Source organism: Mastigoproctus giganteus, chromosome 14 (genome assembly GCF_048544385.1).
Source record: "Mastigoproctus giganteus isolate SK-2022 chromosome 14, ASM4854438v1, whole genome shotgun sequence".
NCBI classification, from domain to species: Eukaryota; Metazoa; Arthropoda; class Arachnida; order Uropygi; family Thelyphonidae; genus Mastigoproctus; species Mastigoproctus giganteus.
The window spans coordinates 79121081-79193169 of record NC_143588.1 but is presented as its reverse complement, the minus strand read 5'-3'; the positions used below and the strand labels follow the sequence as shown (position 1 = coordinate 79193169).

The 72089-nt window shown below is 37.8% G+C and overlaps 3 protein-coding genes across 3 annotated transcripts in view; all 3 read right to left on the bottom strand.

Moving 5' to 3' along the window:
* Positions 1–14813, bottom strand: part of LOC150075278 (methylated-DNA--protein-cysteine methyltransferase-like) — a 30899-nt gene extending 16086 nt beyond the window's left edge. The window contains exons 1-2 of the mRNA XM_090388429.1: positions 14735–14813; positions 10936–11122 (exon numbers count right to left, since the gene is read on the bottom strand). Coding sequence (XP_090244555.1) covers positions 10936–11122; positions 14735–14741 — 194 coding nt within the window. The 5' untranslated portion in view covers positions 14742–14813. The remainder of the gene's footprint in view (positions 1–10935; positions 11123–14734) is intronic.
* Positions 14814–14928: 115 nt separating this feature from the next.
* Positions 14929–22541, bottom strand: LOC150075277 (protein CFDP2-like). Its single transcript, XM_090388428.1, has 2 exons — positions 22114–22541; positions 14929–14941 (listed from the first exon to the last, which is right to left on the bottom strand). Exons 1-2 carry the CDS (start codon positions 22539–22541, stop codon positions 14929–14931), a joined length of 441 nt encoding a protein of 146 aa, XP_090244554.1.
* Positions 22542–29796: 7255 nt separating this feature from the next.
* LOC150075276 (serine protease 33-like) lies at positions 29797–60542 on the bottom strand. Its single transcript, XM_090388345.1, has 8 exons — positions 60180–60542; positions 40205–40328; positions 39905–40099; positions 39505–39584; positions 38612–38697; positions 38217–38503; positions 34200–34357; positions 29797–30268 (listed from the first exon to the last, which is right to left on the bottom strand). The coding sequence occupies exons 2-8, from the start codon at positions 40296–40298 to the stop codon at positions 30113–30115; spliced, it is 1056 nt and encodes a 351-aa protein (XP_090244471.1). The 5' UTR covers positions 40299–40328; positions 60180–60542; the 3' UTR covers positions 29797–30112.
* Positions 60543–72089: the final 11547 nt, after the last annotated feature.

The following is a 72089-nucleotide window of genomic DNA, read 5'->3' as shown; positions in this document are numbered from 1 at the left end:
GAGAGTGGTAATCAATGGACACTGCTCAACGTGGACTAATGTTATTAGTGGAGTTCCTCAAGGTTCAGTGTTGGGTCCGTTGTTGTTTTCGGTGTTTATGAATGATATTGATGATGGGATATCAAGTTTAATGTCCAAGTTTGCAGATGATACAAAGGTTGGCAGGGTCGTTAAGGACAATACTGACGCTATGCTGCTGCAACAGGATCTGGAAAGGTTGAACAGATGGGCTGAGAGGTGGCAAATGAGGTTTAACATCGACAAATGTAAAGTGCTGCATATGGGAAACAGTAACCCCAGAGCAACGTATCAACTCTGCGGTACTACACTGACAGTGGTGGAGAATGAAAAGGACCTGGGGGTAATTGTGCAGGCAGATATGAAGTTCTCTGAGCAGTGCAGACGAGCTGCAAGAGTAGCTCATGGTGTCTTGTCAATGATATACAGGAATTTTTCTAGCAGGGATAAGGAGGTGATTATTCCCTTGTATAAGGCAATGGTAAGGCCACATCTTGAGTACTGTATACAGGTCTGGAGGCCTCATTTCAAGAAGGATGTAGAGCTGCTGGAACGGGTACAGAGAAGGGCAACAAGATTAGTAAATGGAACAAAGGGTTGCTCTTACGAAGAAAGGCTTAAGTTTTGCAAATTACAGAGTTTGGAGACTAGGCACCGGCGAGGTGATCTGATAGAGGTGTATAAGGCTTTGAATGGTTTGAGCATGCTCAATGCCAATGGGATTCTTCATCTTTCTCAGAATAATCACCTCAGAGGGCATAAATTCAAATTGAGGAAGGATGGATGTCGGATAGATGTGCGGAAATTTGCCTTTGGCCAGCGGGTGGTTGGTTGGTGGAACCGACTTCCATCACTTGTTGTTGAAGTTGATAGCCTAAACAAATTTAAAGCTCAACTGGACAGGTATTTCGAACGAACGGAGGGGTGAAATGGGAGTAGGTTTTTTTTTTTTTTTTTTTTTTTGGCTGATGCTGAATAAGCTTGCTTTCTTGCATCATATGCCTCTGCTAATGCTAATGCTAATTAGTAATTCGCATGACAATGAAGCCCCTAAGCGCAGTATGCATTTTGAGGAATGCTACCTGGCTGATAAGATGCAAATCTGCAGGAAAGGTATAATAAATCTGTTTAGTTTGCCAGTGGCAATGCACTTGCTTGAAAGTTAACTGTAACTGGAATAATGTTTGTTGGATACTAGAAACAAACCAAAAGGCATTGTAAAGTAGCTCATGCCTTTGTATATACTTTGCATGGTCGAGATAAGCCTGATTCACATTCTTCAACTTCTGCCTGCAAGATCTGATGGTTTGTACAAGTTTACTCGGCTAATAATAAAACGGTTGATAAAATTACCAGAACTTGTACAAGTGGCACTGTCACCTCGGGTCTTAGTTCTACATGGGCATGATTTTCTAGATAACCTTATACTCTGTTGTCGTCCTCACCAGTTAGCCCCACTAATGCTGTCATAAGCCACACGGCTTTAAAGATTCTCCAACTGCTTCTTATCATCAAGTATAGACTTCTGATTGTTTGCCATACCATTTTAAGAATTAGCTTAGCATACCAGACAATTACTGCTGCCACTACTCCAATTGTTGTAACTTACATGTGAAATAAAAGGGGGTAGACAGACAGTGCCTGTTTCTAACTATATCCCAGCATATGACAAGTTAATCTCCTACACATTTCTTCCCATGACATGTACAAATCCCCTGCACTACCTTCCCTTTTTGTGAGATAAACAAGAACTTTAAAAGTCCTGACATTAATAAGATTTCCTGAGTTACGTTAGCTTGAAAGGGTTCTTCCTTTATTATGAATGTTTTTTCTACTCCAAGTTTCCTTATGATTAATGTGCCTATTTGTGACAGTGAAAACTGAATTGGCAAATATTACCTTTAAATCTTGTTCTTCAAACTGGGCCAACTCATCTGACAAATGTTTCTCATGTCTACTACAGTGTGAAGACCTCTCAGCTGGTGTCAAACACTTTATGCGAGATAATCAAAGGGTTCTTTATTACTTGTGACCCAATCTTGGCCAACCAGTATGTTTCTGCCGCATGTCTTTGACATGTGCAAGAGGACAACTAATCACATTCTGTTTCGAAACAATATTCCAAACTGCCTTTAAACTTACTCTTAGCACATTCACAGGGATCATTTCCCTTTTTGCATTGATATATTGAAGTGCCATTTTCCTTCAGTGATTGCTTTAAAATGAAATGTCTGGGCTGAACCAAGGTGTCGTTTGAAAGGAGAAGCTTCGATACCCATTGCTTGACACAGTCTCAGCAATTGGTCCTCACACAACTGTCATTGGGGATTGTTTTAAATAAAGCTGATGAACGGTGCTCCATTTCACATATTTGTAGGCACCTTGTTTAACTCTGGAGACCGACATTGGCATGAACGATCATTCCCGAATTAAGCATATTGTAAACCACAGTGCACATCTTGAACTAAACTTAATTTTCACGATTGGTCTTGCTTTACTCAGCCTGCATAGGACAAAGAGATAAAAAAAAAATTGTTTATTCTTAAAAGAGAAGTTGACTTGAGAGAAGTTCTTAGTTCATAACATTTTAATGACGGCATTTAAGCAAAAAGAGAGACTTGGTTTAATATAACCCAATATAAAGATGACAGTGCTATAAGAAGGAAGTTACTGTCTTTCACCTTAAAGCATCAGTTAATTTTAGAACGTAGTCATAAGCACTGGATCCAGTGCCCTGGCCTGACTTTCCCCATTTTCCTCCATGTCAGGTTTTATAATCCAATCCACAAACCGTTCTAAGATTCCTGGGTTATTTGAGCTTTGGGGTACAGTACTCTCCTCTGAACAAATTTGAGCAGGTCATCCTGTAGCTTCAATCTCCGTGGTATCAGAAGAGACGTTCTGTTTTGTCTCTTCCGCAGATACCTGTATATCCTCTGGAGTGGTTATCTCATTTGGCGATTAAGGAACTATGATCACCTCTTCTCCACTACTAGGTAATGATACATGGACAGGAGGCTTGCATCCCCTGCTATGTAAATTATATTGATGAGTAGGGCACTGGCTACCTCCCTGTTGCTTGTTAGGTGGCAAAGTCATGTGACCTTCTTGCCTCCTCAGTGCTTGTCCCTTTTGACCCCTGGTTGGCAAGTATGCTAGTGGAATAGAGACAGGTAAAGTGGGGATTACTGTGGCAGTGTCCACTGGTTCAATCCATTCTTCTTCCTCCATTTATGATTCCTCATCACTCTTTTGGTTTAGTGTGCTCTGTGGATTCCTCAGGAGATTCAGTGATGACCGGGACTTCTAGGTGCAGTTCTGGGAATGGTTTACGATCTATAACTTTGGTCAACCGATCAAACTTGTACCAACTGTTTATCCTTAGGATGATAAAGATGCTGAATTCTGAAGTTGACTGGAGAAGTTTGAGATATCACTATAAGGTCCACTACTCTGGCGTGCCACCTTGCAGGTTCGACCTGGTTTAAATCTCAGGGTGTAACAATACACTATACTTCCTATTATAGTCACATTATACTTTATATTCTAATCTGTTTGTCTACGGCTTTCCTGGAGCACTGTTGTTCTTGTGTTTCTGCAGCATTTTGCAGGTGCTGCTGAACTATTTCATAGGTTCGTTGCATCCTTGCAACCATTTGCTCAGAATAATGCTCTAACTATGCATAAGTTGGATGGGTCTGTGATGTCCAGATGTGCTGGGGTAATACTACATCCCTCCCTTACATTAAATAATTTGGCGTTTCATGTGTCGCAGAATGAATGGCAGAGTGATATGCAGTGATAGCTAGGGGTACACAGATGTGCCAGTCTGATTGCGTAGCATTGACTACATGTGATAAAATTGCTGCTAGGGTCCTATTTAACCTTTCAACCTTAGCGTTACATTGAGGGTGATATGTGCTCGTCTGGAGCTTCTTTATTCCCAATTTTTCGTGTCTCCTGCATAACCTTGGTCTGTGAGAAGGATCTGGGGAATTCCATGTCAGGCAACTACACGGTTGACAACAGTAGCTGCCACCTTCTCTGCCTTCTACATTTTCAATGGTATTACCTCAGCATAGCGAGTAAAACAGTCCACCACCATTAGCAAATATTTATCTCCACCTAAACTAGTAGGTAGAGATCCAAGGATGTCCATGATGACTCTATACCATGGCGTTGATTCAGTCGGATTGCATATCAGGTTTGCTTTTGCCTTTTGATTGTAACCTTTTCTTTGCAACCATGAGCAGGTGTCCACATAATTTTTGATATCACTATAGATATTCAGCCAAAAGAAATCTTTTCTAATTCTTTGTAATGTCTTATCAAAAGCTAAATGACCGCTGTGGGGATCATCGTGGCAGGCTTTTAAAATCTGCCCGTTTAGACAGTGTGGGACAACTACCTGTTCCCATGGTTGATCTAGAGTCTATTTTGGATCAGGTAAGGTGTAATAAATAAATAAATTTTCTGTTTATACTCCGGGACGACCAAACAGTCAGAGGAGTTCACAAGATAGACAGAATACAAGAAACAGCACCGTATTTAGTAGTCACGGGCCAAGTGGTCACTCAGCCCGTGACTGCTAATGAAGTGCTGAGTTAAAGTAACATTCTTGTTACTTTAACTCAGCACTTAACTAGAGGATCTCTATTCTACTCTTTATCAGAGCATTAGGAGACATTAAACACTATAGCATTTTGAAGGTGCATAACAAATAAATGTGTTACCATTCTAGAAAGAAATCATTATCCTATGTTAATATATTATTGTTTTTTTCTAAATAAGAGTTAACGAATTAATTTTCTCTTCGAATCATTCTACCAGAATCTTGGAGGTGTTTTAACTTACCATTTCACTTACCAAACTTCTATGTGGGCAGGATCACTTTTTTCTATTTTCTCCATGGTGGTCATGACTTCTTCCAAACTCACTTCTTCTCAGCCTCCCTTTCTGTCTCCCGGCCTGCAGCCTTTCTCTAATTCTCCTCTTCCCTCTGTTGAACAGCTCTTACCTCTAAGCCAACTCCTCCAACCCCCTTTTTCTAAAGGGGCCTGTTTTTTTTTTTTTTTATCTCAGAAAACTCTCCCACAATTAAGGGAACCTTGGCTTTTCATTCGACTGTTCAAATCCCTTCTCCATTACTCTACACCTTTTGTCCCCCCCCCAACGTCACATTTCAGGACTCAAAAGGATGCCATATAATACTTGTAAGCGATAGCAACATTTGCATAGTGGATCACTGAATCTGCTGGACGTCATAATCCCATTATATGGGATTATAACGTCCTTATCTCTATTAGCAGATGTTCGATAAATCATCAATAGGATCCATGGGCCTTCCTTGCAACCTGTCTACAGTGCTCAGCAAACTTCATGTCTGACAGTATCATAACTCCCAAGTCCCTTTCTTCCACTGCTGGCTTTATTTCAACTCCACCAAGTGTATAAATTATTTTGGAGCTACTGTTCCCCAGGTGTAAAACCTTGCACTTTGCTGGATTAAAGCTTAGTTGCCACTTTTCTGACCGTCCCTGAAGTCTATCTAAGTCACTCTGAAGAAGCTCTGCTTGGCAGTGATCATTAATTACTCTACTCTACCAATCTTTACATCATCTGCAAATTTAGACATCACGCCATCTATCCCTTCATCAATGTCATTTATGAAAATCAAAAACAACAGTGGTCCCAAGACTGATCCTTGGGGAACCCCACTTCTTACATTAACCCAATCTGAGGAATAACAATTTATCAAAACCCTCTGCCTCCTGCCCTGAAGCTATCCTGCTATCCATCTAAGGATTTTCCCGATGATTCCAACCTGTTCCGGTTTGACTTAGTCAAACGCTTTGTTGAAATCTAAATAAACAATGTCAAAATTATTCCCTAAATCCAGCTCATGAGTGACCCTGTCAAAATAGCTAACCAGCTTTGTTAAATGTGATTTTCCCTTTACGAAACCATGCTGTGTATCCTTCAGAATTCCATTTCTATCCAAATGATTCCTAATTCCACCCTTGTTCACTGCCTCCATGATTTTCCCTACTAGTGAAGTTAGTCTGACAGGTCGGTAATTTCCCACTTCACTCTTAGAACCGCCCTTATGTATTGGAGATACATTGGCACTTTTCTAATCCAACGGAATCTCTCCTGAGTCTAGTGATGCATTAGCATTAGCATTAGTAGAGGCATCTGATGCAAGAAGGCAAGCTTATGCAGCATCAGCCAAAAAAAAAAAAAAAAAACCCACTTCCACTTCACCCCTCTGTTCGTTCAAAATACCTGTCCAGCTGAGCCTTAAACTTATTTAGGCTATCAACCTCCACTACAAGGGATGGAAGTCTGTTCCACCAACCAACCACCCGCTGGCTAAAGGCAAATTTCCGCACGTCTATCCTACATCTGTCTTTCTTCAATTTGAATTTATGCCCTCTCAGGTGATTATTCTGAGCTAGAGGAAGAATCCCATCAGCATTGAGCATGCTCAAACCATTCAAGGCTTTATACACCTCTATCAGATCACCTCGCTGGTGCCTAGTCTCCAGACACTGTAATTTGCAAAACTTAAGCCTTTCTTCGTAAGAGCGCCCCTTTGTTCCATTCACTAATCTTGTTGCCCTTCTCTGTACTCGTTCCAGCAGCTCTACATCCTTCTTGAAATGAGGCCTCCAGACCTGTATAGAGTACTCTAGGTGTGGCCTGACCATTGCCTTATACAAGGGAATAATCACCTCCTTATCCCTGCTGGAAAAATTCCTGTATATCATTGACAATACTCCATGAGCTACTCTTGCAGCCCATCTGCACTGCACAGAGAACTTCATATCTGCCTGCACAACCACCCCCAAGTCCCTTTCATTCTCTACCACTGTCAGTGTAGTACCACAGAGATGATACATTGCTCTGGGGTTGCTGTTTCCCATGTGTAGTACTTTACATTTGTCAATGTTAAACTTCATTTGCCACCTCTCAGCCCATCTGCTCAACCTTTCCAGATCCTGTTGCAGCAGCATAGTGTCAGTAGTATCCTTGACAACCCTGCCAACCTTTGTATCGTCTGCAAACTTGGACATTAAGCTTGATATACCATCATCAATATCATTTATAAATACAGAAAACAATAATGGACCCAACACTGAGCCCTGAGGGACTCCACTAATAACATTAGTCCACGATGAGCAGTGTCCATTGATTACCACTCTCTGTCTTCCCCCCCTCAACCACCCCTTTATCCATAGCAGCAATTTGCCTCCAATGTCACACTGCTCCAGTTTGTGTAGCAATCTTCCATGTGCAACAGTATCAAAAGCCTTTCTAAGATCCAAGTATATAATATCAAAGCTATTCCCTGCATCCAGTTCTTTTGTGACTGCATCATAGTATACAATCAAATTGGTCAGGCAAGACTTCCCCTTAACAAAACCATGCTGTGTCCGAGCTATAACTGAAGTCTTGTCTAAATGATCCTGCAGTGCTTCTTTAACCAGTGCCTCCATTAATTTTCCTGGAACATAAGTTAAGCTCACAGGTCTATAATTACTTGTGTCAGCTTTTGATCCTCCTTTGTGAATTGGGGTCACATTTGCACATTTCCAGTCTATAGGTACCTCCCCTGAGTCCAAGGAAGCTCTCATAATTATGGCTAAGGGTTTGCTTACTTCCTTTGCTGCTTCCTTTAATATAACTGGATAGATCCCATCCACCCCGGGTGCCTTTCTTGTTTTTTCATAATTAGCCTTAACGGTTCAATGTACTCACTTGCCACCTCCCTTAAAATTACAGGATATATGCCATCAACCCCAGGGGCCTTATTGTCTGTAGGCTCAAGTTTTTTCATTAAATAATCATGTGAAATTTCAATATCATTAATTACATATTCTTCAACTTCACTCCCAGAATTTTTCATTGACATAAATGGGTTTTCTTCTGTAAATATTGATGCAAAGTAACTGTTGAGTTCATCTGCAACATCAGCTAGGGTATCTAATACTGTCCCACATCCATTACATAAGGGTCCAATCTGGTTTGTTCTCCTCTTCTTTGCATTTATATATGTGAAGAATTCCTTATCCCCACTCTTTGCCAGCGATTTCTCATAATCTGCCTTTGCCCAGCCTAACCTTTTCTGTGGCGCTATTACAGATCAATTTGTAGCTGTTATAGGCTTCAGTACTTTTCATTGCTCTAACTTTTCCATGCAGTCTTTTTCTCCTCAAGTATTCTGGCAACTTCATTATTCGTTCAACTTGAAATCCTCCTCAGAGTATTTTTTTAATGGTATGTATGCATTCAAGGTTTCTATGATTAATGTTTTAAAGGTATACTTACCTCAATTGTATTCACTCTCTGTGAGATATCTACCAAGTTAATAGAGGCCATGTATCATATTAAGCCATAGTAATTTCCTTTTCTAAAATTACAACCCACTCCTTTGCCTTTAACTACTGCTACCTCTCTCTTTATCGTCCACCGATGAACTCCGTGACCACTTCATGCTACTGGTTCCTGTACCGCCAGCCCTATTACGTCATCTGGTTCATGGGTGATGATCAAGTCTAGAATATTCTTTTCCCAGTACTTTCTCTGACATGTTGATACAAATAACAATCATCTAGTTGGTTTAAAAATTTTGTCCCCCATGTCGAGTTTGCTTCTCATTTGCTCCAATCAATTAGAAGCAAATTAAAATCACCCATAATAAGACATTCACGCTTGCTTGCCCATTCTATTTGCACATAGAGGCTCTTATCATAATCTTCACAATCACCTGACCTGTAGATTACTCCCACTCTCATTATACCTTTGCTTCTGACTATCCCACACCATACAGATTCTATACTAGCATACGAAGAGACAGATTCTATACTAGCATACAACGTATCAACCAAGGAAAGCTTTCGTCGTGCTCAGGCTGCTTTTGATAAGAAGCATGACCCCCACCACTCCTTCTATCTGCCCTATCCTTCCTAAATACATTGTACATACCGTACTGAAACTCTTCATCCCCCATCTACAAGTGGCACCATGTTTCTGCAAGCCCTATTATGACAGGATTACTCTTAATAACCAGCAGTTCAAATTCACTCATTTTATTGACAACACTTCTGACATTACTGTATAAACAATTAAGACTTTGCATTCTTGTATAGTTAATTTTAAGTTATTTAAGCTTGCTTCCCTGGCATCAGCTATCTCCTCAGATCTTGCTAATATGATCTGTTGTGGTAACAAATAAGAACTCTTGACATATGTGCAAGCATTACTTTGACCAACATTATCAGATAAATGCATATCTATATTACCCTTGTCCCTCCAAACTAGCAGTTTCCCTGAACCTTTAAGGTATCTTCAATAATACTGGCAAAAATTTTTGCACCACCTTTGTTTAAATGTATCCTGTCTCCACAAAACAGATTCCTTCTACATACAAGTGCGGGCCAAGCTGATATAAATTTCTCCCCAATAGCCTTGCACAGTCCAAGTCTTGAGTTAATCCACAAGGCTTTCAGTATATAATCCCTCCTACATGCCTGGGCAGAATTGCAGACACAGATATTATGACCTAACTCACAGCATTTCTTCAGCATGGTCCTATATTTGTCAAACAAACCATCAGATTGTGTATGCTTAATATCATTTGTCCCCACATGAATAATAATAATCTCTTTATCCCCCTTAAAATCTGACAATCTGTTGGTGACATCGTTAATAGTTGCTCCCAGCAGACCTACCCTGGTTCTAGTCCACCTATCCTTATTCCAAAAAATATTCCTCGTTTCCCTGACAATGGAGTCTCCTAATAAAACAAAGTCCTACTGAACCAGAGAAGTTTGTACTTGGTTATTCTGCTCTGAGGCCCAAACCAGGAGTGCATCACTTGGTCGGTTACTAGAGTCTCGAGTTCCTGACAAGCTCCCGGTTACATTATTCTCTAGGGCAAACATTCATATTTTCAGTGACACAAATTGTTCTAACAATGCACCAAATTTTAACTTTAAATTGGTACACTCCATACAATGGTGACAAAGAAGAGAATCATCAGGTGATTATCAACTATATCGACCTTGGAATACATGCCATAGGTTCTGCAAAGGATGAAATCATGATTCCCCAGGAAATTGGCATCGGCTATTTCCATATGAGTCATGATACCCTGTGCCGAAGTGTTTAAGGTGGATCTTGTCACAACCATTGTTAAATTTAATAAATAACAAAGTAACTTTTAAAAAATTATATTTATAATATAATAAAAATTAAATTTACAAATTATCAAAATAAACTTTACAATATATTAAATAAATTATTTAAAAGCAATCTAACCTCTCTAATCCTAAGCAGATCCACTAATCCCCTTTAATCTCAAGTAATCACTATGAAGAGCACCACGAAACACATCTGCTTGCCATAAATGCTAACAGTTGAATAGTCTCATAGCCACACACACATAAAACAAATGATTTGTGGAGCATTATGTAACAACACATTCCCTATGTATAAAAAGTGTTTTTTTTTTTTTCTGAAGATGTTTAACACCTGCTATGGAGAGCATATTTACATGAAAAAAAAAAAAAAATAGCTTTCAGGCAATCTGCACATTTCCAAAATTTTTTCTGAGCAGATAATTAGGAGAATTAACCTAAAACATTATGAAAACTAGAAGTATAGAAGATTACAAATGAATGAAATAAAACATGGAAATGTTGCTGCTTTCTGACAGACAAAATGAAACCAAGCATATAGCATATACACAGCACATGATCATAATAAGTTAGATACTCTGTTCTCTGTGCTAAATCAGCACAGCCAGTTGGACAACTTTTGGCCTGCATTTAGTATGATTACATAAATATAGTAATTTATTTAATAAGCAACAATAAAACAACTAGCAATTTATTAAGATGTGAATTTACTTACTGTGGATTGGGAGAAAATGTTTGGTCATTAATCTCGGCTGTCTGTTCAACTGCATGCAAGCCACTTGGACAACACGTTACTTGAATGTTACCAATAGGACTCTTCACTAAATAAGACTTAATGTTACCATACTGGCAATTACTCTTTTCCAAATGTGACAGCATTTTATTTGATGCACTGTACATTTCTACAAATAAAAGAAAAAGGACTATTTTAGCATCATTCCTACTGTAAGATTTATATTAACAACTTAGCACATGACTAGCATTCATTTGCAATTTAGTGGATGTTAGAGGTAGTAGTAATAGCAAATGATGCAAAAAGCAAGCTTATATAGCATCAGCAAAAAAAACCCAAAAAAAGTTCAACCCTCCATACCCTTCATGAAGTCGTCTAGTTCTCCCTTGGATTTATTCAACCCATCCACTTCCACAACAACAGATGGAATTCTGTTCCAAAAATCAACCATCCACTGGCTGAAGGCAAACTCCACACATTTTTTTTTTTTTTTGTATCCTTCCTCAATTTGAATTTATGCCCCCTCATGTGTAGTCTCAGCAAGTGAAAGAATACCATTAACATGCAGCTTACTCAAGCCATTAAAGGCTTTAAGCACCCCAATCAGGTGCATCACACTACTTTCATGCTTAAAATAAAAGCACAGAGTACAGTTCTAGGCTTGAACATAAAATACACCAGAAGACCTTGTCTAATAAGCATTTCTGCAATGCCTATAAATGGACCTGATTATGTTTCTAGATGAAAACACATTCCAGTATATATGTATACTAAAAGAATTGAATTTTATGCATTTTGTTGTGAAAATCTAATGTTCATATTATGTAATCAAAAATTCTAATATTTTTTTTTTAATTTTTACATAAAACAGATGCTCTGAATACCAATAATCAGGCCTGTTCAGTTTATTTTGCACTCTGCTCTGCAAATCCTAGAGCTGGCCCTGCCAGCAGGATTTATTAATACTATCATAGTGATTTTTACTGAAAGGTAAGTCCTCATACTATTTTGTTCTTTCAAGTTGCAATATTATCACTGCAAGTTGCTTTCTTCCAATACTGAATTAATGAGCAGCACTTCCCTATTATCATCTCATAAGAAGCCCGGGCATCTATCAGTGCAGCACTTGGTAACTATGGGATAGCAAAGTGGTAAAAAACAAGAATAAAATAATAGATCAGTTTAAGTTGACCATGGTTCTAGTCCACACGACTGCTAAATATAGTGCTGTTCTTGTATTTTCTCTGTATCTTGTAAACTCCTGTGACCCTATGTGGCCACTGCAGATATAAACAGAAATTTGTTTTTTTATAAAACAAGCCAAATCGGTTTTAAAAATTTCAAGTGAAAGAAAACCGTTTCTTTTTTTTTTTTTTTTTTTTTTTGGTAGTTGTTGGCGCATCGGCTTCTGTGGCCAGAATGCACCTCCCAAGGTTTTTGCAGTATTTTGATCCAAGCCAGAGGCGGGATTCGAACCCGCAACCTTTGGGTTGCTAGGCAGGCACTTTACCCCCCCGGCTAGCCTGGTCGGCAACTGTTTCAGTTTTCTCCTCTATATTTTAATTCTTAACACATACCAGAAATGAAGTTACATTATTTCTTTTCTCATACTTGATGTTTGCATGTTGTTGGGTTGTCATGTGCTGCATTAATAAGTGTTCGGCCTCCTCTTGAAGAAATGCCAAAAATCACTGAAATTGTTGATCAAGACAAGGGCACGGAAGTATGCTGTTATTAATAAATAACAGCATACTTCCAATGGCAATGATATAGTAATCTGAACCAAAGATGCCTATGATTTTGCCCTTTTCAAGTGTACTTTATTCATATTGTCACCAAACTGAAAATGGAATGCATGTCAATTCTATAAATTTATTTGCTGATACTGGTTGGACCTATTTCCACAGTATTGCCCCCATGTAGGTGGTGCATAATTGTCCAAAACAGCCAAGTATGTGAGAGACGTCATGGTTTCAGGCACAACACCAATGGACTGACTGAACCAGGACTGCTATCAATTTCATGATCAAGATGCTAGAAACAAGGGGCTCGCTCTCTGGGCAAACTCTGCACACAAGCACATCCATTAGAAAAAAAACATTGTAGCAAGATTTTTCACTCCACACCTTATGACACTGTTTGGAGCCCATGATACATCTCCAAATGCAGTTTTACATTTGTGACTGATACTGGGCTTATGAACAACTGCCCTACCATTGAATCAATGGCTTTACAGCTCTTTAGTGGATGGTTGACATAGATGTATATTCCTGTGGAGTCTTGAACTCACTCCATGCTGCTTTCTGCAGATGACATATGAGGCACAAACGTCTTTATGCATCAAACAAATTCCAGTAACCAGTTTGTGCAGTTTTCAGGCCTTTTTTCCACTGAGATATCACATGCAATCTTCTATTTTTAAATAACATCTACCACAATGAATTTTGGGAGGTTCAGATGAGTCACAGTTGCATACACTGAAAGGTTACCAATGTGGCATCCAACCACTATCCCACATTGAGCCTATATGCATAGTGGACTTCTGAAAGAGCAGACTTTTTTTTTTTTTACTAGCAACTTTAATTGTTTTCAGCAACTAAAGCTTTACATCATTTAGCCTTTATCAACAGTTAAATTAAGTTTTTTTTTGGTTTTTTTTTCATATTATACATGAAAAATTGCAGTTTTCCAGTTCTGTTTCAGTATGTACTCAAGCTTAAAAAAAAAAAAAACTCGCTGAATTCAATCAATTACACTACAACATTCATCGTTATGATAATAATTGTGGTGAAAGTTAAGCTGAGCATATTTTTTAATCTCTAGTTCATTTATTCTTAACCTTTCCAAAGAAGCTATAGACCACCTTTCAATTGAACAAATTTTACATGACCCACCAATATCTTGTGCACCTTTGGTTTTATTAAAATAACAGATATAATATTAATATATTATCATAGTATTGTGATTAGCATGAATGTAAACAGATCCTATTATAAAAATAAAGGTAGTGATCTACTTGATCGAAATGGTTTTGGCATTTACTTCTTCCCAGTTGTCCTTTGTGACAATGGAATGGTTTTGTCACTTGTCTGAAGAGATCTGGGTTTGAATTCCATCAGAGACTGGAGGCATTCTTGAACACATTTTCACTCAGGGCCATAGCTGACCTCTGGTAGAGGAAGTAAGATTTTCTTCTGCGAGTTATTCCAGGTGTTTTAGACTATGCAAACTGACCATCCTCCCTAACAGCATAGTAGTTTCTCCATTTGTCACTGATTTGGAGAGGTATAGGTTCAATACCCACCACAAACAACTGGGGAAGTTTCTAAAGTCCTCTTTGATCTCAAAGCTGTAGTTAGCCAACCTCAGGCAGAAGGAGCAGGGACCCCCCCCCCCCATGAGTTATTCCCGATTTTTTATCCCATACAACATGCAAATTGGCCTGCGATATATGAATCCTAATAACAATCCTCTTTTTCATAGTTTCTTTTCAAAAATTACATGCAGAATTACATGAAGCTTTTTCAATTTACATATTTGTCATAACTAATAATGACAGCAACCCAATGATTTAAATATGTACAGCCCAAAGTCTGAGTTATAAACCTGACAGGGTGGAAACTATACTTCCAAAGTCAAGGAGAATTTTATTTATTTATTATTTTCGCGTTCTGGTGGATTAAATACAATTTTATTCCGTAATAAATAAAAAGTAATTTCATAAAAAGCAGTTACTGATTTCTGGAGTTGCAATTAAAAATTCTGTTGCAAAGCTCTTTACCTATCATACATTATTCTGCATTTACTTAAAGTAAGGGATCAAACTCACCTCCTCTACAACTGACTTGCTGAAATTGTAGTTAAAATATTCAATAATCCTAAAAACTCTTGTCCGACATACACCAAACATAAAAAATTATGATTCCGTCTTTTTATTAAAAGAAAGCACTTGTTTAATGCAGAAAATTTTTAAAACTATATGAATATGCTTCAATATAAATTAAATTTTAAAATTAACTGGTTCATAAACTATAGTTAAAATACAAATGATATACAGTATTACCAATTTTCCCACCACCAGGAAGGTCCAGGCAGGAGTCAAGAGTTTATAATTCCGTATGTTTTTTTTTTTTTTTTTGTTTTGTTTTGTTTTTTCGCCACTACGTAATGATTAAAGCCTGTTCCCTCAGAAAATTGCTTTATCCCTCCCTTTTAGAAACTCACAAGGCCACCCCTGTCCCCATCCGTTTGCTATGGCCTCTCGTTAGTTCCACCGATACCGTTATTTCTTTTGGAATCTGGCCACTCTACCTCGGAATACTTCGCAAACTACAAAAAACGACTGCTTAAAATGAACATTAAAGACTGGTAACCCCACACGTCTATTCTACACTGATGCATTAATTTGGGTTGGGTATTAAGACACATTACAAAGACCACAGATTCTGTGAAAGGTACAAAAAATAAGAAATTACAATAAGTGTGACATTGCAAGTAAACTCAATGAATACTCAATAAAATAACAAATAAAAGATGATACTTGGCTGGCAAATTATCCAAATGGTCTTCGAATGAATATACCAACATGTGAAAATAGTCTTACACCTCTTATCAACAAAAACGCGAACTGACATGAAATGAACTTAAATAAATAAATAATATTTCGATAAGTTTGCGCCGAAATATAGTGGCGACATCTGGAGTCACCAAACTTTTAAACGAAAATCCTCTAAATAAATTTATATATAGTAATGAACTTTAATGGTGTTAATTCACGTGGATCATGCAGTGCAATCAAATATATTCAGCATAATTTAGTATGGCGATCATGTCGCAAACCGCAAAGGCAAAAAAATTCCAAGTTTGGCAATAGCCCACGCTTACTGGAGTTGGGCCATTTAGAATATTCTCCACGGTAGCAGAAGCAACAGGATTTAAATAGTCTGCAAATTGTGCATATATTCTTTCGTGGGTTTGCCTGCGAAAAACCCAAGTTTCCAGCAGAAACCACATACCTGTTGCACAACTACGGTAACCTCAGAACTTTTAAGCGTCTATTTAAAGTGGAAAAATTCATAAAATAAACGCAATCACATGCTGCTGTCGTGTGAACAGGCACGGCGCTAGGGTTTTTGGCACCCCTAAGCAGAAATGTATTTGGCACCCCTCAGATACTTTTATTAAATATTATTATATACAAATTTTGAATTTCGGCGTCCCCAGACGTTGGCGCCCCTATATCCTGCTTACCAGGTTTACCGTGTTCCGCCGACTCTGCTTGTGAACTTTTCTTATATTAGGCAATGCCTCAAGAACAGGATGATACTATAAATTCTGAGCTTTCCACCCCGTCAGATTGCAGAGCGGACCCCACATTATCTTTCACAACCATACTAAACCAGCCGTTGGTTTCCCCCGATGTAGCGGACATGGTGCTATGGAAGTTTCAACACTTCTCAAGCTTACGACCCACTAATGAAGAATTAGTGGGTCGTAAGTACATTTGTTGTTACCTCTATAGCGCGACTTCAGAACGTTATTTCAACTCCACCGCCAAAGTAAAGCAGTATGGCACATAACTCTGTAAAATGCCAGAAATTACTATAGCGCTATGTTTCTGGTGTGTCTGCGTAGCACAATGGTTAAAATCACCGTAATCCCCACACCGATTGAAAGTATTAATATTAGTAGTGGCAAATTATGCAAGAAAGCAAGCTTATAGAGAATCAGCAAAAAAAAACAAAGAAAAAAACTACTCACCTCACCTATCTGTCCTCTCCAAGAATTTGTCTAGTTCTTCCTTCAATTTCTCACTTCAGATGGAACAACAACAGATGGAAATTTGTTCCAACAATCAACCACATGCTGGCTGAAGACAAACGTCCACACATCTATCCTGCTACCGTCCTTCCTCAGGTCTGAGTTCGAACCCTGTCAATGCAGCGAGGAACTTTTATAGTTTTTTTTTTTTTTTTTACTCCCGTGGCTGGGTTAGTCGGTCTCAAAATTAGATAGCAAGGTTCCCCCAAACTCGGATTTTTCGTCCAACAAAAGAGTCACATCTACCAAAGAACACACGCAAATTATAGACACAATACAAGGAGAAAATAAAATAGCTTTTGGGTGGTCCTCATCAGGAGCTTTTTTTCTTTTCTTTTTTTTTTTCCGTGTTTCTGTTGTGTGTTGGTGCGTTTTAGTTAGCAGAAGAGATCACTAAGAAGGGTACTTTCCCAGATCCTTCCACACCAAGGGAAGGCGGACGACAACTATGCGAAAGGAATTTTTTTTTTTCGCAATGTGGGTGAGTTAGTTGGCCTCAGGCGAGGGTTGCATGGTTTCCTCCTGGAAACTCAGGACTCTAGTCCGGCAAACAGGAAAATCGACCATAGGGCACACGCAATTTACAGATATAATATATACGGCGCAATATGGTCTAAATTGCTGATGTGCATAAAACCACACGATAACAACAACAAAAAAAATGTGTTCTAAGTCCGGTGTGTTTGTGTGCTAAAACAAAATTCGGGGACTGGGAATCTCTGTCACCTTTTGAAAGAACCTCTATAATACCCTCATAACTTGGAACGAAATTAGAAGGGGATCTTGTCGAACAGGTAAGAAATGACATAACAACGCTCCCATTACACAAGTCTGTTGGTAAAGCAATAACTACCTTAATATAAAGAGGAGGGAGAAAATAATTGAAACACCTGTGATAAGAGTTATGGATATGCACTAATCAGGGGTGGGCCAATCTTTGCTTTAAAACAGCTTGTATTCTATGGGCAATAAATTAAAATAAACCTTGAACTGTCTTAAGAGGAATATTGGACCATCCTTCATGCAGGAACGTTTCGAGCTCCTTGAGGGATAAAGTGGAGTAAATTTACTTCTTACTCTCCTCACTAAATATGTCCACCGAATAATGTTTAAATCTTGTGATTGTGCAGGCCATGGGAGACACTTGGCTGAATTCAGTTTCATACTCCTCAAAACCAAGATTGGACACATCTGGATATGTGTATTGGAGTATTATCATATTGAACATGATATATAGGTTTTGGGAAAAAATGTTGAGCCATGCGATGAAGCTGATCACTCAGAATATCAAGTTAATCAGTGACAGCTATTTTTTGAGACATAGTGCATAGTGTGCGGGTCAGGCGCCACCTGTGATTTCTCACATCTGCGCCATATGTACGCTGTGAAGAAATACAGAACTACTGTAAATGCCAGAAAAGTGTTGTCTGTTGTATATGACATATTGCGTTAGGTTCTGTTGGGTGTCCTGGCATTTGGCCGCAGGACCCCTGGTGGGACCTCACGTTACCCGCACACACCGCTAGGAGGTAGCCAGGCTGCCCTTTATTCTCTGGCTGGTCTCCGCCAGGGTCGCCTGAGCGTCCTGGACGAAGACCAAGTTAAAAAAAAAAAAAAAAAGAGGAAGAGAAGAAAAGGCCTGGGGAACAAGAGGAAGGGGGGTCTGAATGTGAGGAACAAGCTAAAGTGGACAGATAGAGAAGGCAGTCCACCCGAGTAAGGAGAAATAGGGGATGGGTAGAGGGATCAAAAGTCACAGGGGCAGGCGCCACTGTGCGAGTGCCAAAGGCCAAGCACTCTCTGGGAGTCAGCTTTCCAAGGAGTGCCAACCATGATGATGCCAGCATAGTATTTTAATCTTCAGTCTCTCTTTTATCAGTTGGGTAAATGCTATCCGACCCCAGTTTGTGTTTGCACTTGAGGGTCGTTGTTCTGTGCAGCTCTAAGTTCAGCAAACTTGGCCTGTCTGATGGTAAAGACAGCTTGTGCGTAACTCGTTAAGGCTTTGTATGTTGTTTCATTCTGAAGCAGGTATGTTTCATGGTTACGAGAGTTCTCCTGGATTTCAGTAAAAAAATTTAGCCTACAATCATCGTAAGCAGTGCACTCATACATGAGATGCCCCCATGACTCCTCTTCGCCACAGTGACAGAATGGATTGCTTTCAATTCCCATTGCTGTCAATTTCTGTTGAAAGGGCCCATGTCCTGTGATCAGGAATGTAACTTGCATACCAGGTGAAAACCAGGAAGGAGACTTTGGGAAAGTCATGTCAATGGATGGGAGGAATCTTCTAGTAATTTCTCCTTTGGGCGTGGTTTCCCATGAATGCTGCCAAAGTCCTTGAAGGTGTTTGAAGATACGTTTTCTTTCTTGTTTCAGGTCATTGGTAAGCTGCAGTTGAAGATTTAACAACTGTGTCGGAATTTCCTTCTTTAATCGATATTTTTTGAGACAAAAAAAAAATTATTATTTTAGGCTTACCCGTAATTAAATACATTAACCCGTATTTGTGTCTGTAAATTGCTTATGTTCTATGGTTGATTTGCCTGTTTTGCTGACGAAAAAAACCCCAGTTACTGGGGAGAAAAACCTTGCTATCTACGCCTGAGACCAACTAACTCAGCCACGGAGTGAAAAAAGCCCATTAAAGTTCCTCGCGTCATCGACGGGATTCGAACCCGGTGTGGGGAGGACGGTGATGATACCACTGTGCTACCCGTGCAGACGATATTTTTTGAGACAACAGTTTTATGTTTTGGGGCCACAGTACTTTCAATATCTAAGGGTCTCTTTCCGTAGTATACACGGAGCAATATGGCCTTAGTCGCTGATGCTCCTAAAACCCTACTACTACAACAACAAAAACTACTACAGTACTTTCATATCGGGTGTTTCCATTATATTATCCATTCCCTGTACAATAAGTTGGCCTTACATTAGGAACACTGCTTGTATAGGAATGGACTGGTCTATGACGCTGGTGAAGAAAAAAGTCGGAAACGGCTAATATAAGATTGTAGTTCGCACACGTGGCGATAAGTTTTTGAGTGACTGCGAGAAAAATAGATCGGCGTTAAGATCTTTCCTACTTCGAATATGAAATGATTGTGCGGACAAAATTTACAGATGTCAGTATCTATATACAGGGTGTTTCAGTTAAACGTTTCAGAACTTCTAAGAGGGGTAGGGTACATCCTGACAACTCGAAATCATATAGCAATGTGGGGTCGGAAATGCTTTCCTGAAGCGGTGTTGTACACAGAAGCACCATAAAGAAAAGAGACCGTAAGTGAGAAATCGTTTTAATAATACATGAAAAGAAGCAAAAGGTACATGGATTAAAGTAAGTGTTCGAAGTTTCTTCCACGGGCTACAATGCACGCCTCACATCTCCGACGCATGGACATCCGAACATTCTGGAATACTCCAGGCGAATTTCGAATTTCTTCGGCAGCTACTGAGATTCTTGCAACCAGCTCCTCAGCATTGTCAACAGGGGTGTCATAAACTAGCGATTTCATATGACCCCAGAAATAAAAATCAAGACATGATAGGTCGGGTGACCGAGCAGGTTAACGCACTGGACCACCACGTCCGATCCACTGTTGACCAAATGTGACATCCAGGTAGTTACGAACATCTCCGCTATAATGGGCAGGGGCTCCATCGTGTTGGAACCACATTGTCTGTTGCGTCGATGCAGAAATCTGTTCATCTCTCAAAAGTTGTGGCAATACTTGCTGCAGAAAGATCAAGTAGATAGGTCCGGTTAGACGACATGGTAACAGGTAAGGTCCGATGAGGTGATCTCCCATAATACCGGCCCATACATTGACCGAAAATCGAATCTGTGTTGCACGACGTCGTATTGCATGCGGGTTCTCGACCGCCCAGATATGGTCGTTATGCGTGTTGAAAATTCCTTCCCTTGTGAAGGATGCCTCATCGGAAAACAACACTTCAGCAGGAAAAAGGGGATTTGTAGCACATTTTCCAAGGTACACTGTGCGAAAGCAATACGAGGTGCATAATCCTCCGAGGTGCATAATGTCTGGACACGCTGCCTGGAGTATTCCAGAATGTTCGGATATCCATGCGTCGGAGATGTGAGGCGTGCATTGTAGCCCGTGGAAGAAACTTCGAACACTTACTTTAATCCATGTACCTTTTGCTTCTTTTCATGTATTATTAAAACGATTTCTCACTTACGGTCTCTTTTCTTTATGGTGCTTCTGTGTACAACACCGCTTCAGGAAAGCATTTCCGACCCCACATTGCTATATGATTTCGAGTTGTCAGGATGTACCCTACCCCTCTTAGAAGTTCTGAAACGTTTAACTGAAACACCCTGTATATGTTCTGTAGCCCTGCAACACCAGATGGTCCAACGAGGTATTAGTTAGGTTTTGCTAATTCAAAGCCAACTCAATGTACAATATTTAGATAACTGGGTATAATTTCTTACTTTACCTTTATAGAGTAAAGTGTGGAAGGACACGTGTGTTTCTTGAAAGCAGTCCTAGTTTGAATTCGCCACATTAGCTAATTTTTTTAATCTTTTAATCTAAATAATATAACTGGAGATATTCAGACCAAATTTTGCCCGGTTAAATGGATCAGCTGATAATTTTGTAGTATTTTAAAAATAAATATGATGTTATAATTTACACTGCCCGTGATAATTTAGACAGTATATACGGAGCAATATGGCCTTAGTCGTTAATGCTCATAAAACCCAATAACAACAGCAGCCCAAATGATAATGACGGTTTTCCAGATCTAGTTAACTTATCATGAATAAACTGGTTACATCAATGAAAATTTCTTTGTTTTATGGATAATAAAACAAAGAAATAAAATTTATTATGGATGGACATCTATCACATAGTATCTTATCAGTCTATGGAATACTGCCAAGAACCTCAAATTGACTTCTTTGCTTGCCACCATACACAGTTCATATTCAGATATTCATATTCTTTAATCCCTTGACCATTCTGTTTTTAAATCGCTTAAAACTTCTCACCAGGAAGCTTCTACAACATTTCACTTTCTCCATTCTCAAAGTCTCGATTGGAAAAGTATTTTCTGTAGCTTGTTATAAAGTTGCAACAGTAGGCAGTGAATCCAGTGCATTCAAAAGCTTTGAATGCACTGATACTTTCCATTCTGATTCCACGCTGTTCACCACTGTCTTGGGTACAATCTTCCTGAACTCTTCTCTGAACATCGCCCCTTTTTCCTCTTCTTTCAACTTCCGCACCCATGGTTTTCTCTCTCTCTCTTGTTATTTTGATCCTCTTCAATTTAGGGAATCTTAAAACTCCAACAACTAACCTGTCATCACTACCTAAGGAGACACTAGAAATGGCCTTGATGTCCACTAGTCTTCTGTGTCGCTCTTTATCCATGAGTATATATATGTCAAGGAGGGATTCCTGTTGACTGTCCCAACCGGATCTTGTCACTTTGTGACTCTTTCTCTTCTTGAACCAGGTGTTTCCTATGACCAAGCTGTTCCGTAAACAGAAATCCAGCAGCCTGTCACTATCATCATTCCTCGGTCCCCAGCAATGCCGATCAGTAATGTATTCTAGCCCTTGTCTCTCCACTCCAACTTTTGCGTTCAGGTCACCAATGATAACTATATCTCCACCTGTGATGTTCTCTTCGAGCTTGTCCTCAAACTCCAGCGTCTCCATATCTTCGCAACCGGTTTCCGGTGCGTAAAATTGTACTATCTTCAATGTTTCGCTGTCATTCATTTGCAGTTTAATTGACAGGAGTCTGTCGCTGATATGGTTCACCTCCATTAGCCTTTCCTTAATCCTGTGATCTATAATGATGGCTACACCCTTCCTCGCTACATCACCCCCAGACCAATATAGATAATAGCCTCCTCATAACTCTCTACACCCATTTCCTTTCCATTTTGATTCACTCAATCCAAGTATGCTTATTTTTCTCTCCTTTAAGATGTCCACACACTCCTCAATTTTTCCTGACAATGTCATAATATTGAGTGTGGCTAGTTTAATATATGTCGTCATCAGCTGATCTTGAGTTAAGAAATATTGCTGTAATATACTGATCTTGGTGGTATTAAATTTTTTACGGTGTCTCTCCATAATCTATTCTCGTTTGGAACAAACTCTTAGCTTTAACATATGTTGGGCACTTGGGGCCTCGGATGGAATGAGTATGCTCCATTTTTAAGGACTTACAATTTGCGCAGATTGGTTCTTGTGCTTCAGTGGGACAGTTGTTGTAGTCATATCCCTTCCCAGAGCAGTGACCACAGATGGAAGATGCCTGGGCGCATGTGTGGGAGATGTGACCAAACTTACAGCACTTAAAGCATTTTGGCACAGCCACATGCTCCCTAAAACGATGACTTCCCCACTCTATGTAAAGTCTAGTCTGGTTCTTCAATATCTACCAGGCCGCTGGGGCCAGTTCCACTATCCAGATGTTGTTAGTCCCCATTCTTGATTTGTTTGAGTACCTAAGCAGCACTAGGTTCTGCGCTGGTCCTCGGCGATATCTTGGAAGTTTCTTGTAATGATTTCTGTAATTAGTTGGTTAGGTGTTATTTCCTTGTCCACATCAAATATTATGATGGAGGGACCCTTTCTCCTAGGTGGGTCAGCAGAAAGCCCGAACGTAGCTATATTCGGATTAGTTATTATTGCCTGCATATCTACTCCGGAGTCAGTCTCATTAATGCGTCCAACATTGCGAGTCTTCTTTATGGACTTGATTTTAGTAGCCTTAAGGTCCTCTTTTAGTTCTGTCATCACAGATTTGAGCTCCTCGCTGGTCTGCATTCTGTCTATATCAGTTAGCCTAAGGACCACTACATTGGGCGCCTTAAGGAGGGGCTGTTTTCTAGGCTGAGCCCCTGTTGTATTCCCTGTCTTACTCTGGGAGTTCCTTAGCGCATCTGCATACGAGGGGGCACGCTGTGGCATTTGTTTGCCCCTCTCATCCATGTAAGCTTCCAGCTTAGCTGTAGCTCTTTCATGCATGCTCTGTATGAGTGTTCATTAAAATCGTTTCCATCTTGGTCCATATCGTTATTATTTCACTGCGCAACCCAGTTGTAATCCTACTATGCGGCTTTGCCATGAGCGCCTCTAGTTGAGTTCTCAGGGTTAACATTTGTGTCAGGACTGGCCCTTCCGGAAGTCTAGGGTCCAATGCAGGAGAAGAGTCCGTTTGTTTTATGGATTCGTTAGTCACTTCCAGTGGATCACAGTTGTGATCGCTTGCCTCAGTATTGGCTAGATTATTGTTATCAGCCAATATGGCGTCTTTATTTATACAATGTGGCGAACGATCGCGATAAGTTCGAGGACTGATATCAAGGAAAATACAAGGTGATAATTTGAATTACATATTATCAAATACTACAAGTAATAATATAAGTAATAATATTCATTAGATATACACAACAAATTTGAATTGGCAGATAAACACAACTCTATATCAGCAACATGGCAACGAGGTAATGGCTGCCATAGCGAAACATATAGTAACACATACAAAATTTTCAAATCCTGATGTCTTAAAAGGTACAGAATGGAATATCCTCAAAAGTCACCTGGCAATCCAGAATCACTAATACTTTAACTTAAACTCGTCGGCGGCGGATAATTCCTCGTGTATCCATAAGAAAAAACCGAAATAACAGGAGCATAATGACACACAGAGGCGCCTCTGTAGCTAGGTGGGCAGGAGCAGCAGTGCGTAGCACACGCTTCTTGATTAGAACGGGGTTCGAGCCCGTGACCACCAAATTCGGAGGATGCGGAAAGGTCAGGGAATGACCATCGCATATCCCCGGAGCAATATGACCTTAGTTGCTAATGCTCCTAAAAACTAAATAACAAACATAACAACATGACACACAGCCACATAGGCAAAAGCCAACAATAATTTCTATGCCTTGACCTCGGGGAGGTTCGTTCACAAGCTTTTGCTGATGACCTCATCCTGACGGTGGCTGCAAATTCCAGGGCCCAGCTTGAGACCTTGGCAAACCACGTACTCCAAATCCTCCAGAACTGGATAAAAACACACTGCCTGACCACATCGCCATCAAAAACAAACTCTCTGCTTCTTAAAGGAAGTCTCTGTATTACAAGACCGCCACAGATTAAAATTGGAAACAAGACCATAAAGTTGTCAGAGCAACTGAAATATCTTGGCATAGTACTGTACTAGACAGAAAACTCTCCTTCCAAGCTCATCTCAAATACATCAGAACCAAAGTAAGAAACTATACTGCCATGGTTGCTAGGATCTCCCGTCGGGACTAGGGTCTCAACAAGCGAACCCTCTCGTTGTATTACAAGGCTATCTTCATTCCTGTGATTACGTATGCAGCCGGAGTTTGGTTTGGCAAGGCTACTACTGCAATAAACAGACGAATCCTGGATTCCACTCAACGCACGGTCATGCTCTCCATCTCTCGTGCCTGCTGCACTGTGAGTACCCACACCCTCCAGGTCCTTGTGGGAGCCCTCCCCCTAGACCTGGAGGTGGTGAGAACTGGAATGTTGTATCATCTTTCTAAGGGCGTGTCTCAGACCTGCTTGGGATTCGAGCTGAATCTTACAAACAACCAAAAAATAGAGAAGAGGAGACTTCAAGTACACATGCAACGGGTGTGGCAGGACAGCTGGACAAATTCAACCAAGGGGGAAATCACTAGGAGATTCATCCCAGATATTAGCAGAGTCTATTCAAAATCCCCAGCATGGTTTTTTCCAGGCCTGTATGCCACGTATTTGCTTACTGGCCATGATGCAATAAAGGCAAAACTAACAACCTTTGGCCTAGAAGAGGACCCAACATGCTCCTGTGGAGGAAATGAGGACTGGGATCACCTCATGCACGAGCGCCCCCTCTACGATGACCTCCGCTGCCAGCTTATCGGAAAGCTGACTTATATATCAAAATGCAAAGAAAACCACCTACTGGATATTATTATTATTATTATTATTATTATTATTAATAGCTACATGGTGCAAGGAAGCCTGCGGCTTATGCTGCACCAGTCAAAAAAAAAAAAAAAAAAAAAATTCCTTGGGTTGCCCTGAGAGAGAGAGAGAGAGAGAGTCAAAAGTAAAGGGAATCACCAAGAAAGAGAAGAATGGTGATATCCAGCTCAGGACCCTAGGTGTGCCAAGCCCATATTGAGGAAGAGTATCAAGCTCTCACCAACTACGCACAGCAGCTTTTCTTGAGGAGAAGGCAACTAATCGCAGAAACGTGATAAAACCCTCTATCAAATGAACCCAGGGACCCTGATTGTATTGGAACAAGGCAGTAAAACTTGACCAGCATTACCATCATTGGTGTGAACTACCATACATTCTCCAAAGATGACACCCACCAAAGATAACTACCAAGTTAAGAACCTTTGAATAGAGACAACCCACAAATTAAGACAATCTAAGAAAGACAAAAGGTTCGTATACTACTGGACTTGACTCTCACAGATGTGACCAATAAGACAATCTCCTTGATGAAGACTGACATGACAACGCCACAGGCGTGCCATTAGATGTCAACTGCTTTTCTTGGCCAACTAGCATTCTGAACCGGGTACCCTAACTTGGTTCACTTTAACCCCCCCCTCCCCTGGTAGAGAGAGGGAGGGGACGGGTTTCTGTCTCTTTTCCCCCCTCCCTGCCACCTCCTTTTCCTCCTGGTGGGGTCAGTCCCCACTGACCTTTCTGGGGTTGCCTTCCCTATTATCCCCATATTTCTATCTGTCCCCCCTTCTTCAGGCTTCATCCCTACTCTAACTGAATATGCATTTTATTTATTTATTTTTTTATTATTTTTTATTTTATTATTTTTTAAGACCCTTACAAACAACCAAATCTTACAAACAACCGAAAAATAGAGTAGAGGAGACTTCAAGCACACTTGCCACTGAAATCTTAGGAAATTAGGTGGCAGGGCCTGCCAGAGTACTTACTTCTAATGCGATCCCTCTATGCCTGACCTGCCTCCTCGGGGCTAAGTGTGGACAACGGGGGGTCCCACTAGGAGCCCAACGGCTAAAAGGTCAGAGGAACAACACAACATAAACATGTACCTTACACTTTTTAAAATCTCTGGCTTTCACAGTGTTCTGTGTTTCACAAACAGAGTACACAACACGGAAATGGGGGAAACCCCTGGGGCCGTTAGACAATGAACACTTTACACTTTACAATACTCTCAACTCTGCGTATGTACACTGTATCGGACAAGCCAGGGATTTAAAAGTATAGGGTCATGTGGTATGTAGCATGTTGTGCCCTTGTTCATCTGGCCTGTTAGCCGCTGGGCCCCTAATGGGACCTAAACCGTGCCACGGGGAGGCCGGCTGGGTGTTACCTGTAATATATAGTACACTGTCGGGTCCTGCCACCTAATTTCCTGAGATTTCAGTGGCTAGGGCTAAAAAAAAGTAAATAAATAAAGAAATAAAATAAAAATAAAAAGATAAATAAATAAAATAATAAAAAAATGTATATTGTATTTATATTGCATGCATATATGTGTGCACACAAGTACATATATACACACATGCACATATGTACACACAACGTGCATACACATACCAACGTCAATCGTGGGGTTGACGTGAGCGAAGATATTTTGGATGTATTTAAATTTAGGTGTGTGGGGCTTCGCTAGCGTGAAGATAGAGAGGGAGGGAGGGAACTGAAGACTGGGGGAAAGAAAGACAGAAGTATGGAGCCAATAGGGAAGACAGCCCCAAGTTTCAGTGTGGCATGCCCATGCCCCACCAGAGTAGAAATTAGGGGGGGGGGGCGACGAGAGAATCGTCTCCCCGGGGAAGTAGGGTTTAAAGGTGAAGGGGGCTAGGGTGCCCTCTTCAGGCTGCCGTAAGGCTTTGGGAGCTAGGCTGCAGTTTGATGTCTCTATTCTTGTCCACTTGATTCAGGTTGGGAGACTCATGGGCAATCCCTGTCCTTTTTTTTTTTTTTTTTTTCTCGTGCATTCTCTTTTTTCCTTCTTCTTTTCTTTATTCCTTTCTTTTCCGTTCATTTTCTTTTCTTTCACAGTTTTCTTTTCCAGTTGTCTCTGTCTTATGCGATTTGTTTATTTTACTGAACTATCAGTCTCGATGTATAGCAATTAACACCTTCTCCTTGTGAAGAGATCCTGTGCATACTGGGAGAGCGCTCGGTACTCCTCTTCCGTGTCAATGAAGTGATGTTCAAGTCCTTTATGGCGGTAATGGATTTTCGTGATGAGGGTGCATCTGAGGTCTTCATATTGTGGGCAGTCGTAAAGCAGGTAGTCCCAGCTTTCGACCTCCCCTCACGTGCAATTTGGGTCATCGGCGAGGCTGAAACCGAACAGTTTCTGGTTGAAGGGTCCATGTCCTGTGAGTAACGAGGTCAGGTGCAAGCCCGGAAAGAACCAGCCCGGTTGCCTTGAGTATATTTTGTTCAGTTCTGGAAAGAATTTACGAGTGACCTCGCCCTTTGTCGTCTCTGTCCATCTTTGCTGCCACTCCTGAAGGAGGTAGTCGTCGCGCTCTTTCCGTTTTTTGACTGCTTGCTGGGTTGATTGTGAAGTCCTGATGATTTGCGGCCGCTCCCTTTGAGTGCAGGTAGAGCAGTCCTGCTTTCACAGCTTCTAAATTAAGGGGTAGCGCTCCAGCAAGCACCTGCAGTGCAGGTGTGCTTACCGTGCGGCAAGCTCGTGTGGTTGTCAACAGGATGGTCCTATGTGTCATATCCAGGATTTTCTTGTTGGTTACCAGTGATATTTTGGTGTACCATACTGCAGCTGCGTAGATTATTGCTGGGATGAAGGTTGACTTATAATATAGCATTAGGGTTCGTTTTTTTCAGTCCCCAGTCCTTCCTCGTAATCCTAGCCACTAGGGCTGAGTATCTTCTTATTTTCATTCTTATGTGTTTTAGGTGGGGTATGAAGGATAGGTTATTATCTAAGATAACTCCTACGTACTTCATTTGCTTGGTGAGTTTGATGGTCAGGCCATTTATTTTTATTTGGGGCGGACGCTGTACCTGAAGAGTTCCTTTCAGCAAGATGGATATGGTTTTCGTCGGTGCAATTTTTAGCTGGTTTTTTGTGGCCCAGTATTGTAATTTCTGCATTGTCTGATTACCGATGTTTTCCAGTTGGACTCTGGAATCTGCCTCAGCAGTAACAATGAGATCGTCCGCAAAGGCCTGGGCCTCAGCCAGCCCCAAGTCCTGGCACAGGAAGTCGTCCAAGACCATGTTCCAAATGAGAGAACCCAAGACAGACCCCTGTGGACATCCCCTATGTATGATTCTTGTGATTTTTTGATAATTTGTATTTATTTCCACTCTTCTGCCTGAAAGGTAGTCTTCCATTGCTTTGTATAAGTTGATTGGTACTGCAGCTTCTCTCAGTCTGTTCAGGACGCTCGGCCACCAAAATGAGTCGAACGCACCGGCAAAATCGACTGAGAAGCAGAAAGGAATCACTATGAAAGAGAAGAATGATGATATCCAGCTCAGGACCCTGGGTGTGTCAAGCCCATACTCATCAGATGTGAGCCCCTTGAAAGTATCAAAAAGTGTTTGTGAATAGGTTTGTGAATAATATGGCAAGAAAGGAAACATAACAACAACAACAACAAACAACTTTATTTACAATCCAACAAAATGGCCATTAATTTACAGTATCTAGCTATATTCACAAAAACACAATTTTTCCTCTGAACACTTAAGAGTTAATTAACAATATCTTGTCATGGAATTTATTCATACATGATCTTAACTAAAGAGTTCTTAAGCTATTGTCTTTCTAGCACTAACAATGATTGCATGTTAAGAAAGCAATCGAAGATAGAAAGAGAGAGAAAGATCTTATTGTAAAATAACAGAATATAACTAATATTCTTTTCTTTAAGTTCAGAAGAAACATATGGGTTTCAAAGAATTAATTCTTTTAAGTCAGCACACACAATGATATAGTATCATTCTTTACTTTGTCCCGTTCCTGATTACAGGAACCTCTCTGGGACGTGAGATTGAATTGCCACGTCTGTAGGTATAAGCATGACATGTTCTGGTTCCGGGTTTTGTTATAGAAATAGAAAGTTTCGTGTGGATGGTTACTTGCTTATACACAGTTATAAAGTGGTGGTTCTCAACGGTGACATGTTTCCTATTTCAGCTCGTTTTCTTGGCTGCCGATTAGTTATCCACTCTCCTCTAGAGATGAGTGACATCTAAATTCTTTCGTGCAGAATTCATCGTTAAAAAAAAATTCTTTGCTTTGGCATCGCTCTGTATAGGTAGTGTCATGTCATATTTGAACCGATCCAGTCTACAGAACTGGAAACGCTGTGATAAATGCCAGGTTGTCGCCATTGGGCACACCCGAACCCAGCAGAGATGATTCCTACGAGCGTCCATCTGCCATCAATCATCACCATTAGGGGTCCACCTGAGTCACCCTGCAAGAAAAAATATACAATATTGAATTAATTATTCAATCGAAACCTAAAAAGTTATCTCACTATTTTTGCGCTTGGTCCAGGGCAGCATGTAGCGGCTGTTCACATAGTGGAAATCGAAAACTAAGGTGGACAAAAAGTATCAATTTTCAAATTGTTGTTTAGATTTCATTTTGTAAGTAGATTGCAGCAATGAATATAACTCGATTGAGCCAGCGTTTCCTTCAGCAGTTATTTCATTTTAGTTCTAGTTCTCAAGAAAATTTACAAGAATTTATACCAACAATGGCGTAGCTACCATGTAGGCAGGCAAGGCATTTGCCTCCGGGCCCTTTAGGGGCCCACGTCTTTGACTGTCTTCTCCTTTTGCAATTTTCATTAATTAAGTAGGGGCCCGAATATGTTCTTTGCCTCCGGGCGAGAAAAGGGTAGCTACGCTACTGCATACCAATTAGGTGATTTGTTATTCATTCTACACCACCCTCGAGATAGTTGTTGTTGTTGTTGTAGGGTTTTAGGCACATTAGCAACAACTTAGGCCATATTAGGCCGTATACAGGGTGTTTCAGTTAAACGTTTCAGAACTTCTAAGAGGGGTAGGGTACATCCTGACAACTCGAAATCATATAGCAATGTGGGGTCGGAAATGCTTTCCTGAAGCGGTGTTGTACACAGAAGCACCATAAAAAGAAAAGAGACCGTAAGTGAGAAATCGTTTTAATAATACATGAAAAGAAGCAAAAGGTACATGGATTAAAGTAAGTGTTCGAAGTTTCTTCAACCTCGTATTGCTTTCGTACAGTGGTACCTTGGAAAATGTGCTACAAATCCCCTTTTTCCTGCTGAAGTGTTGTTTTCCGATGAGGCATCCTTCACAAGGGAAGGAATTTTCAACACGCATAACGACCATATCTGGGCGGTCGAGAACCCGCATGCAATACGACGTCGTGCAGCACAGATTCGATTTTCGGTCAATGTATGGGCCGGTATTATGGGAGATCACCTCATCGGACCTTACCTGTTACCGTGTCGTCTAACCGGACCTATCTACTTGATCTTTCTGCAGCAAGTATTGCCACAACTTTTGAGAGATGAACAGATTTCTGCATCGACGCAACAGACAATGTGGTTCCAACACGATGGAGCCCCTGCCCATTATAGCGGAGATGTTCGTAACTACCTGGATGTCACATTTGGTCAACAGTGGATCGGACGTGGTGGTCCCGTGCGTTGGCCTGCTCGGTCACCCGACCTATCGTGTCTTGATTTTTATTTCTGGGGTCATATGAAATCGCTAGTTTATGACACCCCTGTTGACAATGCTGAGGAGCTGGTTGCAAGAATCGCAGTAGCTGCCGAAGAAATTCGAAATTCGCCTGGAGTATTCCAGAATGTTCGGATGTCCATGCGTCGGAGATGTGAGGCGTGCATTGTAGCCCGTGGAAGAAACTTCGAACACTTACTTTAATCCATGTACCTTTTGCTTCTTTTCATGTATTATTAAAACGATTTCTCACTTACGGTCTCTTTTCTTTATGGTGCTTCTGTGTACAACACCGCTTCAGGAAAGCATTTCCGACCCCACATTGCTATATGATTTCGAGTTGTCAGGATGTACCCTACCCCTCTTAGAAGTTCTGAAACGTTTAACTGAAACACCCTGTATAATATATCTGTACCAAACTATCAGTGATAATTCACGATACTTCATTTGTAGTAGTGGACTACAACAGTAGTATGAACGGCATCTATTTAATGGTACACTGGCGTGCAAAATTTAAGGCCCAGTCAGGTTTTCACCTGTAGCTTCTCATAGGAGTGGCCTGGATATGAGAAAAGCATACCAAAGGAACCTCGTGAGGTACAGAAATGATGAAATAAAAAACACCGACGCAACAACGGAAACAAAACGGTACAGAGGGACTTTATTCAAAAATGGCAACATAGCACTGGCTGCCATGATGCAGATGCATCACTGCCAAAGATGGAACAAAGGGAAGAGGTTATCCTCAGTAGGAGATATGGTCACTCCTAATGTCGATGCAGGCTTTGCATCGCCTGTCCATACTTAGAACAGTGTTGTTGATAAGTTCTTACGGTAACATCGTCCATTCCTCTGTCACCCCCATCTTCAGCTGGTGAACATTTTCTGGTGGGTGTGGACGTGCCGCTAGGCGTCTCCCCAGAGCATCCCATATGTGTTCGATATAATTTTGATCGGAGGGAAAGGGCAGGCCAATCCATACGAACAATGTCCTCACTTTCCAAAAGCATAACACAGCTGTAGTGCGATGGGGTGTGGCGTTATCATCCATAAACACGAACTCGGAGCCAATGGCATCTCGGAACACGCACATTGGGAAGGATAACTTCAGTACAGTAGCATGCACCAGTTATAGTACTGCCTTCCAGTATCTGGAGTTGCGTACGTCCATCCAAGATAACGCCTCCCCAGACGAGAACAACTCGATCACCATATCAATCCCTTTCAGTGATGTTTGCGACGTGATACCGTGTGCCAACCTCTCTCCAGATTAGCTGACATCCAGAATTGCTGCTGAGACTTAATCTACTCTCATCTGTAAAGAGTACCTGAAGTAAAGATTTTGTGGTTGTAACCTTTATAAATAGTGTTGGTCCTTAAGTTTTGCACACCAGTGTATCTCATATTGTGGCTGACTTCAGAACGAGTTACCATGTATTGCACTGCCTTGAATAAGTAACGCTTCACTAATAGAGAAGACTATTGTTACTTACCTTCGCCATTAGTGAAGCATTACTCATTCAAGGTAGTGCAATACATGGTAACTCATGAAGGCAGCCACAATATGAGATACAATTAAATCGACGCCTTTCATACTACTGTTGTGGTTCACTACTACAAACAAAATATTGTGAATTATCACTGATAGTTCAGTAATGAAATCCTATATTCGTAATATATTACGCCTTGTGCGTTTATTTTTAAATAGTAATAATATGTCTGTAAATTGCATCTGTTCTGTAGTCAGTTTGCTGTATGCTGGACGAAAAACCCGAGTTGCTGGAGGATAAAATAATGCTGTCCTTGCCTGAGACCGACTAACACAGCTGCATTGTGAAAAAGACCCATAAAAAATTACTTGTGTCATTGACAGGATTCAAACTTGGGTCTTTTCTACCCAGTGGGGTGAGGACGGTGATTCTACCAACTGTGCTAACCATGAGGGAACACTCAAGATAGCGGAAAAGAAAGAAGCCTAGGGGTAATTGTATAATTAGCCCGACATGAAGTTTTCTGAGCAATGCAGAATTATATACAGGAACTTTGTCATCGGGGACACGGATGATGATTATCCCACCATATAAGGCAATGGTTAGACTGCATCTTGAGTACTGCATACAAGTATGGAGGCTTCATTTTGGCATGGATGAGGATCTCTTGGGGCAGGTTCAGAGAGGAGCGGTCCAAGAACACCAAAGACTTCACTTCTGGAATTGCAACATTTGGAAACTAGGCACTTGAGGTGAGACCTGATTGAAGTGTTTAAGGCTTTGAATAGATTGAGTAAATTTATTGAAGATGATTTTACCCCATTCATCTCATACAGCAGTTTTCCATACAAATTTATTATTTAACAGAAAAGATAAAGAAATAACAACACATAGTACATTCCACGCTGCAAACAGAGATAGTAATTTTTATGAATAACAATTCTAATCTACTGAATCATTAAGTATAAAAGCATTCATTTTATGTAATTTAATAGAAGGATGGCTATCAAAGATTTGATGAGGAGGTCTAATTACCAAAAATTTTGTTTTTTCAAAGCTGAGTGCTAATTTATTGTCATGTAGCCAACTCTGCAAATGTATAAGATATGAATTATATAACAATAATAGCAATGTTATAGAGATGTATTAGAATAAATTGTAATTGTTAGATACTCACTACACAGGCGTCCTTCAGTCCAGCTTCATAACCTGCACATATCATTTCTGGATATATCTTAAGGCTGATAGATCTGGACCTGTGCCACCACTCGCATTCTTGGTTCGAAATTATTGGGACCTCTACCTTCTGCAAAAGTCTGGTGCCATAACGATTACCTACGAAAAAACACAGAATAATTATTAGAACAGTTTGACTAACATCAAGTGCCTAGGGAATTCTTAAAATTAGATTGATAAATAAATGTAATATTCAGAATACGCTTACTTCACTCGTTATTCGATCCAATAAAGATTAACTTACTTTTGTACATAATTATGATATCAGATTGTTGGAGTAAAATTGTTCTCCGATATAATAATCCATTCTGTACACATTCAGAATGAACAGACACTATATACCAGTAACTCATGGCTTAAGTTGCCTTAGTGCTAATTCAGAAATGGAATGAACAATTCAGATCACAATTGCCTGAGAATGGATTTTTAAGCAAAATTTCAGATATGGAAAATAGTGCCAAGGCAATGAAGCAAGGAGGGATCACTGCATTGTGTCTGTAAACTGTGAGTTTTTCATCTCGCCTACCTGTGAGATGAAAAACTCTCACAATAAACCTACACTACAGTCTACAACCAGATCACACAACCCTTTTGAAAAGGCCACTTCGAGATTCTTGCGTAATTATTCAGACCTAGACCTTTCTTTCAAAAGAACAGCGGGCAAGAAAGGTCAGAAGGTAGAATTTATATGTCATTCAAACTGATCACTAGACCTCAGATGAATCCGAAACTATATACCAGTTGCAAGTTATTGGTACAAAATTAAGCTCTTGTGAGTAGAACGGTTGGTAGGATCACTGACCTGCACACATCGAGTGGAAAAGACCTGAGTTCGAATACTATCGATAATGAAGGAATTTTTCATAACGTGGATGAGTTAATTGGTCTCATGCAAGGCTAGCATGTTTTTTTTTCTCTCAGAAACTCAGATTTTTCACATAGCCAATGGCAAATCGTAATTTACAGACTTATTATACACTCAGTAATCATTGAAATATGACCATCCCATCTGTGGACTATGCCACATAGCTCATAGTATCATTTAGTCGTGCAAGTCAAAGTGATAAAGTAGCTGTTATGGGACATAGGAAAGATATCATGGAGTTTCAAATGGGCATGATCATGGGATCATGTTCATGTGTCGAATGCTTCCATGTTCGAAATGGTATGACTTGTTGGTTGCTCACTGCCCACTGTGATTAAGGTGTAAAAAAGATGGTGTCGAGCGGGTCAAACCACCTCCCGCCGACAGAACTGTAAAGGATTACACAAGATGGATGTTCATGGTGAGCGAAGGGTGCAGTGCATTATATGGGGTGAACAGCAGGTCACTGTGCAACACTTGAAATCGCAATACAATATGGGAAATGCAAGAACAGTATTCCAAATGACAATGAATCGCACGCTGAGACTTATGAGGTTCCACAGCAGACGACCCAAAAGACTCCACCTCCTTACCGTTGATCATCGTCGACGGCAAATGCTGGGATGTTAACAACATGCTAGTTGCACACTGGAGGACTGGAAATGAGTGTCGGAGGAGACCAAATATCTGGTGCAATAAACCAAAGCCTTCGTGTGTGGCACAAGTAGTAGTAGTATTAGGTTTTTTTAGGAGCATCAGCGAGTAGGGCCATATTGCTCCATATATACTGTCTGTAAATTGTAAATTGTGTGTATTCTATAGTCGATTTTCTGTTTTCCTGGAAGAAAAACCAGAGTTTCCGAAAGAAAAACCACGCTACCATCGCCTGAGACTGACTAACTCAGCCACCTGGTGTGCAGAGGATGGCGACTCTATCAACTGTGCTACCCACGAGGGCATGTGGTTCAAGCAATATGAGCATTGACCCTTCATGCATGGCGCACACCATCCAAGCAGGTGGTGGTTGCTTAGTATGGGACATGTTTTTCTGGCAACAACTAGGATTACTGGTGCATATGGACCAATGTTTCAAAGCTGAAGTGTACTGGCAGCTCTTAGGAGACCATGCGAAGCCTGCCATGTTACATTTTTTTCCGGACAGAAAGGGGATCATCCAAGACGATAATGCACTGTGTGCCCGCACTGTGTACGAGGAACACATGAAGATATAACCCATCTTGATTAGCCTCCAAATTCGCCTAACCTCAATTCAATTGAACACCTGTGGGACGTTTTGGAACGAAAGCGTATGGATCCATATGGACATGCAACCGTCATCTATTCCGACACTATGGAAACCCTTGCAGGCAACATGACTGCAGATTCCTACGGCCGTTTTCACATATCTAATGGAATCAATGCCCACCCGAATAGCGAGTGGCGAGGAATGTGCTGCCAGTTTATTAACAAGGAACATGCTGGAAAAGAATTTCAGCTCAGGGTCATCCCCAACTTAAAATATTCTGTTAAATTTTATCAACCCCAGGTGCTCACATCTGGTGAGTATGGGCTTGGCACACCCAGGGGCCTGAGCCGGATATCATCATTGTTCTCTTTCTTGGTGATTCCTCCCTCTCTCTCTCTCTCTCTCTCAGGGTAACTCGGAAATTTTGTTTGGCTGGTGCAGCATAAGCCTCAGGCCTCCTTGCATTATATGACCGATAATAATAATAATAAATTAATTTTTTAACAAGGGGCGCGGATAATCTCCAAAAATTAAGAAGAGGCTCGCGCATAATTAAGTACAAATATTAACCAACTACAAATCAGTATTGACTTGTATTTGGTTATTTTATTTGATAATTAAATTCATTTTATATAAATTTTAATAATTTAATCACACCATCCGATAATAACACTAATAAAATGTATTTATAATTTTTAAATGTTGATGTTCTAAGTACTAACAGTATTAACATTCGCACGTAGCATTTATATTAATTATATAATAAATTATGTCACCTTTGTGCCAAAGTTTATTGTTCTTTCTTAGGTAATAATTAATTTAGGTTAATTAAATTTGGGTCATAAGCACCAACTATGAATTATTCATGTGGTATAAGAGTGTTTTATTGCATAATTTACAAGATAGCTACCATAACATTTTTATACAATTAAAACAAAGATTGTTATAGTAATATTACTGCAGTTTTGTAAAAAGAATGAATACCCGGAATGTTAATTGATATACCAATAACACACTTCTGTAAACACTTCTGTTTACAGAAGTGTATTAATCTGTAAGCAGAAGTGTTTTTTTATGTTTTTTATGTGCAGTTAATAAAATTGCATTCTTAAACAGTCGCCCTGACTTTTACAAAAGGAACAAGGAAAGAATTTACTCGTTTTTTATTTTTAATTTTTTGTTTTAATGGAACAACAGTATTCAAGTTGGGTATTTTGATCCAAACTTTTTGAAATAAGTTGAATTTTGAAGTTTTCCTTAATTATATACAAAAAAAAGCTTCTTTCCCACAATATCGATTAAACAAACTATCCAGACCTCAAGAATGGCTTTTAATTCATAGTGGTTTACTCGATAATCATTGAATTACACAAGCAACGACTTTTTACCATCTCGACAAAAAATATTAAGGCCTGTTAAGTGTATTTTCATGTACTGCAATCATTAATTCGATTGTCTTAGTTTTATCTCGTTATATAAAAACTTGTTGTAGTTGACGTTCGTAAAAAATAGTGCTCGCTTTGTTCCAGATGGAGATGTATACGCTATCTTAAATAGGACAAGTAGGTGTGTGTTCATAAGAAATCTGGGAAACTGAAGTATACTCCAAAACGATCTGGGTCAAATGTCACCACTGGCAAAGGTACGTTCCGTTAAAGAGAAGCAATTTATTTTGTTCCATTTGCTCTAAAAAATATGTTTGTAAAATCTGCTCTCAAAACATGTTTACACTTTATTTTTGGGGCATAGTTCGGAATTTTTAATTATTTATTAAATGAACTGTGACGTTATTCATGCTTCTGGGTATGTATGATATTTGATATCGTGAGAAATGGTACCCTACTTACTAAGAGCTGGATCTGTTTTACCCCAACCGGTGACGACGGCTCTCCACCCACGAAAGTCCCACTTGTAAGGAGGAAGACAGATTGGCAAGATGTTTTCCTGATATTTAACGGGTCTGTCCAACTTTAGTAAAGCGACATCATATCTGTCGGGATGTGATGGAGAAAACCTAAAATTAGGATGAAGTTTCTTCTCTTTCGGCCTGAAAAACTGAGCTGGTAGTACCTGATAACTCTGATCTTGAATGTCATAGGCTCCAAGGACAACCGTCACCTCTCGTAGCTTCGCCCTATCCGATATTCAAAAATTACAGCCAAATTAGCACTCTAAGAAAATTAATATTGTAGAAGATGAAAAGTAGAGCTGTCTAAAATGGAAAGAGGGGAAATGGTCTCACCTGTAGACGCAGTGTGCTGCTGTAAGTACGTAGTTGTGGTTCAGCAATACTCCACCGCACTGTTGCTGTGATATTTTTATATGAGCCTATAAAAGGTACATTCATTATTTACCTCTCAATGTTACTTTACAGCCAACTTAATACAAAATTATTTAAAAAACTGCTCAATTTATGCAATTTAATGAAAGTAAAGTTAAATTCCCATTTAGATATTTTAAAATCAGTCGAAGAACAGAACTTTTTGCTGTCTGATAACTAATTAATACAAAATAACTGGTTAAACGATTTCTAGTCGAAACTGTTTTTTTTTTTTCCGATTTAGATTTGCATTGTGTATACTAGGTTTCTCATTTCTCATTGTATTTTTGAGTATTCTTGTTTAGATATTCGTAGAGAAATATCACTGTCGTGTTCATTTTAAGGGAAATTTTAGGCCTGGTCAAAAATGATCAATCATCATTCTTAAAGAAATGCCTTTGGAGAGTATTTGCGAGCTAGAAATCCTCGCAGTAGCACAGTGGTTATAATCTAGCGTCCTTCCACACCGGGTTGAAAATGCCCGGGTTTAAATCCCGTCAATGAGGCAAGAAACTGAGTTAGTAGATCTCAGACAAGGATAGAAAGGTTTTTCCTTCCAGAAATACAGTTTTTTCGTACAGAAAAACAAGCGAACCGACTACAGACCACACGCAATTTACAGACAATGTACACGGATCCTACAAAAAGAACAACACTCAACTGAAATCAAATTAACTGCAGCTCAGAGTGGAAAAATCTTTTAGGAAATTACTCCAGTTGTGGGCATTATTTGAACGTAGACGTTTTCGAGCGAATGAGAAACATATACAATAATACAATATAATAAATTTCAACTATAATCTGCAGATACGCACTTGCCAGGGAAATTCTCCATATTGTGCATCTTGACCGCCTACAATACGACTCTGAGGCTTCCATGCTGTACGTCCACATACTGAAATATAAAACTAATATTACTAGATCGTTTTTAAATATTCTTGCAATTTAAATATTTTGTTTGCTCACTACCTCCCTTTTTAATAATTTTTTTCTTGATATGGGTGTACCACAAGAGTCAAATACCAAGTTACCACATGTATATTATTGTTATTTAAATATTATCTGTGTAAAATATGATTATCCAGAAGAAAACAATTATAGAGATATTGACAACTCTGTATTCCAACATGCGATTATTTGTGGATTTTAAATATTAGTGAAGTAGTAACAGTCCACTGAAAATATTACGTTGAATAGAATCTTTAAGTTACTTACACTTTTCTGTGTTTAGTGCTCTTTGATTGAACGTAGAAGGCCTTGCTCTTCTGACAGTTGTGGTATCGTGAACGCAACAACTATGAAATAATCTGTTTCCACAAGACCCTGCAGTAGCCCCTCCGGATAGATAGCAAAGGAGAGTGAAAGTACAAGCGTGTTGAACTCCGTTAAAAATGCACGAATTAGATTCTTCTGTCATGGAACAGATAATTACGAATTAACCCTAAAGGCAACTAATTTCAGGTAGTTACAATATTAGACAAAAATTTTGGAAAAACTATAAAAAAAATGGCTTACCCCTTTGAAGTGCTAGCCGGATGAAAGCGGAACTTAACTGGATATAGGATACCAATAATATAATTTTTCTGATAGCCCATATTCTTACGCGCATCTCAGGCACCTCCCATGTGCTGAAAAGAAACTAAAAAGGGTAAAAAATTTTCGACGCTGTTTTTTAACGTTGCCTAATTAAGGTTTATTTAAATCAATGAGAAGAAACGTTATAATTAATCTGCTCAAACAATTAGAATGTCTCCAGAGATCATGAGGAAAAAAACTAAAAAAGGAATTATTGAAAAAAGAATTTGAATTCAGATGATTAAAAATTCTTTTTTAAAAAGAATGTTAAAATTGCGTGCATGGAACACTTGTCCTGGCTTTCGGCAGAGTATCCAAGACTTTTGGTAGAATAGTGTACATGAATTAAGCTTGATAAATAAGGATAACAGGGTTAAATATGTGCATATCATATTTTTTATTTGATTGCTTTATCAAATTTGAAAATGGACGAAAAATATCGCCTTCCATTTCATTTTCTTTACCTCCAAAATGATAATACTGTATATAAATTATTTAAATTATTAGACAGATGCGATTTTTTAAATTTGGTGTTCGAAAAGCTGCCTAATTTTAGAGTCAATTCCTAAAAAAATAAAATAATAATATTCTCCTACAATTGTACATGATCAGTTATCAATCAACTAGTACAGATTAAAAACAAACATATTTTGTTGCTATTATTACTGAAACAATATGGGAAATATTTCAAAATTAAAGACATTCTTTTCTCTCTCGAATAAAAATAGCTCACCTGAAATACGGGGCCTTCCTTTTACAAATCGCTTCCATTATAACCCAAGGTCTGATACCTTTTTTCTATTTTTATTTTATGTTTTTTTTTTTTTTAAACCCGCAAGTATTTGTAGAATCGAATTCTGACAGAAAAGGTGTCATTTGTTGTTGCAACATGTGATGGAATCATATCCAAGGACAATGAGACATGCCCTGATTCTTCTCATGTTTGACACGGAAATCTCTGTTCAAGTTAGTGAAGCAGAACCCTGTTCGAATACTCTTTTTAGAGACTGGAAAAAGCACTGCAAGCAAAGGATCCTTGTAAATTATATAATCTACTTCCGTTTTCATCGCTTCGCAAGAAATACGATCATCTGTAAAAATGTAATTTTAAGATTACCTTAATCTTGCAATGAAGACTCAATATGTTCAGATATTCCCACATAACAGAGAAGCATCAGATTCTTATAGCTACGTGTATTCTTATTTGTGTGGAACGGTTAATGTATAATGAGTTCCTTATTAAAATGGTCCTGCTGCGCAATCTAATATCTGTCGCAGATAAACACGTGACCTGAATTCATTATACAAGTAGCCAGGGGCGTATTCAGTGTTTAGTGTAAGTCAGTGATCATATTTTTAAATGCAGCGTAATTTTAAATATTTATCACGGATCCAATGGGTCTACCTACTTCATCCTCCGTTCCACAACGTGTAGAAAAAAGTCTTTCTGTTAGAGTCTCGTCTAGACATGAGAAACTTTCATAGGCTCTCACATCGTGGCAGAATTAATCGATCTCGAGAGATGCCTAACTTGGCCCGTCCAGATTTGCTTTAACTTCTGGAAAATCTGATTTTTATCCGGCAAACAGGCGAATCAACTACAGATCACGTGCAACGTACACAATGTATGCTTCATAGCCTCAGTTGCCTTTCGCAAAATCAAAATACCAGCAACAAAACCCATGTACCTGTTTCTTCACGCAACCGGTTTGACCGGTTACTGAAACCAGAGCAAAAATGTCATCAGGAACTCCCCCCCGTATATGATGGAACTCGAAACCAGACATTTCTAAACATGTGGTTTTTCGTCCACTAAACAGAAAATCGACCTCAGAACACACGCAATTTACAGACAATGTACACGGAGCAACATGGTCTTAGTCGCCGATGCTTCTAAAAACCCAATAACAACAACAACAATTTAGTAATATATAGATCAGTGATGGCTAGCCAGCGTAACTGCTGTTAGTGGCATGCATATCTCCAAATGCGAAAAATATAACTTAAAAACATGTTGACCTGATCTAACCTATCTGCGTGTAAGATTCAAATTACTGCTTTTCATATGAATTCTTTCATATTAAAAGGATTAAAGGAGCATCAGCGACTAAGGCCATGTTGCTCCTTGTGTATTGTCTGTAAATTGCATGAGTTCTGAGGTCGATTTTCTGTTTTGCTGGATGAAAAACCCGAGTTTCCTGGAGACAAATCCATGCTACTCTCGCCTGAGACCGACTAACTCAGCCACATTCTGAAAAAAGGCCCATAAAAATTCCTCACGTCATCAACGGGACGCGAACTGAGATCTTTTCTACCAACTGTGCTACCCATGAGGGCAAAAATCGTTTATTATTTAAGCGATTTCTGAAAATCGTTCAAAAAAGGCCGCTCCAATTATAGTTATTCTAGAGTGTTTTTGAGTATAAACTGGGCACAAACACTACACAAGCAATCCATAAGATATGTATGATATTCGATGAAGATATAGTGAGTAAAAGCACAAACCATAAACAGTCCAAAAAAAAAAAAATAATAATCAAGCGATGAACCACTTGATGATGCACCTCGTGATGGATGACAGTGGCTCTTAATGATTTTATTCAGCCATTGATGACAACGAACTGAAAGCTGTCACTGAGTCAGATTCAAGCCAAACATATCAGATACTTAAACGAAGATAAATAAAAGATTCAATGTGAGCGATAGAATCATTCATTTGCATTTTCAGCACAGTATCCCGACAATTTTGAAACCAAGTTGAAAATACATAAATAATATATCACCCAACCATTACAAAGTATTGAATGTCATGCTTATGTATTTACAACCCTTGAAGAAGAATGTTCTCTTCATCAGAACCTGATCTCATATACGTTCATAACAACACTTACTATTAATTCATTAGATATAATTTTTGATGATTAATTTATACTGTATAATTAGTGTCTTTGACTGTTAATCTTCGTTGACCTCTAATTCAATAGAGGAAGACACCTTCCTCCTGCACCTTTTCTTAGTACATTAGGTCTTCCAAGTTTTATAACCGGCTCAATTGAAAACGCTCACACACAAGGGGTTTCCTCCATAAAACTTCTGAACACTCACCCCCACCTCGTTCATTATGTCTTATTTATATCCCTGTCCTTCGTCTTTTTAAACTTTGGACCCTGTCCTTAACTGCCTTTCTCGAACAATGCACATAATGACGGGTTCCAGTGTTCACAACACTGGATTCACCTCTGACCTGTAATGCGTTTATACCACTAACCTGCAGTCTATTCGCATTATAGGCGAGTGGAGATTTTATATGCTTCGCTTCCTGCAATTTTATTCGCTTCTCTCCACATTAGAAATTATTTGTGTGCTACATTTCATTAAAACACTACAGGATATAAAAATATACAGTACATGGGTATAAATTAAAAGTTACAGCATTTTTGTGTCGTAGGATACCAAGAGACACTATATGTTCCATATTTTGCTGAATGCTACCATCTGTGGTTTATGTGTAACGCAAACTGTGTGTCTCTGTTTCAGGGCCTTCTTATCATAATGTGCTGCCCTCGGCAAGGAATAAAAGTCCGCAATTCCACACCCTCACTCCCAAAGAATTTTCTATCATAACAGGGCAACAAATCATGCATTTCAAAATTGCCTACTGTATTGGTATTTTGTCCAAAAATAAAATGAGAGATTGTGTCTCTTAAGGAACGATGAAGTAATAGAGGGATTCGTTTTCCCTTGGGCAGTTACCTGTAGGCCCTTTGTTGAAATTTTTCTATCTTATAAAAACGTGTTTTTTTTTTGTTTTTTTTTATATATAAGACAATGTTTCGTTGACAAAATGAGTTCACTCAACCGTTTCTATTCAAATTACCAAGAAAAATAACTGAATCATCGATATTTTGTGTTTAATAAAATGATGCATCGCTAGTCTCTCTCTGCCTCATCTAGGCGCCTCAATAGCCAAGTGGACAGGAGCAACAGTGCGTAGCACACGCTTCTTGATTAGACCGGGATTCGAGCCCGTGACCACCAAATACGGAGGATGCGGAAAGGTCAGGGAATGACCACTGCATATCCTCAGAGCAATATGGCCTTAGTTGCTAATGCTCCTAAAAACCAAACAACAACAACTGCCTCATCTGATAGACGTATTTTATGGGGCAGGAAGAGAATAGAAAGAGAAGGAATACGAATTTAGGAATAGAAGGTACAACCCGAAAAGAGCTTTTTACCATGAAAATCGGTTTTAGACCAATGATACCAGCGAATCAGAATTGTTATTTTTCGTGTTATACTTATTCATCAAATAGTAAACTAGAGTTGCCAAGAATCATATTTTTGAGGAGGAGAGTCCATATTTATAGCTGTGGTGTTGAAAATTAAGGCAATTAGTACATTGCTTTTATTGGTTGCCTATCTCCTATGATCAGTTTCTTGCTTTCCAGGATGAAAAACACCAAGTTGCTTGGAGACCGAAGGTTGCATATTCTTTACCATTGCTACAGCGTGACTACCATGGCTATGTTTAACATAGAAGCTTGGAAGTGGTTGTAATTCAGGGGTTTCCAACCTTTTTTGGCTTTTGGGGCCAAAAAAGATAAAATACAAAAAGTATTTTATCTGAAAGTATTATTACATTTAATAATTAAATAAGAAAATCAACCGATTTTTACATGATATTAAGAACAATTATATTATATGGTTATCATAATACAGTATTGCTAACTTCTGAGAAATACATAAAACTTGAGAAAGTAATATAGAAGTATCGAATATTATTAAAAACGAATATTTTCAAATGTTAATGTGAAACTATATTTCTGACATGTTAGTTTTAAACTCAGGGGAACGCGTAACGCTGCCTACACGGCCACGGGCTACACAGTGTGAAGCAGTGAGCCGCGGATTGGACACCCTCCTTGGGCTGCATCAGGGCCTTATTTACACACAGACCCTGAATAAGCTTAGCACAGCGCGGGTGAATAACGTCCAAATATCAAAGACAAACTGATCCAGTTTTCCATAATCGTCTATCACAATTAAAATATATTTTGGGATAAGGGAGTGATGGGTCATCTTGCATACAGACCTTTCCCTCTCTTCCTGCAAGGCTACGGGACATAATTCGGGTGGTGAGAGGTATTTCATCTTGACGAGATTACAGACTCGGAGGAAAGTGCATGCTTGGTTGATCTGCTGCTCCTGGAACTATATTCACAATTGGGGTACAGCATATCACATTTGAATGGACACTGAAGATCTTTGCTATCTCCACTTCCAATTTACTCGCTTTCGTTTGTATGTACCGAAATACTGTCATTTTCGTTCTGTTTTTCTGATACTATAATAGATTAACCGAACGATGCTGATTTACTTGTAGTTAGAAGGACAGAGAGATTATAACGAACTTAATTCGTGCATATTATTCGGAAATAATTCTGGTGTCTCGAAATTTTCATTTCTAGAAAATTGCTACCCGATAAAGAACTCTTGTACCTTTGCGCGTTAACTGAAAATGAGTTCCAAGCAGGAAGTAGATGCGTTATGAATAACTACCTTGCGAGCCTGCTCCACTTCTAGCACATTAATAAATCAGTAGCTACTGAATATGTAGCAACAAAACATGGATTAAGAAAACGAATAACTAGAGAGAGAGAACAAAATAAGGTCATAGATATCACGTAACAGTAGTGTCATAGGGAAACAAATATAATCCCACTTATAGCTACATCTAACTACGTCTGTTTATTCCTTCCATGGACAACTCTAAAACAAAAGAAATAAGGAAGGGCGGAACAAAGATAAGAATAAGCTGAAGAGATAGTGGCAGATATAAAAACTGGGTGAAAGAAAGGCGAAATACAAACTGGTTCATCTATTGCCCATTCCTGCTTCAGGTAGTGTATAACATAGCACTTAAGCTAGGGCGGAGTTCATTTCCTGTCTAGTGGGTTTTTTCTTCTTAATTCCATCGCATAAAATATCCATTACTAAAAGACTATGATTCTGCATAACTTTGATTGAACATTATAACATCTTTCCTTCATATTTTTATCACACTACAGGGGTCGTTTCCGCTGGATGTCATAAAATGGGACAAGAGCAGTCGTTGGTCTTTTAAAGCTCTGCTGTTGACCTTAAATAAATTGCTGCGGGTTATGTCCGCTAAGGCATTTTTAAGTACTAGTTCCAATAATTAAAGGAACTGATTTAAATGTTGAAAACAGTCGTGGATAAAAGTATAGAACAGTATTACGTATGCCAAAAAGTTATGACAATTTTTTATAATTTCTCTATGGTCCCACGAAAACTATCCATTGCAGGATCACAACTGTTGCAAATAAGACGGGTTGTTTTGTTTACTGACCTGATGAATATTCGGTCGGTTCCCAATATCCAATTACGCTGAAAAACTTATTACTAAAATATCAGTTTCTTTTGAATCTTTCAATTGTTATTGTTTTTAAAATTTTATATATATATATAAATACAGACAGTGCAGTAACATTCCCGGTTTGGTGTAATAAAAAGAACACACTTATGAAAGCTTCCGAAAAGAGTCAGGGAAAGCGTCCAAAGAGATGATGGCGGTTAGGCAGTTATTGTTTTTTTCATGTCCTCAATGTCCTGAAATCTCTTTTCTTTGAGGGCAGTTTTCACCTTGGGAAAGAGGAAAAAGTCCGCTTGTGCTAGATTGTGAGAGTAGGGTGGTTGGTTGATCTGTACAATGCCATGTTTCGTCAGAAATGTCTTTACAACAAGTGCGCAGTGGGTGGAGCATTGTCGGGCAACAAGAAGGAACTGCCTTTCTCTCGAAGTTGCGGCCTCACCCAGGAAATGCTCTTCAATAGTCTTTAAAGCACTGTAAGTAGAACGCAGTATCGACATTCTCTTCCCCCCCCCACGTCAAATTCCTTGTGAATCATAATCTGTTTGTCGAAAAACATGATCAGCGTTGTTTTGATCCTAGATTAACAAAACTGATTGTTAATTGCAACAATGTCAAAATATTGGACGATCTTTGTACCACCATCTATTAGAGGAAGTTTGCACCACAACATACCACCCTAGAAAATTTATATATTTTGTTTATTATAAATTGTTTAATAAAAATATAAATAATAAACAATAAATATATTGTTTATTATTTATATTTTTATATATATTGTTTATTATTTATATTTTTATTATTTACATTCTACTTCTTATTTGTAAAATTATTAACGTCTTTATATTTTTTATTAATTTGCACTCTTATAACAAACAGTAAAACTATTTTAGGTTTTCAAGTGTAATGTTGCATTTATCCCATACGAGTCTCATTTGTTCTATATGTCCCATTTAGAGACATATGTGAGAGTTCCATATGTCCTTGCGAGTAGCAGAATAGTTATAATCACCGTCCCCCCTATACTGGATGATAAACGCCCTGTCAATGACACGATATGGGCTTCTTTCACTTTTAGCGTTAGTAAAGGCACATAATGCAAGAAAGCAAGCTTATATAGCATCAGCCAAAAAAACCTTCTCATTTTACCCATCCACTCCCTCCAAATGTTTGTCCAGTTCTGCCTTGAATCTGCTTAAGCTATCAACTTCAACAACAAATGATGGAAGTTTGTTCCAGCAATCAACCACCCGCTGGATAAAAGTGAACTTTCGCGCATCTATCCTACAACTGTCTTTCCTCAATTTGAATTTATATCCTCTCAGGCGATTATTCTGAGCAAGAGGAAGAATCCCATCAGCATTGAGCATGCTCAAACCATTCAAGGCTTAATACACCTCAATCAGATCACCTCTCAGGTGCCTAGTCTCTAGACACTTTAATTTTCAAAACTTAAGCCTTTCTTTGTAAGAGCAACCCTTTGTTCCATTCACTAATCTTGTTGCCCTTTTCTGTACTCGTTCCAACAGCTCTACATCCTTCTGAAAATGAGGCCTCCAGACCTGTATATGGTACTTAAGGTATGGCCTGACTATTGCCTTATTCAACGGGATAATCACCTCCTTATCCCTGCTAGAAAAATTCCTGTATATCATTGACAAGACACCATGAGCTACTCTTGCAGCCCATCTGCACTGCTCAGAGAACTTCATATCTGCCTGCACAATTCCCCCAGTTCCTTTTCATTCTCTACCACTGTCAGTGTAGTACCACAGAGTTGGTATGCTGCTCTGGGGTTGCTGTTTCCCATATGCAGTACTTTACATTTGTCAATGTTAAACTTCATTTTCCACCTCTCAGCCCATCTGCTCAACCTTTCCAGATCCTGTTGCATCAGCATACTGTCAGTAGTGTCCTTAACAACCCTGCCAGACTTTGTATCGTCTGCAAACTTGGACATTAAGCTTGATATACCTTCATCAATATCATTTATAAATATACAAAACAACAGTGGACCCAACACCGAACCCTGTGGGACTCCACTAATAACATTAGTCCACGATGAGCAGTGTCCATTGATTACCACTCTCTGTCTTCTCCCACTCAACCATCCCTTTATCCATAGCAGCAATTTGCCTCCAATGACACACTGCTCCCATTTGTGGAGCAGTCTTCCATGTGCAACTTTTTGCTTCTTAATTTGCACTCTTATAACAAACAGTAAAACTATTTTGGGTTTTCGTGTTGCATTTATCCCATACAAGTCCCATTTGTTCCATATGTCCCATTTAGAGACATATGTGAGAGTCCCATATGTCCTTGCGAGTAGCAGAAAAGTTATAATCGCCGTCCTCCCCATACTGGGTGATAAAGGCCCGTGTTCAAACCTGTCAATGACGCGCTATGGGCTTCTTTCACTTGATGAGATAGTCGGTCCTAGACGAGGACAGCATGGTTTTCTCTCCCTGCAATTTCTGTTTTTCGCCCAGCAAAACAGGCAAACCAACAGACCAAAGAACACACGCAATTTATTGATATAATAGACAGGGTGGATGAGGTTGTTCGCCTCGAGTAACCCTAATATGACAGTTAAACAACAACAAAATAACCTTTCCCCTAATTCTAGTAGCAATGGTTCTGAAAATAGACTTCGTCCGTGCGAAGTTTTACCTCGAGTTGGTGTTGATTACACTTTGATAATTATTAAATTATTTTAAGAGTAAGAGCATAAAAACTAATTCTACAAACAACACTTTAATTTGCAGTCCCTATATTGTCGAGAAAAGATTGGTTCAATTGGTCTACTTTGCTGTCTGTGGCCCATTAGACATCTTGTGCTTATTTACTAATGATCTAAATAAAAAAGAAATTCGTTTGTAAACAATAATGTAAAACTCCTGGTCATGTCGCCGTGATGAGTATTATTGTTCCTAGTATTTGTACCGTACTTAGAAGCAATAAAGAAATTTATTTAATGTGCTTGTTAGAACATCAGGATTAATTTTCAAAATAAAAAAGGTAGAAATGGATCACAGAAGTTGATTCTCCTATGTTTCCCAGTGTCTCCATGACTCCGAGGCGATCACAAAATCAGACAGTTCACAAGATAGCAAGAATATACAAGGGCATTACTGTATTTACTAATTACGTGGATTTGAACCACAGTTACTCCAGCGCGTGTACTCAGAAGCCTATGGTAGATATAAGCTAGTCTGTAATCAGGTCACAAAGGAGATTAGGCAGGCGAAGGCAGATTACGAGAAATCTTTGGCAAAAGATGTTAAGAAAAACAGCAGAGGATTTCTTTACTTATATAAACTCTAAAAGGAAGGGGATGAATCTGATTGGTCCACTTGACATCGATGGTTCGACTGTTGATGATCCTGCTCAGATAGCAAACAAACTGAATGAGTATTTTGCATCTACATTCACAAATGAGAAGTTATTAAGGATTGAAAATGGCAGAAGGTTATCAAATTGTAGCAGGGTGCTTAATGATTTTATAATAACTGAGAGCAAAGTGGAGGAGAAATTGTTGAAGTTAAACATAAGAAAGGCACCTGGGGTGGATGGGATCTATCTAATTATATTAAAAGAGGCGGCAAAGCAACTAAGCAAACCCTTAGCCATAATTATGAGAGCATCCTTGGACTCAGGGGAGGTTCCCACGGACTGGAGATGTGCAAATGTATCCCCAATTCACAAAGGGGGATCGAAGGGTGACACGAGTAATTACAGACCAGTTAGTTTAACTTCTGTTCCGGGTAAAATAGTGGAGTCACTGGTCAAAGATGCATTGCACGATCATCTAGACAAGACTGCAGCAATAATTCAGACACAGCATGGGTTTGTTAAGGGAAAGTCTTGTCTGACAAATTTGATAGGATATTATCATGTGGTTACAAAGGAACTGGATGCAAAATATAATTTTGATATCATATATTTGGATTTCAGGAAAGCTTTTGATACTTGCACATGGAACACTGCTGTAATGATGGTTAAGTGGGAGAAGACAGAGGGTGGTAATTAATGGGTGCTGCTCTTCGTGGACTAATGTTATTAGTGGAGTCCCACAGGGTTCGGTGTTGGGTCCACTGTTGTTTTGTATATTTATAAATGATATTGATGAAGGTATATCAGGCTTAGTGTCGAAGTTTGCAGATGATACAAAGGTTGGCAGGGTTGTTAATGACAGTAATGGCAGTGTGCTACTGCAACAGGATCTAGATAATTTGGGCAGATGGGCTAAAAAGTGGCAACTGAAGTTTAACCTTGACAAATGCAAAGTACTGCATATGGGTAGAAGTAACTCCAGAGAAACGTACCAGCTGTGTGTTACTACACTTAAGGTGGTAGAAAATGAAAAAGACCTGGGTGTAATTGTGGAGTCAGATATCAACGTTTCTGAGCAATGCAGACAGGCTGCCAGGGCAGGTCATGGGGTTTTGTCAATGATATATAGGAATTTTGCTAGCAGGGAAAAGGAGGTGATTGTCCCTCTGTATAAAGCAATGGTCAGGCCACGCCTTGAGTACTGCGTACAGGTCTGGAGGCCTCCTTTTAGGAAGGATGTAGATTTTCTTGAGCGTGTACAGAGAAGGGCAACAAGATTGGTGAGGGGAATGAAGGGATCCTCTTACCAAGAGAGGCTTAAGTTCTGCAAATTGCAGTGGCTGGAGACTAGGCACCTGCGTGGTGATCTGATTGAGGTGTATAAGGCCTTGAATGGGTTCAGCACGCTGAATTCTGATGGGATTCTTCCACTTGTTCAGACTAAGAATCTGAGGGGTCATAAATTCAAATTAAGAAAAGACAGATGTAGAATAGATGTACGGAAATTTGCCTTTAGTGGTTAATTGCTGAAACAAACTTCCATCTGTCGTTGTGGAAGTTGATAGGTTGAATAAATTTAAGGAGGAACTGGACAGGCATTTGGAGGTTATGGTGTAATTTTTTTTTTTTTTTTTGGCTGATGCTGCATAAGCTCATACACTTGGTTTCTTGCATCACATGCCACTACTACGACACTACTACTACTTGACCATTCGGCTTCTTCCGCCTGTTTCTAAATTAGTCACTTTGCTGGCCCCTGGTGATCAAATGTGGAATTAATGGTTAAAAAAATCACACACGTACTGAGTACAATGCAAAACACTGTTTTTCGATAAAACTGAAAAAAAAAAAAAGAGCCGTTCATATAATATGTACATGTACTTTATTTGATTTCAACGTAATCAGAACCTTGTATATCAACGGGTTTCAGAAAAACTGTTTCAAGAAATGTTTACTTCTTTTTTACCCCATGATTCCTATCAACGTAAACCTTGCATAGATAAAAAATACAAAAACAAAAAAGGCAGTCAATTCGGTTAACAATTTGACCCTGCTCCTTTAATTCGCAATTTTAATATTCGCAAATGGGTTAAACTCTACAATAACTGGCATTTTATTACAACTAAAAATAAATGTGCAACATTAAGGAGCAAAGTGTATATAAAAGATTTTATTAGCTAAATGGATGTGGGACAGTATAATACACATCTTCTAGTTCATTTTATCCAAATAAACGGAGTATGAGGCTCATTAAGAAATAAAACTAAAAATTTCAAAATATGTATAGGCATATTTCAAATTTTTGCCAAAATTGTGTATTTTACACTAGAAAAAGTACATTCCCTATTGGTCACAATAAATCATATGGTTGGTAATACAATAAAAACAATACAGTCTTTTAATACTGTCTTTTAATACAATAAAAACAGGTATAGTGTTAATAAAACAATTATCAGAAATTTAAAGGAAAGCATTCAGTGTAGCAGTTAAAAATAAACTCCTCTGGCCACCGCGTCCAGAGAATTTCAATGCCTCATGGCCTTAAATATTCTAAAAATATATATTCTTACGTATTCTAAACAATCCAATGCATAAAGAACAACGCAGACAATTTGAATTAAAATGTTTCATATAATATAGAATGATATCAGTAAATTTTATGTGATTTAAAAAAAAAAAAAAAAAAAAAAATTCTTAACCTACACTACAATCTACATGAAATACAGATCAGTGCATTGACGTTCCGAGAGTTATAATACAAATTATTATCAGAATAAGAATTAATTTCGTCATCTAGTTTTTTTTTTTTTTCTTTAAAACAATATAGAGTACAATATTTAGCGAACCGCATACAGTGTGAATGAACCTTTAATATTTCATTCAATCTATTTTTATCGAATAATAATGCCATATCACAAATATTTTTTCTTCGTGACACTATACATCATTTTCCAATGAAGGTGAAAAAGAAGTCTGCATTTCAATCAGTAATCGCATATAAATAGTCATTAATGCATTAAAATGCGGTATTTAGTTATGATGAATTGCATTATTAGCGTTAGTGAAATTTATTGTTCTTCTTCTATAGACACTGAAACAACAACAATAATAAAGATTATGAATTATTATTTTTTTAAACTGTATTTTGTTTTAGCAGATAGGGGGCAATCTGCCAATGACGTTGCAATAAATATACAATACATAATATTAAAAAAAAAAAAGGAAATGTTCTGAAATATTTTCAAATTATTGTATGAATTGTTAAAAATTACCAGCTTGTAAAATAAAGCTAATTATATATAATTATCACAAATTAATTTCGTTATTAAAATCAACCAGGTGAGCAAAATCAAGTCACGTGACTATGAACAGTGTTGCGATAATTAGCTGCTAGTCTCGTGCCAGTACATAAAAAAAAGTAAAATTGCTCTCAGTAGTGGTCAAAGGCATATAATTAGTTTTTGCAGTGAATGAATTATTGCAAAATAAATGAGTTTATTGGTGGAAAAAGAAGAAATTATTAATTGTACTCGAAAATATAGATTTCAAAAGAATTGATACTTTTGAAATTTTATTGATTGTGTGTTGATTAATTGTTGGCTATTTATATGGCATGACTCCTAGCTGGTTTAGCAGTGCATCCAAGAAGATCAGTGGATTATTATATCAGTTGTATGAGATTTGACACTTAAATTTCAGGACTAAATAAGAACACATGCAGTCGTTGAAGTATATTGTCAGTTTTCGCGAAACAGGGGAAATGGGACTTAAAGAAATGAACTGTTGTGCTACTCCATTCTCCAAAACGGAAGCTTTTATCCTTCTTAGGTTTTCTTTCTTTCTCTCCTTCCGTCTCCACCCCCAACATACCTGAGGCCTTTACTATGTAACCAGCAGATAACCTCGACTGATAATAAATTTTATGTGACCTTTCAGTATGTTTGCAATGTCAATGGGGAATTCATTCTTGAAGAACTACGAACCGCGTTTCTCAATTGTCTTCTTTTATTTCCCCTGGATAATTTAAGGTGTTTAGAAATATTTTAATCCGATTGGCTATCATGTCGAAAGATAGTGAAACAGAGACATAACATCAGCAAAAGCATATCCTATACTATAACAATAAGAGATTTAGGTTTGCTTGAGGTTTAATCTCTTGTGCTAGTTGCGAAAACATGCCTAATCTGGAATTTGTGCCTCATTTCAAGCTAGAAAATTAGACACAAGCTCGTTTATTTTCCTGGTTTACCATGGGTTAAGAAACAACGCTATCTTAAGTTCTGACCGGAAATAACTATCAAAAAACAGTAAAGATGTTATTTCAAGTTTTACTTTAATATCAAATACAAATTTCTTTTTTTCTGAAAGATGTTTTTTCTTTTGTTTAGTCGAACTTCCACATGTAAATCTCAGAAAACAAAAAATTAATTAGACGAACTAATTATCATACCTAATTGGACTTTGGAGACCTCTATTTTTGGAGACATGTTTGTTAACTGGGTTGTTTTTAGCTCAGTTAAAATTTTTATTTACTTTATTTTAATATATATTATCAAGGGAGAATAACTTGGAGACATATGCTTCCGGAATATTAATATTGTTGACTACAACGCACTTTCCATGGATTAATACCTCTGTGGATGTTCTCTTTCTGTTTATAGCACTCAACTCTGACGTATATTCTTTTTTTTTATGCGTCTGATTCTTTCCATGGGGAAACTTGTGGGAAGGAGGGGAGTCTCCTCTCCTTAAAATACAGTATTGTGTGGTACCAAGCACCTCTACACGGTTTCCGGGTTAGATCACGCAAGAAAGGTTAGGTGGACATGCCTCGCCACCCAGGTAGCTTACATTGAAAGAGACAAGTCCAAAGGACAAATCCCTCTTCTCTTCCTCACTAATTTAAAGCTTGCAAACGAAATATTAAAGAGTAGGGAAATAACTCTCTTTAAGATGATTGCTTAAATATTAAATTTAATATTTAAATTTAAATATTAAATTTCTAATATAAACACCGATAGTAATGCCAGATAATTACCTCTAGTATTAATATTATTGTATTACATAAAAAAATATTTTTAAAAAAATTGTTTTCTTGATAAAAAATACATTTAAAAAGATTTTCCTAAGACAATGCTTGTTCTCCTTACTTATGATTGTAAATAAACGGGATTTATCCTGTTCCACTGTTCTTTTCCAATTAAATCTTACCCTATTAATGATATACTTTATTTTTAGATATATAATTGGGCTTTCTTCGTGCTTATTATGTTGTATAATTTTCAAGCGCTGAACTATGTACATTTTGGATAACGTTTCCTCTTATTCGTATTGTGAGCGGGCGTGTTTACGTCTATTTATCTCACTGTTGGTAATTTATTTTTTCTTTCCTCTTAATGTTTGTTTTTATTATGTAGATTAGAGTAATTTTCATTTTTGAAATAGTTCCCAGGGGCAGAGTGTCCATAAGGTTCACCGGGTGAAGCCCGGTGGACTCTAAGTTTATTCTCACACTGTCATCTTCACAAGTAAAATTTAAAGTTTCTATTTATACTCCTGGACTTTGAGGCTTTAATATTCTTTGATGTGTGTCGTGATACAGCTTTGATCACAACTAGTATATTAACCAGTGTTTTAAACTCAGTCTTCATCATCGCATTGAAAATAGTAAAATTATTTAAAAGAATTTTTTATTATTATTAATTGGAAGAGCAACACTACGTTATTTTTCATCATATTGAGAACTCACACAATATATTAAATAGTTTTCATTGAAATGACGCAATTAAACTGAAATCACCTCAGTACCATCAATAAACAATTCGAGATGCTTCGGAAATAGTTTCCCGTCATCTGGTCTGTTGGAGTGACTCCTGGACCGAATTCTGCAATTATTAATTCTTTCCTATAAAAAGGCCCTGGTCTATTATGTACTTCTTGCGAATTCAGTCCAGTAGCAGCTCCAACAGGCCTGATGACGGGAAACAGTGTATTCCTCAAATTTTACCAAATTGCTTAAGTGTTGGTAAATGAGGTGTTTTCAATTAATTTGCTACATTTCAGTAAAAATAACTAAATCTGTCACATGACATATCAGTGTTTCTTCATTAATTCTTGTTTTCATTTTTATTACCATGTCAAACTTTTTCATGCTCCATGGTTAAGTGTAATTGTATCGCTATCCATTTGAAAGATCTGGAAATCCCGTCCATGATATGAAGCACTTACTGAAGTCTTTTCAAGTGGGATTAGCTAGTCTCAGGCTGAACTATAGAATATTTCCTCAGTGTTTTCTGTAAACAAACAAACGAGTTTTAGAACACATGAAGTTTACAAACAAGATACACCAACACTGCGCACTTTGAATTGCCTTTGGGCTAATCCACACGGCTCCACTCCGTGTTATTGCTCTGTTAGATGACTTCAGCATTTCATTCCATTCCATCCTATAACGTTTTCGAAATGAATTTATGATTTCAGAAACTTCTGTGTAACCAAATTGTCGAACCCATATTTCTCAGGTTGTCCTGGAGGCCGATCCAGTAGCTCTTGGCGTTTTTTCTTTCAAAAATAATGAATATACACTTATAATGAGAATGTATTTTAAAATATCGTTGCCGGATATCCGGCGCCTGAATAATTTTTATCAACAAATCGCGAAGTTTTTCACTCGTATTACTAAAAATTGTGTTTAAACTGTTACAAAAGTTATAACAAAATGTTGCAAATTTATGTTATAAATACGAAATTCAAATATTTGCAGAACTCGGAATGGATGCAAGACCGGATTGCAGTTCTGGTTGGTCATACGTTAATATCATGTATACGCGTTATTCTAACTGCTCCCTTTCGTAAAATTTTCCTTTTCGAGCCCTCAATATTCATCCGAAAAATCTTTTGGTTTGCTCGTCCATTTTATTCTTCCTCGAGACAAAATTACTTTAATTTAAAAACTAAAAAAATTACCCATAATATTAAAAGTATGGAATTATCGGATATGAAAACTATTCCTATTTTAAACAACAATATTAATCAATTATGATTAAAAATTAGCACAAAAATTGTCTGTTTATTAGGAACCGAAGCGTAGTTCGCAACCTTAGTTAAATTCCAATTTTACTGTGTGGCATTCCTCCTGTAGCACCCAGTCTAATGTAGGGTTTGGTGTTGAGGTTGTTTAGAATTTGGGCTGAGGAAACTATGGCCATGAAACATCAGTTCGTGTTTATCATGTCAATAAATTGTGCATATTCTAAGTCGGTTTGATCTCTTTCCTCATAGAAAACCTGGCTGAAGTCAGTTTGATCGGTTTTCTTATCGAAAACCCGTTGAAATAGTTTATCCATCCGGAAAACACGTGACACTCTTCCGAGACCAACTATTTCGACCATAATGTGAAAAAATCTCCTCCCCTCACGATGGGAGTATGATTCAACTGCGGTTGGCGACGAGAATCGATGCCCCAGGCCTTGTCCGCAGGGTGTAAGAAATTAGCATTGGATAATTACTTGGCTTATCTGGATTTATCATGTACTCCACTGCTTATTAACAGTTGATGTCCAGCCTATGGACTAATCAAACTTGAAATTTTGCATTAACTGCCATTTAATATCTAAATGGCAGTTAATGCAAAATTATTGTAGTGTATTCTAGTTCCTCATCTTTGTATAAAAAATACTAATAATAATATTTACCTACTGTTGAGGAATGAGTGTTCTTCCAGAGTTTCTGAAATGTATAGTGGAATATTTCAACAATTTATTGCTAATAAAAGATTATTTGGCAGTTACCATTACTTTTATTATGTGAATAAATCGAATAACTAACAGTAGCTAAACTTGTTTTGAATGATCTACTTTTCAGTTGTTCATTCTAGATGTGAAGTGAAAAACTAAAACCAATACTTGCTTAATCGCCAAATTTGTCAACGGCAGCACAGAAAAGCACAACGAGTTCAACCATTATGAACATAGACGGCTTACAAAAGTTAATAATAATTTTCACAAGGGATACCTTTCATATCTAGGTTAACATGGGTGAGGAGGGGACATAACGATCAAGTTGGCTTCAACGAAGAGGGAAAATTTGACTCAGTTGTTCTTTGTTGTTTGGTTTTTAGGAGCATTAGCAACTAAGGCCATATTGCTCCGGGAATATGCGGTGGTCATTCCCTTGACCTTTCCGCATCCTCCGTATTTGGTGGTGATGGGCTCGAACCCCCGGTCTAATCAAGAAGCGTGTGCTACGCACTGCTGCTCCTTTCCACCTGGCTACGGAGGCGCCTCTTGACTCAGTATGAGATGGTTCTTGCTATTTCCAATCCTGACGGGAAACCAGGGATTGGGATTGTTTAGAATTTTCGCAAGGCAACCAAGAGAGGTAAATATATCGTATCTATAAATTGCATGTATGCTATGATCGATTTTCCTATTTTGAGGGATGAAAAACGTAATTTTTCCCGGAAGGACAACTTTAAAATAATATAATAAATTTTCTGTTTATACTCCGGGACGACCAAACGGTCACAGGAGTTCACAAGATAGACAGAATACAAGAAACAGCACCGTATTCAGCAGTCACGGGCTTGAACCCCCGGTCACTCAAGGCACGTGTACTTATGCACCCGCGCGCCTGACCACTAGGCTACGGCGGCTATTGCACCCTTTTCTAAGTTGAGCATGAATATTGTTATTTAACATGTAAGGTAAACAAATTAAACTTAAAATTTACTTAATTGTTAATAACCTTTTCACAAAATTAGCCCCGACTTCTTTGAACTTTACCAGAACTATTAACATAGATTACAGTGAATGTTACCTTTCGTCTGCGCTCTGATCAATCGGTCTTTCTGGCCACAGTAACCAGATTACTATTGTTCTGCTTGTCGCATGCCCCATATTTGGTGGACTATGACGATATTTACATTCCTCGTTTTAACATTGAAATCCCCCAAGGACAATCGTTCGCATTCCTTTCATTCATAATAATGCTTTCCTTCTCTCAAATAAAAGAAAATAATGCATTTATATCTCATTAAAACGTTGGTCGTTGTAGAGTTTAAGGCGCATCAGCAACTTAGGCCATATTGAGCCGTATATAATATGTCTATAAATTGAGAGTGTTCTGTGGTCAATCTGCTGACGAAAAACTGAGTTTCCGGGAGAAAAAACCATGCTCTCCTCTCCTGAGACCGACTAACTCAACTATGTTGTGAAAAAGACCATAAAAATTCTTCGCCTCATTGAAGGGATTCGAACTCAAGTCTTTTTTACCTGGTGTTGAGGGTAGAGTGATTTTACCAACTGTATCACCCACGAGGGCATCATTAAAAGAATAGGGCATATGATTTCAGTTCTTTCTGTGCTGAGCGGCATTCGTCAAGAGCAGAACTTATATGAAAAAACTAACTTGTATTGTAAACAAAACGTTTGTGCATATGCACATGTGACCAAAAGTTTTTAGTGGATAAAAAGAGTATGTAATAATTTTTCGATAAATCAGACATGCAGTTATAATTTCAAAACATTTAAGCAATTTTAAATCATAAGAACATCTTTGAATAAACTAATTTCTCAGTTAGCATTGTACCTGTAATTCAGGAGGAGAAGAAGTACGGGAGAGGTAAATACGTGACCTGGCCTTAGTGTTCACTCAGGTAGATCGGAAAGAACGCTACCTGTGGCATATATTTATAAATTGTATCGATAAAGTATATCTCCTATAAACAATTATACAAAGAAGTCAACTTAGCGTTAGCGTTAGGATACTCAATTTGGGGTAACAAAAAGACTTAATTCAGTTCGATAATTTCGACCATGTTTGAAATTGCCGAGTTCCAGCAGCTTCTACAGTCTTCACACTCCGTTTGAAATACATTGGAGTTTACGTCCAATACTGTTATGTTCAACACGGAATGAAATAAATTTGTTCTTAATTCACTGTCTTTACTTCGAGTAATGATAGTTTTAGGATTAAGAAACGACAGATAAACTTTATGCAGTTTGTAATGATCCAGGATGTCCTAATACAATACTGTCATCCAGTAATGTCCTTATAGACAATAAAAGAAAATTAAACATTATTAAAGCTACAGATGCTACAGATTGAAAATGAAGTCACATTCTTGTCATGTTACGAAATCACAATTCATTTCAATAATTCCGACTTCTTACAAACTATCCTACTTACCTAAAGGGACACGACTTCCCGTTCGAACTTGGAAAGAAGAGTCATCAAACTAGAAGCATTAGTACACTGTTGATGTTCTTCTGAAACACCCCGTGAAGCATATGATGTGACGAAACCACCTTACAGACTGTGAGAAATCAGGTCAGTCCCTTCAGTAGGGATGTTGGAGTCCCGCGTGGATGAGAGGCAAAGAAGACTGTAACAACCTCACATTGCACTACCAACCGTCTCCTTCCTGCAATAGTCTCTTCTTCCTGTCGGCAGGGAAAATACACCGTGGGGAGGCGTAATGAGGCCGTTCTTTCTCCCCAATACCAAGACACTTTGAAAAAAAGAAAAATAGAGAGAAAGATAGAAGGGAGGGCAGAGAAACTGTTGCATTTGCTTGCGCCGGCAGACGCTGTGAGAAGAGGCGTAACGAGCTGACTCCTAAGCAGACGACCGGAGTTTATTGACGTCACCCGTATGCAACGCTAAGCGTAACGTCCATAAGAACGAATAGCAGAGAAGGGATAGACAGAGTGCGAGAGAAAGAACCAAGTCGTTTTCATGATATAACCGAGATATTCAGTGGGCGGTTATCTATCCTTGTACGTGGAAATCGTATATAAGTGGGTCTCTACTAACCCTGGGGGTTTTATGCCCCACCCGGACACGCGATCCTTTTTAGGGATTTAGGTTGGTCGTTCACCGGAAGAAAACAGAAGATATATGATGAAAGATAATAACATTGCAATAGGAAAGATGCTTTGATTTTTAGGCATTTACAAGGTGCATATCACTTTATTTTCACATAATTTCATTTGATTTAAAATTAACATAATAAATATATACCACTGCAATTCATAATTACCATTTGCATTGTGTATTATCAAATTTAATTACCTCTTGCCTTATACTTGTCAAAACTTTATAATTTTTTTTATTTTTATAAATTATATACATTCTTATCCTACCTGTCATATTTTTCACAATGTTATATATTAAATCTGAATCATATTGTATATCACCTCTACACCATCTAAATCAGTGGTTCTTAACCTTTTTTTTGCCCCATGCACCCTTTTCACCATATGTCAGAACGTCATCCCCCTCTTTCCAAGATTGTCTGACTCAAAAGGTGCATTCCGAAAAGATAAAAAAGTGAAATATTTATCTTTATTTTTAATTTAATATGTAACATCCAATAAAGTGTGATGTCCTCTAGATTATGTACAATCTGTAGAATTGTAGTTTGTAGAAAGATCAATATTCCAACAGTTTGAATCTGTCAATCTGTGGTCCCAATTCCTCCCCCCCCCCCGAAACCCTAAAATTTTCCCCGGGAGGGAATTCCCTCTGGTTGAGAACCCCTGATCTAAATAACATCAATATACAATGAGGATCTGCGAGTTATATCCTTCGAAAAACAGGAATGAATTGGATTTCTAAGTTAATAAACAAAATTATGATTGATTGTTTATACTAAATTACAAGTGTGTCAATGGAAGTTATAAAACACGAATTTAAGAAAATATATTAATGTATAAATCAATGTGTCAATAAAAATGTGTTAGACATTTTATATAATTCCATATTAAATATACTTTTATATAATAAATTTTATGAAATTTATCCAAATTTTTCAGTAATGACATATTATTTTTGCAAAAATAATATGTCATTACTGAATAAATAAAAAATAAATAGCTATTAGCGCATTTATTATCTGTAAACGTTGCCAATTTGAATATCGTTTTCTACGTAGCGTGGCGCTAGTTTTACACCAAAAGACAATAGACTTGAAATCAGTCAGCAGATAAGTTTACTTCTGGTTCGTGTAGTGTGGTTGTCGTTGAAGTTGATTTATTACAAGAGTTGTTGAAATATTGATTTAATCTGTTTAAGCTGAAGATAAACTAAGGTTTGTGTGTTTGTATTATTTTATTATGAATATTCATTCGTTATTTATACAGCATATTTGTCGTTGAAGCGTGGTTTATTACAAGTGTTGAAATATTTCATTCAGTTTGTTAAAGGTCAAGGTAAGGTCAAGAGGTAAGGGTAATTTTTTATATTTCCAATAATAATAAAGTATATGGAAGCGCAGTTGAAATAATCAGTATCTATTATATGTTATTATTTGTGTATAATGTCAAGTAATGTAGTAGTTATTAAAGGATAAATGCTGAAACCTTTTTTTTTTTTTATTATTATTATTATTATCTAGTGAGACAATTCAGTATTAGGCAGAGGCGTAACTAGTGTATAGCCACAAACACTGTTTCATCGTAGACTCCGAATAAAGTTAAAGACTCAGAATATTGAATTTATAATTTATTTTAAAAATATGACAAATATTGATATTGTAATAAGTAACTACTGCACGTATCTATTATTAAAATCAATTATTACAAAAGCCTCTTTTTCACAGAAGTGTCATTTCATGGATAATTATTTAATAGTAATTATTTTTATAATATTATAATTAATTCAAAAATATTAATTGATATAATATAATTTTTTTTTCATGGAAACAAAGGCGCATTTCTGATATTTAGCTATTGGTATCAAAATTCCTAGTTACGTTTCTGATATTAGGAGGTGTGGAAATTTGTAACAAGTTTCCGCAACTTTTTTTCTTAAATTGATATTTTAATAAGTAAATACTGTACCTGTCTATTTGCAAGTCATTAATATAGTGGAAAAAATAGTATAGAAAGACTATAGTATTAGAATGTTATGAGTTACGATGTTTCAAGAATCTTAGGATGACGAGTATTAATTCGTGGGGTATGAAAATTTATACGTATTGACTAATGCTGAATAAGGAAAATTATAAACTTAAATAATATCCAATATAAAATGAAAATTAATATTTATTCTCTTCAGTATTAGTTACATGAGTAGCAGCTAATACCAAAGAAATATTAATTTTGTATAAAAATAGAAAACAATGCCAACTGACGTTGAAATTCAGGCGAGTTGGGGGGTGGGAAGTGTCATGCTATGGGGGCTGGAATCTAACGTTTGGAACGCGGACTGTTGACTGTAGTGTCAAAATCCATTAATGCAAAATCCATAAATTTGGAATTGTCCAAGGAGTACATACACGTACTCCTTGGACATTTCCAAATAATCTGAATTTCCGGCAGTTCTATGGAAATGGTATCTCCATGTTCCACGGCAGTCTCCAGTCCAAGGATGCTCTCATAATTATGGCTAAGGGTTTGCTTACTTCCCTTGCTGCCTCCTTCATTATAACTGGATAGATTCCATCTGCCCCAGGTGCCTTTTTTATGTTTAACTTCAACAATTTCTCCTCCACTTTGCTCTCAGTTACTAAAAAATCACCTATCTCCGAGTTTGATAAACTTCTGGCATTCCCCTCCTTGAATAACTGCTCGTGGGTGAATGCAGATGCAAAATACTCATTCAATTCATCAGCTACTTGAGCAGGATCATCAATAGTCGAACCATCAGTGTTAAGTGGACCAATCTGATTCATCCCTTTCCTTCTAGAGTTTACATAAGTAAAGAATTCTTTGCTGTTTTTCTTTTCTTCCTTTACCAAAGATTTCCCTTCTAAAGAATCGTCTAATATCAGAGAGCGTGTCATTAGGGATCCAGAGGAACTACCATCCACATAAACCTCTTCAACACAAAAAGCTAAATACACAGGAACGAATGCAGTGATGTCGTGCTTGGAGGAATCGAAAGAAATAGAAAAAGATTCTTATGAGCAACAAACTGAATAATTACAATAAATACTTTTTAATCGTAATTAATAACCGAATTCATTTCTCCCGACTACTTTCTAATGTACAAAATAGCACATTTCCATAACATTCCTAATGTAGATTGCTACCAAAAATATCTTGTTATCCTTTTAAATTGGCCCGAAGAAGGCCTTCAAACGACACGAAACGTAGCCTTAAAAAGGTTTAATAATCGAGGGTATTGGGCAGAGGACTTTGTACCTTTCAAGTATAATTTAATAAAAGTACAAAAATTGAACACATGTCAGTTAACTTTCTTCCCATTCTAAGACTTCTCTTGTTAATTATTTCTTGGAAAGAGTTTGCAAAATTTCAAGTGACTGTTATCCCGAGACCTGTTCTTATTTATATGATAACGTCTCACGACGAACGTTATCAAAAGCCGTACTGAAATTCAAATATGCCGTATAATATCAATATTGTTTCTTGCATCCAACTGCTTTATAACTTCGTCATAGTAACTTACGAGATTTTCCAAGCAAGTTCTTCCATTCATGAAGCCATGTTGAAACCCCTTTAGGATCCTATCCATGTCGAGATGGATCCTACAGTGCATTTTTAAAAGAGGCATCAACTGGTTCCACAGTGAATGTGGTTGAATGTGCCTTGCAGATTCATCTGTCTTAACAGATCAATGCGCTAATGAAAAAGGAATACAGGGGAAGGCAGATGAATACGCTACTGAAAAAGATACTAAGAGAAAGCGTAAAGTTATGACATTATAAAATGAGATTATTATATTATATTATTAAGTATGAACCTTATATTTTTTTTCTATTAAATTACCTCTGTCAATTGAAGGAAAGACTGGTAAATCCAGTCTGCTGCCAGACGCACTTAGAAAGTTGCCAGTTAGAACTTCCGGTTAGAAATTGTTACAGACTTTCATATATTTTTGCATTTCTTTATAATTTTCAGTACAGCGGGAGGGCTTTTGTCATCTGTTAGGGCTGATTTCGCCTTCACAAACTGGTCAGACTGGTTAAAAAAAAAAAAAAAAAAGAAGTTGTGTACTGCCAATAGCCACATTACTAAAGGTGCTGAATTTTACTAAAGGTGCTGAATTTTACTAGGCACAATAGCTCAAAGTACGAGTAATAAAGTCTAATCTTTTAAAGACTCTCGGAATAAATATGATAACTCGTCAAAAGTAGAATTGTACGTGACACACTCTTAGTTATCGCCGAATGGATGGATGACCTTAGAGATTTCAGTGTCGTCAGAGCTGTCATCTTACGTGATAAGAATTAAACAGCGAGTGTGTATCATTAATTAATACGAATGACGAACACCAACTTATATTTATAACTTCACTGTTATATTTAAAACTAAAAGTAAATGAGATAGAGAAAAACTGTGTCCCATTATTTTGAGAAAGTCGAAAAGTTTTATTGACGTGATAAACGTTCTACATACGCGTTCAATTGACATTTTTACAACACAATGGACGGCGCGATGCGGTACGGTGAACTCGATTGGAAATATAAATAGCAAATCCCACTTGCGTGGCCTCGCTTAAAATGTAATGTATTTTTAAAGACAAAGAATCGAACGACCGGATAACTGTAACTATTATTTTTAAAAGGCCATTTATTATCAAAATATGGCATTATTGTAATTTGATATGGTGCGATCCCAACAAGTTCCTACGAGAACAAAATTGCAAAACTTTCGCCCAAACAGAATTCTGAACATCAATAAATACTTTCCCCCTCTGTCAATAAATTATTGTATATCTACTCACTCTACAGGATTTCAAAAACAGTTACGTTAACTGGTCCTAAAAGAAAAAACTTCACATTTGAGTTTCCTACTTATTGCAAAACGAAATCAAGTATATACTAAAACACGCCTGCGTGCTCTGGATTCATAATTTATTTTTATTTTTGTTACACAGAGTATTAAAAAATGAAATCAAGTATAATTTATTCTTAAAACATTTTACTGGTGTGAAAGATACTGATAAGGTAGTCATAAATTTATATTTCGCTCAACTAATAGGTGGCGCTTCTACTTGATCGATTCGAATAATCGAGGTTTCGAATAATCGACGTTCCCCTTTACCTACACTTCGCGTAAATAATCTATTTTCTTATATATCGTTTTAAATAAATAAATAATTTTTTCTTGTATACGCAAAAACATGAAAATAGAACGAACTTAATTCGAATTTTTATTTTTTAATACTTGTATTTATTACGTATTCTGAGTCGTACTGAAAACTTATGTGGTCACTGCACCTGTAATGCAACGACCACATGATATCCTGATATTTTAAAAGTTGAAGGAGGATATCATCGTTCAAGTATTTCAATGTATTTTTTAAATGAAAACATAACATACTCTTATACAGTCCGTATTTCCTTTGTTTAGTTTCCTGTTTAAAAAATTGAAAAAGAGACACGCACAGACACGCTTTTTCTCTGCATGATAGAGCTAGAAAATAACACACTTACCAGCCGGATAAATTATATTTAATGGAAAGACCAAAGTTAACCTGTAGGTATTTATAATACGTGGGTTTCTCTTAAAACATTGTTTCAAAGTGTGGATTGATTTGTTTATTATATCCTTATAAAAACTCTTTGTTTGTATTGTGTTTTCTGCATCAATGGATACCCTAATGAAGCTATACCGTAACGGTTTGTTTTATTGTGTCAAATTTCTACATAACCCTATTTCCCAGTTTTGCTCAACGTGTGTGTGTGTGCGTGTGCTCTGATACCATTTAATAACGTCTCTTTCCCATAGCATTTCCAAGAGTGTTCATTTTAAAACGCATTCGGACCATGAAGCCACCTAACAAGCCATACAAAGAAACAGGAAATGGCGAATACTTATCGATGCATTAATTTGTGTCTTCACGTGATTCTTAAAAAGCTATTCGAAAAAAAAAAAAAACTAATTAAAGTTATTAAGAATGCGATAATATTGAAAGAGCGCTTCATCTTTTCTAGCGATATTCATTCATTTTATCTATTGCTAAGATTCATATCTCTCTCTCTCGCACTCATTCATTTCTAATATAAAATGCACCTGACTGGAAAAGTCAAGTGCACGTGACAATTATATCTGGTCGACTCCTCGAAAATGATTGTGGGTCAACAAAATTAAAACGGCCGAAATTTAAATTCTTATCTTGAAGTCAGAATGTATGAATCATGACGAAATATGAATTAGAAAGTAGATAAAATTGTTTTTGCTCATAAATAGTAATCGAAGCATGAAGTCAACATACAAAGCACACAGGAAGTAGTAAAACGTTTCAATGTGTCGCTTGATTGTATAGGCTTACATAATTCGTGTCTTCGTATAAATTATATTAACCTCGTTTAGAGAATGAGCCATATTATATTAAATTCCGTACCATGTGGACCGAAAATGAAAGATATATAGAGAATTTCATGCTATTTATACCTTAATTTGGATCTCATTATTTATTTAATTTTATCGGACTGAATGAATTCTAAAATGTGCAATTCTAAGACTTTTTTGAGCAAAATAGTCTGCGTGTTTAAAAAATTTCTTTTTAAAATCGTGATCTGTAACGATCATTATAGTTTATAAACTAATGGAGCAATTCACAAGACCTTATATTTCATGAATAGTAATCGATATGGATTCCTTCAGTGTTAATCCACTGGAATCTCTTGATTTATGTCACACTTCTGTGTGACCAGATCATTGGTACATTCGTGTGTTGAATTTTTGAAAATAACTTTGAACAAGATAATAACACTGCTTCAAGACCGTCTTGGGTTACTATCGATATTATATTCAGCCAGACACTCTGCACCATCTGTTACTTAAGCTTCAAAACTACATTTCCCATTTTTACAATATGTTATATATCTGATATATCAAATGCAATGCATGAACCTTTTGGTTTACTGATTTTTGATCAATTATTTATAATAATATTAAAGGGATGTCATCAGGATACGTTTCTTCTAAATTTAGTAACGATGTTTTCGATGTATGTCCAATTTGTAAGCATAAATCGAATACTGCTTTGACGACTAGTCTGTAGGCGCTGGTTAGTTGCCCACTAACAATTCTTGGTACACAACCAACATCTGTTATTGCAGAAAATTTTCCATAAATGTTTTGCCTCCTTTAAAATGGTTTCCTTTGTCTTTAAAAACATTTCTCTCGTTTTTAGGCGTTAGCATGTATGGATAAGCCCTGGCCGTCCGTTTTTCCATACGTCTGTCTGTCCGTCCGCATGTAACAACTCGACTCCAAATCAAAATTTTCATGAAATTTTATATTTGTTTTGTGGAACCATCGCAAATTTCATGAAGTCGGTCAAATAGAAATCCGGCAATTATTACTTATTTTTTCCATACAAATTGTATGGTGGGAAAAAAAAAGAAATTCATAGATTAAATTTACTTTTAATACATTATTATTGGATTTAGATAGTCCCTGTGTTGTTATGTAAAACTCGCGAATGTGGTTTGGCTTGTGAGCAGATACATATTGTATATACAGAGAAAAAAAGAGACTTAAAAAAACTATACAGGAGAAGAGTAATAAATAATGTACAATTGTAATTAAACTGAAATTTGGGGAACGTAAAACTATAGAGCTTTATTAAATGTTCCATAAAGTAGTTGATTATAACTAACTTATTTTTCTCAACGTGTTTTTCCTAAGAACATGTTTGTTTTGTTTTCTTCACATATTCTGTAGAACTAAGTAGGAAAGCATAAGCTAGAATTATTTTAGCAGCTTCGTAAGGCCTTGTGTGAGTTGATGGGCACGGATTCTAATCTGGGATATACATTCCCACTTTTCATTTTTCTTGTGTTTACGTCATTTACCATTTGCTTCACTAAAGCTCTGCGTGCATCTTTCTTATCCTCATTGTATCCATTGAAAATATTCATTGAAAAAATCCTCATTGTATTTATAAGATTAAACTAGATTAATAAGAGTAACGCTGCCGTTTATGTCATGAGTCTTATAAAAAAATAACGTTTCTGTTAAATTAATTGTCAGTTATGTATTTTTTAGAGTTCATTTGAATTAGATTGAATTAGATCTTTCGTCCTCCGTCGAAATGGATGTTTTGTCAACACCCATCGCTAATACATAAATAATGAAAAAAAAAAACCATATTGCCATCTAAGAGCTATCTTATCTGCCCTTGTGTATTATGTCCATAAATTACGTGTGTTCTGTGGTCGATTAGAAACGAAAAATCTGAGTTTCATACCGTCAATGACTCTAGGAATTTTTATGGGTCCCTTTCACATCGTGGATGAATTAGTCGTTCTCAGGCGAGGGCAGCGTAGTTTTTCCTCCCGGAAACTCGGGTTTTCTGTCTAGCAAACAACAGATCGACCACAGAATACACGCAAGTTACAGATATGTTATATACGGCTCAATATGACATAAGATGCTGATAGGCCTAAAATCCTACTACAACCAACAACAACGGGTCATTGGTAGGATTCGAACCTGGGCCTTTTCCATCCAGTATGGGGAGGACGGTGGTTATAACCACTGCGCAGAACCCTTCCCAACATCCCTTTCTCCACAAGGCCAGAGCTTGTAGTTGTGAGCAAAAAGTCACGACAGTTGCTGGAATCGAATACGTGACTCCGTTGCCCAGTAATCCAGCCGTGCTGGAATGCCAAGCTTAACTAAGTTCCCAATAGAGTTACAGACATCTAATATTCTTGGACTACATATTCCTGCTCATTTTTGTTTCCGGCTAGAATGCAAATTTCTGCGTGTCGTTTTTTCTAACATTCATACATTCATTTAGACAACAGTGTACATTCACAAAACTGTTACTGGTTATTTCATTCCACTCCAAAGCGAGCTATCTCTAATTAGTGGTGTTTATGAAGTCAGTATACAAAGCGCCGAAGATGCAGGTCCACATAATAATGTATATATATATATATATATATATATATATATATATTTTTTTTTTTATGAAAACCCCAAACATGAAAGGTATCAAAACCTATAGTACTTAGTACCATGCATGGGTTGAAAGAGAAGTATGGGGGGAGGGGGATGCCGGAAACTTTGCTCTAGAGACTAAACATGGGTTTCACCACTTCAAGCCTCCAATAAGCAAAGTGGTGGTATTTCACCGGTTGATGAAAATCATCTACCACCTATAATATTTGAAAGTCTTGTCAGTTGTTTTTAACTTTTAAGGAGAGAGAGAGTGAGAGTTTGTGGTGGTGGACGCAAAGAGGACTTCTTTTACTGACACATTTGCAAATTGCATAAAGTGCCTATTGCCTCCTTGACTACATCCGTCCGTCCATCCGCATGTAATAACTGTGCTATCGAAAATTGAACGGATGGATTTTGATGAAATTTTATATTTGGATCTTTTCGAAAGATTTGTGGAGTCATTCCGCAAATTTCATTAAAATCGCTAAAACTTTCTGCTACCAATAGAAATTCCCAATTATTTTCATAAAATTTAGAATTATCTCCATTTAAAAATGGACGTATGCTTTGGATTTTGGGCATTACTTCATAAGGTATTACTCCATCAGATCGATACGATATTTTCAGCTTATATTCTGTCCCTTCTAAAGTTAAAGAATCAATTTAAATTCGATGGCATGGCTACGCCACTTCCCTCCTACAAATATCTTTATGTATTTTTCGGATGTTGGGGCATCACTCAAAAGTTAAAAATCAAGATTTAAATTTCATTTCGGCTTTTTTTAACACATATAAACCATTAGCTTGATAAAACAAAGCATTATACAAATCTTGAAAACGATCCTTTTCCATTCATTTTCTATTATTTTCCTCCATAGAATTTGTGACCTAGTAAAGTCACATGTCCGCTAGAAAACATGATCAATTTTTAATACACCCTGAGGTTGTTTTTGACCGAGTTTGTGGTAAATCCGCATCGTATTTTCCACTCAATAAGGACTTCTTTTTTCTGACATTGCAGTTGGGAAAATTTTCTGACATTTGCTATTGTGAAATGAGGTTTCATATCCTTAATTCCTATTTCTCAGCAAAATATTCACTCCAGTTATAAACCCTTGGTGGGTATCCTTAATGTTTTCTCTCCAACTGCCAATCCTTCCGCGCAGCTGGTTCTAGTTAATCTCAACAACAGAATACTCACTAACCTTTAATAAGATATTCTAAAAAGCGGACTAAATTTCAACCCAACCCCGAAACAAGTTCCTAGTTCTAAAATTCTTAGCCCACCTCCATTCCAGCTTACACAAGATCCAAGATTTCAAGCTAGGTAAAAAATCGACAAAAAAGCCATGCTGGTTTTGAGAAAAAATTAATTACGATAGGATTTGGAAGAAACATAATATACCAAGGGAACAAGTAGCCATCCGGGACTTTAAAAGGGGCAAGAACATCCACCAAGTCTAAAGCGGATAAAGGAAATACAACAGTTGTGCTAAATAGGAAAGAGTACAACAGTGGTACTAAGTAATGGGGAGGACTATAACAGTGGTACTGAATAGGGAAGAGTACCTATCAAAGATTAAGAACCTCCTACCAATTACAGAGATTTACAAACGGATTGCTAAGGACCCACTTCGAGAATAAAAAAAAAAAAACAGCAAAATGTATTGCAAAAAATTTTAGTTCAAAAGAGGATTGACGATAATTTGCACAAACTTCATATATATTTGCAAACATTAAAGTCTACAAAGAAAACGTCCTTGCAAAACCGAACATCAGTGGTTCGTTCCATCCAGGAAGAAGAATTTCTGATTAGCCACTTAAACTCCCTACAACAATAGTCTATCGTAACCAATTCTCCAACGAGAACTTCAATTATCTAATCTCTAGACTTCAGCAGGTTCATTTCCGGCCCCAAGACATTCTATTTTCCTTTGCTAAATTCCACGTTCACATCAGTTCCTTTGCAAGAAGCGAAAGCTTGGCTTAGAGGGAAGATTGATCGAAATATCAACAAGGGTTTCATGCTTCCTATGAACACAGAAGAAATTCTCTAGTTAATTGACATTTCGGTTTGTGAGTCTTACTTCACAATTCAGGGCTTTTTCTGTATCCATATATGTGGCATAAGCATAGGAAGCTCATTATTCTCGATGCTTACAGACATTTTTATGAAACAGTATGAAAAAATCTTTGGAATATGCAATGCCTACCACAAAAATTTTGGGCA

Excerpts from the sequence above, each read along its gene's own strand:
- LOC150075277 (XM_090388428.1), bottom strand. The coding sequence starts at position 22,541 with ATGAATGACAGCGAAACATTGAAGATAGTACAATTTTACGCACCGGAA.
- LOC150075276 (XM_090388345.1), bottom strand. The coding sequence starts at position 40,298 with ATGCGCGTAAGAATATGGGCTATCAGAAAAATTATATTATTGGTATCC. Across the intron at positions 38,504-38,611 it reads GCAGCACACTGCGTCTACAG|GGCGAAGCTACGAGAGGTGA; the intron begins GTGAGACCATTT and ends AATATCGGATAG. Across the intron at positions 34,358-38,216 it reads TAAAACAGATCCAGCTCTTA|GTAATCGTTATGGCACCAGA; the intron begins GTAAGTAGGGTA and ends GTTTTTTCGTAG.